This window comes from Aedes albopictus, chromosome 3, assembly GCF_035046485.1.
Source record: "Aedes albopictus strain Foshan chromosome 3, AalbF5, whole genome shotgun sequence".
NCBI lineage: Eukaryota > Metazoa > Arthropoda > Insecta > Diptera > Culicidae > Aedes > Aedes albopictus.
Genome location: NC_085138.1, coordinates 420,662,259 through 420,733,741, shown reverse-complemented (window position 1 = coordinate 420,733,741; position 71,483 = coordinate 420,662,259). Strand labels below are relative to the sequence as shown.

The 71,483-nt window shown below is 42.8% G+C and overlaps 4 protein-coding genes, 1 long non-coding RNA gene and 1 pseudogene across 7 annotated transcripts; 2 read left to right on the top strand and 4 right to left on the bottom strand.

The window, feature by feature from the left end:
• Positions 1-4,591: 4,591 nt before the first annotated feature.
• On the bottom strand, positions 4,592-8,608 carry LOC115267945 (uncharacterized). 2 transcript variants are annotated; one of them, XM_029875751.2, is made up of 5 exons: positions 7,243-8,608; positions 6,329-7,145; positions 5,198-6,234; positions 4,949-5,122; positions 4,592-4,884 (listed from the first exon to the last, which is right to left on the bottom strand). In XM_029875751.2, the coding sequence occupies exons 1-5, from the start codon at positions 8,426-8,428 to the stop codon at positions 4,724-4,726; spliced, it is 3,375 nt and encodes a 1,124-aa protein (XP_029731611.1). In that variant the 5' UTR covers positions 8,429-8,608; the 3' UTR covers positions 4,592-4,723. The 2 variants fall into 2 exon arrangements, with proteins under 2 accessions (XP_029731611.1, XP_029731610.1); XM_029875750.2 differs by having other exon boundaries at positions 4,949-5,125; positions 7,243-8,607.
• A 6,956-nt stretch (positions 8,609-15,564) lies between these two features.
• Positions 15,565-17,552, top strand: LOC109410619 (eukaryotic translation initiation factor 2D). The gene is made up of 2 exons (XM_019684141.3): positions 15,565-16,426; positions 16,490-17,552. Exons 1-2 carry the CDS (start codon positions 15,692-15,694, stop codon positions 17,486-17,488), a joined length of 1,734 nt encoding a protein of 577 aa, XP_019539686.2. The 5' UTR covers positions 15,565-15,691; the 3' UTR covers positions 17,489-17,552.
• Positions 17,553-27,474: 9,922 nt separating this feature from the next.
• LOC109410618 (probable transaldolase) lies at positions 27,475-31,885 on the bottom strand. The gene is made up of 3 exons (XM_019684140.3): positions 31,562-31,885; positions 28,454-28,577; positions 27,475-28,379 (listed from the first exon to the last, which is right to left on the bottom strand). The coding sequence occupies exons 1-3, from the start codon at positions 31,662-31,664 to the stop codon at positions 27,596-27,598; spliced, it is 1,011 nt and encodes a 336-aa protein (XP_019539685.2). The 5' UTR covers positions 31,665-31,885; the 3' UTR covers positions 27,475-27,595.
• A 132-nt stretch (positions 31,886-32,017) lies between these two features.
• On the top strand, positions 32,018-38,540 carry LOC115257541 (uncharacterized). Of its 2 annotated transcripts, XR_009998686.1 has the most exons (5): positions 33,491-35,159; positions 35,218-35,338; positions 35,402-36,762; positions 36,852-38,118; positions 38,177-38,540. It is a non-coding gene; the product is annotated as an uncharacterized LOC115257541 (long non-coding RNA). The 2 variants fall into 2 exon arrangements; XR_009998685.1 differs by having other exon boundaries at positions 32,018-35,159; positions 36,852-38,540.
• An 8,396-nt stretch (positions 38,541-46,936) lies between these two features.
• On the bottom strand, positions 46,937-53,146 carry LOC115260026 (ruvB-like helicase 2; annotated as a pseudogene).
• Positions 53,147-54,062: 916 nt separating this feature from the next.
• Positions 54,063-55,838, bottom strand: LOC134291045 (uncharacterized). The gene has a single exon (XM_062858306.1). The coding sequence runs from the start codon at positions 55,836-55,838 to the stop codon at positions 54,063-54,065; it is 1,776 nt and encodes a 591-aa protein (XP_062714290.1).
• Between the last annotated feature and the right edge of the window lie 15,645 nt (positions 55,839-71,483).

The window sequence follows — 71,483 nt, the reverse complement described above, 5'->3', positions numbered from 1 at the left end:
ACTCAGTTCTATATATTTACCTTAATCTCATACAGAGCGTTAATGATTTATCATAAATTTAATCATGATTAATGATTAATGATTAAGATTAATCAAAAATCATTAATCATAATCACTAAAAAATTTTATTTAATCATTAATCATTAATCTTAATCACACTGATTTCGCAATTTAATCATTAATCAGTAATCATAATCATAAGAAAAAAGAATTAATCAATCATTAATCATTCATTACCAAAAATGATTCACCATATAAAATATATGATCCAACTTAAATTGGTTCAAATGCTGTTCTAAGTGTGGTTCTTTTTTCAAAAATCTCCCAGACAAAGAAACTTTAACTTTTGAAACTTCAAAAATATTGTAAACAGCACAAAACCTTTTAATCATTTCCAGTTTTTATGATTGATTAATCATGATTAATCATGATTTTTAATCAATGAGCCGTTTTTAATCAATAATCATAATCAATAATCACAGATAAAACCAATTTTAATCATTAATCATAATCTTTAATCATCCTAAAAATCAAATTAATCATTAATCATAATCAATAATCACCGAAATTAGAATTTTAATCATCAATGATTAATCATGATTAAAAATTTTGTTAATCATGAACGCTCTGCTCATACTTCACTTTCAGACTTGTAGTAATGAGCTAATTTTTTGTATGGTGAGAAGGTTAATTTTCCGTTTCTGCAAGGAAATGGTACAAAAAAGCGTGGGTATTGTGATGATTTGTCTAATTTGATGCTGTTTGAGCAAAACTTTGGAAAACTGTGCTGTAAAAAAGACAAGAAATGGAAAAAACAGCAACACAGTTTTCCAATGTTTTGCTCAAACAGCTTCAAATTAGACAAGGAATCATAATACCTACGCTTTTTGCGCTTTTTTAATACCTCGCAAAAACGAAGAATTTACCTTCTCACCATACAAAAATTCAGCTCATTACTACAAATCTAGTACTTCACCAATCGTGTCCTATTGTACTATATTTCTGATAATTTTGGGAGATGCCTCCTGATTGAATTCCAAAATGTGTAGCAAATTCCATGAAATGGTCATTGTAATGCTTCGGAAAATTACAAGATGTGTGATAAATTATTTCTAGTTCCGGAATGCTGGCTTTCTCAGTCTTGGGTAAATCAAAACGGCAAGTTTTGCTTTTCCCGACGTTTCGGCTTTTTATTAAGCCTTTTTCAAGGGGTAACTACAAGGATAGGACACATTTAGAAAAGACTAATCACACTACATATAACAAATAATTTTCCTACACTGTCAACCGTTCCTCGTTACATAAAGTGTTGCCGGATTTTTAGGAGGGAGCTTCTCGTATACCTATCAATTACATTCATTTTAACATATAGAAATAGCTCTTATGGAATTGGACTTACAATTTTGTACATTAGTTCTACAATTTTGGGACACTGGGATACTACGGTAATTATCAACGACATGCACTACACTAGACGATAGACTGAGCAATGGTCAACGGTGAATTTGAAGATGGCGGGATGGATAGCTAAAAGCTTTACGACAATGTCGACTGGTCGATTTGGTCTAATCCTAAACTGTATGTGGTAGTGTTGTCATTATCGTTTCTTTGCTTCCTACGGGAATCGTTTGTTTTGATAGTATGGAGTATACCGGCATAGGTTGTGTTGAGCCCATCTACGTCTGTTCGGTAGTTGACTGTGTTAGGAGTGTTTTGGATGTGACACATCTCTAACATGGGAAGGGCAGTTGATCGTAAAGTGCGATCTATGATTTTAGTTCCATCTAGATTGAATGTGTGTTTTTCTGTGGTTATGTGTTGGGTTAGGGCTGTCTTTGCTTCTGTGGTGTCTGAGGGTTGATTGGCAAGTCTGTTTATATCGGATCTGTGACCACTTATTCGTTTTTTCAGATGATTCGTAGTCATTCCGATGTAAACATTGTTGCAATCGTTGCATGGAATGCTATAAATTACATTATTTTGATCGTGTGGGGGTATTGGGTCCTTAACGGGTTTGAGCAGCGGACCCAATACCCCCACACGATCAAAATAATGTAATTTATAGCATTCCATGCAACGATTGCAACAATGTTTACATCGGAATGACTACGAATCATCTCCCTTCACGTGTACATGAATTACTCCAGGATGAATTCCTGGAGTAATCTTTGAAAGAACCGCCTATGCTATTCCTGAAGGAACTGCTGGAACAACTTTTGAAAGAATCCATGGAACAACTTTTGAGGAAATTCCTGTCGAAATTTCTGTAGAGGATTTCTTGGGGAGAAATTTCTAAATGACATTCTAAAGTCCCTAGAAGATATTAAAAAAAAATTGACTGAATTTCTTTAAGAATTCCTGGAATATTTTTTCAGGAACTCGTGAACGATTTTTTAAATGAATCCTAGAATTGATTTCAGCAATGGCTCATGAAAGAACTATCGGAAAATCCATGGAAATTTTTCCAAAGTAATTCTTAGAGAAATTTGCCGAATTCATTACTAAAGCCAAAGGTTTTCTGAAAGAACCCTTCCAAAAATTTTGCCAAGAAACCTCCTTAGTAGCTTCTATAGAAATCCCTGCAGAAAATGCCCTAATGGATCTCGCATTTTGTTTAAAGAGTTCCTGGAGATTTTTTTTGAGAATTCACAGGAAGTTTTTCTGACAGAAATTTAGATTCAAAAAAATCTCTGGAGCAATTTCTAAAGCAAGCCCCGGAGAAAGTTTTGGAACAAATCCTTAGGGGATCATTTTAGAAAATGATTAAAGGAGTTTCGGAAGGATTTTTCGGAAAAAAAATCTAAAAAAGTCTCGAAAAAAAGCAAAATCTCTGAAGGATTTTCTGAGGAAATCTCTGGAGAAATTTCTACAAAAACTCATACACTAAGCTTCTGAAGCAATCCCTAGTGGAATTTTCGAAGGAATCTCTGAACGCATTTTTGTGCGAATCCCTAGAGGAATTTCTACTCAAATTCATGGATATTTTTTTGAAAAAAATGGAGGAATTTCAGAAATAAATGATGAACAATATTTTGAAAGAATTCTTTGGGGAATTTATAGAATAGAAGGAATTTCTAAACAAACCTCTGAAAACAATTTCCGAATGAATCCATGGAAGGTTTTTGTAAAAGAATCCGTGAAGGATTTTTTGGCCGAATCCTCGGACAAGTTTCCGCAAACAAAATAGAAAGAAGTTTTAAAAGAATTTCTGAAGAATTTTTTGGTAGATTTTCTGAAGAAATCTCCAAATGATTCTCCAAACGAATGGCTAGCAAAAATTTATGAATAAATTACTTGAGGAATTTCTGAAGTAATTCCTGGGCGAATTTCTCAAACAATCTCTGAAATGATCTGTGAAAAATCACGGAGGAATAAGTGAAGCAATTCTTGTCAAATTTTGTTAAATTATTCTTTGTGATTTTTCTGGAGGAACACATGGAAGATTTTCTGAAATATTCTGTAACATAATGATTTGATGTGGGAAGTTTTATTCGGACAACGTCGTTATAAAGTTGAAATTGTGCGTTTACCCAATTTTATTTACCACCTCAGAATTGCAACAAAAGGCGACAGAGCAGATAGCGGCACAAACCTACTACTTACAGAATCTACTACTTATACAGAAAGTTCGTTCGGCAAATACAGCACATCCAGTAACCACGCTCCATCAAGTGCTTGTCACGAGCCTCTCAATTTCCGAAGGAATCCCTTGAGGAATTTCAGATGGTATCCCTGGAGGAATTTATGAAGCAATTCGTAAAGAAATTCCAGGGTAAATAAATCTTCGGAGACATTGTCAAAGGAATCCCTGAATGAATTTCGGAACTTTTTATTTTTTTTGGGACATTTATGCAAATAACGTTAGTGTGTATGTCCATTGCTCAAAATATTGGCTTTTGAATCAACAATACATAGTTTTGGCGACAAATCATTTCGATTTTAACAAAATAGCGAGATAGTGGTTTATTCGTTATTTAGCGAGAATAACTCATATATGGCAAAAACTCCGAAACTTTTATCGAAAACTCAATTTCCATGCAGTTTTTATATGTTTTGGTACATTTTGGTATAAAATTCAAATAAAATAAAAAATTTTGCTTCGATTTTATGTAAAATTCGATTTTATAGACATTTCAAAAATTGAAATGTCCACTAAATCGAGGTATACCTGTATTGCAAACGTACCAGACGCCCCAGGAAGTATTCAACAATGAGTGCTGAGAGACTTTATAGGATATCATAGCACGAACGGTCATACTGCAGCATGAAACCCGGCATAACAAGCAGTAAAACACCCTGTTTTAAAGGACTTTCGATAAGGCTGATGTGATATAGCAATGAAACACTCATTACATATCGCCCCCTCAATACTAGAACTAGGTAACTCGTTTCGGGAATTACGGGTAAAAATGGCTGGTAAAACATATTCTGCTATAAAACAAACTCTTTGTTGGTCTTAAAAGAAGAATCATTATGTGTTTTTGTAGTTTCAATCGACAAACTTTTGTTTATTGTGGTGAACGTTCAGATGTAAACAAATTGCTCACGATTTCGCAAAACCAGTTACCTAGTTCTAGCATTAAGGGGACGATATGTTTTATAGATTGAAGATATGATCCTATTACGAAGAAAATAGAAGGTAGGTACTTACAAGTTACAATCCGTCACGGGTGAAGAACAAACACCAGCTAAAATTCAAGTTTCAAAGTAGGTATTTGCTGGATTAGTAAGTTGGCGGTTGCTGTGCACTACGGTGGATAGCGGAGATCTTCTTCATCTTGTCCAAATCGTTCAGCAGCATGTGGATCGTCTGCTTCGTCTTGGGATAATTTTTGGCCGTGGGCGACTCCAGCAGTTCCGATTTGTCGTCGTACGCTTCCAGGGCTAGAAGGGGACAGTAGTGGGTTAGAAGGACCAGGAGAATCGAGAGAGTTTGTATGTCGCGTACCTATGATCTGTGCCTCAATGGCCTGCAGTCGAGCCATCGCCGCATTCTGTTGCTTCTGGATGTGCTCCAATAGAATGGCTTGGCATTCGGCCGGATCAATGGGTGCTTCCGGGACGGGAATCTGTGGGATCGGAACTGGCTTCTGTTCGGTTTTGACTGCCGACTGGGGCGTACCTGCTGATGTAGGAGAATTGATGCCGTTTGGCATGACGGTTGTTTTTGTTGGACGTTATTTTCTGATACACTTACCATTCAGCGGAACTATTCCCGACAAATCTCCATTTCCGCCGCGAGGCGGACTGTTCTCCCATTTTTTCGACCACAGGTACATTTTCGGGTGATCCTTCTTCTCAGCGATGTTGATCTTCACCTTCAGACTGTGCATGAACCGTTTCAGCTCGAGCAAATTCCCACCCAAGGTATGACTTTGCTTCAGAATATCAAATCTAGTGGCATGTTTCGAGTTCTGGGCATGGTAGCTGGCCACCGGAAGTTTACCCTCGTACAGCCAGTCCTGATCGTGAATGTACTTGCGAGATTCTCGACCCCCTTGCGGATTCCGGCAGATGTAGCAAACGTACTTGTCCGGAACCTGATTATCCCGTTCGAATCCGTTGCAAATTCCGTGCTGCCAGCAGAGACACAGCTCGCACTGGACCATCAATCCATCCTCCTCACCGTAACCGCACATACAGTTGATGATCTCTTCCTTCTTCATCGAAACGATCTTGATGACTTCTCCGTTCTCGTTGATGAACCTCGGACTGTTGACGGCCGCATTGATGGAATCTTCTCCGAACTGTCCGCAAATGCTGGCATTTGTCATCTGGCTGTTGTCTAGATCCTTATCAAAGCTGTACCCATGCCGGAAGAAACTATCGTTGCCGGCCGTAGCGAACGAATGCCGCGTGTCGTCCGCTTCCATATAATCCATGGCGGCGGCCCTGGACACATTCAGCTTTCGCTTCTTTTTCTTCTTGGCAGCAGCCGATGCCGACTTAGTGACCGACCCACCGGCGGCTTTGGTCTTTTTGGTGTACTTCTTCTTCTTGCTGGAGAACATTTTGATCTTGGTGGAACCCTTGGTGGTCGTTGTTTTGGTCGTTGCTGTGGTGGCCAGCGACTCGATGGCTTCTTCCGCGTCAAATGATCCGGAGGGGGTGCCGTCCGCTGGGAGGGATACGTTGGCCATGTCCGGTTTGATGTCCGCCGGGGTCGAGAACTCTGCTGGTTTATCAATCGAATCGAGTTTTTCTTTTTTGAGAACGGTTTCAGAGGATTCCTCACTGTGAAAAAAAAGGGTGAAATAAATGGAATGTACAAGTGACATGGGAACATTTTCGTAAGTCTGGGAGAAATGTTCAGTGAAGTTCGACTCACCTATTTCCCTCAGCTTTCACAAAGTCCTCCAAGCCCGGTTCGCTTTTAATGACCAACTCGTCCCGTTGGAGTTCCTCCTTCAGCGAGGTCTTGGACGCCGACATGGAAATCGACTTGCGCCGGCTCATCTTCGGTGGAGTGTCGATAATTTCCACCGGAGTCCGTAGCGCGGCCAAATCCTGCATATTTGGGATCTCTCCCAGTCCCTTGGCCAGCTCTTTGTGGTAATGTTTTATGTGAATTTGCAGATGGTTCTCCTTCCGGAAGGTCTTCAGGCAGTCTACCTCCGGACACTGCAGCAGATTATCGATGATCTTGACCTTGACCGAGCCGATGTTGATTTCCGTGTTCAGAAGAACCGGTTCGGGTAACACCGGAGGAGGAAGCAGAGAGTCCTTGTACTCCTGAGTATAGTGGCAGAATCCCAGCTCCTTCGAGCGCTTCTTGTGCAGTCCAAAGTCAAACACGTTGGGATCGTATGTCTCACCTTTTGTGGCCAGGAAAGCTTTCAGCTCCTGTCGCGAACGGAAAATCTGCCCTTCCGCATTGACCAACAGCACGTCCATCTTCCCGAAGGTGGTGATCCTTTGATAGACATGTTTGACCCAGCCTTCCGGGAGCCGCCAATCGGCTACGATGACGCTGTGTACTTTGACTCCTCCCACTTCGACAACGGCCTCATCCCCGATGGGGAAATCGTTCATCCAGTGGCAGCACCATTCGCCGGACTTGGGAATCTCCGGATAGTCGCTGACCTTGGCCACCTGGGGGATGTGAAGCGCTGCCACTGGTGTTACCGGTGCTGGCAAGGGTTCCGCTGCGGATCATAAAAAGGAAAATTATCGAAACCTTGTTCTCGATCGTAGACAGTACATCAAAAAACTGATTTCTTATGAATAACCTAAGTAACTTACCATCCTCCTCCTGTTTGATGGGCGTACCCAAAGCGTCCTCCACCTCACCGGCCACCTCGTGCCTCTTCACCTTGCTGATGTGGTTTATTTTGCACACCTTCACGAATCCATCGTCGAACAGCACCTCGTACATGTCGTTTTCCAGCACGGCCTGAATGGTGGCCGGGAATTTACGCGAGTCACTCCAGCGGGCGAAACACTTCTCGCCGATGGAAAACTTGACCTTCCCGTTGCTGGGGGTTTTCGGCTGCTGGAGAGGTCTCAAGCGGACACTATCCATCGGAATCCATTCATCGTTCAGCTTCGAGTTGCTCTTTGCACCGTTCTTATCGAATTGGACCAGAACCTCGCGCTCTTCTGTGTCGACCTCCAGCAGCTTGGCTGGATGCCACTTTCCGGCAAAATCCTGCGCTTCGATTTTCGTCCCGGGAGCGAAATTGATCTGCGACTGACTGCTGCTCGCTGCGGCTGGCATCGACTTACGCGGTGAAGGAGGAGCCTTCTTTCCCTCCTTTGACGCTGGCGTGGGATCACTACGACGGGCTTTCTTTGCCGATGACGATCCCGTAGCCCTACTGGAAGATGCTCGCTTAGGCGTGGCCTTCTTCTTCGATGGGGCTTTCTTTTTTGCTGAAGCTGACAACGGCGATACCAGAGCATCCTCCTTCAGAACAACATCATCGTCCGCCACTTCGTGCTTGATCTCTACCTTTTGCTCCTCTTTTACTTCCTTCACGTCATCTTTCTGCTCTTCCGGTTCATTCTTGGCTTCCGGCGTTTCACACGGTTCTTCCTCTTTTGTCTCCGCCTCATCCTTTTGCGGTTCCTCCTTCACAGCCTCGTCGCTTTTCTCTTCCTTAACCTCGTCCTTCTTCTCCGGTACCTCCTCTTCTTTGACCTCCCGCTTCGGGGTGGAAACAATCGACCATGAAAATATCGTCGGAACTGCACCCAGCTTCAGCACATACTTCTTCCCCTTGAAATCCGAAAAATCTGCCTTCCGGAAGTGTCGGCTGCACACATTTGAACCTTTGTTGATTTTAAAATTCTCCGGCAACCGGCAAGCCTCTATCCACAACCCCTTGACATCCTCCTTGATCGGAATGCGATGAAATGTTACGCCGCGGTCCTCCTTCCGAGCCGAGCTCGAGGGGCACTCCTTGATGATGCACTTTCGGACCCCCATTGGGCTCAATCAGCGAAAACTCCACTGGCACCCGACGCGGAACGTTTGTGTTTCTACGGAAAATGATACGGCGACCCGAAAAACATGTAAATTCGCGTTAAATTTCACAATTTTCACAAACTTTTCACGGGAAAACGAATAATGCGCGTTGTTTTGTTTTCTTTGACAGAAAAGCTGATGCAAAACTACCAAGGGGTTCACCGATGATTGGGGTAGGTTATGTAACAATGCTGTCAGTAGGAACATAATTGATTGATGCACCAAACGGTAAGAAGAAGAGTTTTGACATCCAAGCGGTGTGCCGTTTACATCCATCGACCAATCAGCGACGAGGATCTAATCGACGGCACACCGCTTGGATGTCAGAACTTCTTCTTCTTTTCGCTTGGTGCATCAATCAATAGGCCATATGAATAAAATTGAGTAAATACTCTTTACTAAATCTACACTGCGAAACCAAACTACTCTTTAAAGGGTAGAAAAGTACTCTCTTTGAGAGTAACTAGGTGAACTCATAAAAAGAGTAAAAGGCCTGTACTCTTTAAAGAGTACACACTCAGAAATAAAAGTATACACGGAATTACTATTATTTATGCATTTTGTATCCGCATCTCTCTCACTCTCTTTTGTTTTTCATGCTATCTGCCGTTTAGCCTGGGTTGAAGAGAAGTGTTTCGTCAACCCAGGCGAAGCACCAGATAGCATGAAAACAGAAAGAGAATGAGAGAGATGCGGATACAAAATGCATAAATAATAGTAATTCCGTGTATACTTTTATTTCTGAGTGCAGGCCTCGTACGTCAAACCAACGGATAAATTTTACCCTTTTTTCCAAATCGAAACGCATATAGGAAAAAGGGTAAATTTCACTCTTTTTTCATTTTTATAGAAACTTCTCTTGAATTTAGGTTTTGAAGAATTAAAAAACAAGAAACAACGAGAACATACAATTATGTGAAACATAAAATTTTATTTATCAACATTAAAATCCTTTAGTGATTTTTCTGTAAAGTCCCGTCTGATGCCTTGCCGCTGCAACATAAGGTAATGAAATCCTTCGGGGTAGAATGTTGCAATGGTCGGAAGGAATACCTCTCGCCAACCTGGATCATAATTTGACGAGATGCTTCGCTCTGGAACATCCTGAAACAGGTGTCTGGAACTTTCCGGGATCCCTGCAAAAGGAGTATATAATTAATTAATAATAAATCCGTTAAAAAAGTTGGTAAAATAATATTTCAATGCAAACTTACATTTTAACTGTGTCCATCTTGCTATCTCCTGTTGCTGAGCGCGAGGAAAATATTAAAACAAGATTTTCACCCATTAATGGGAATGTGCTCGAAACATGCAAAAGAGCAAAAAATACCCTTTATTGAAAATTTTGAAGTACCCTCTTTTTTGACAGTTTCATATATTTGTCGAAAGAGGGTATTTTTTACTCCTTAAAGAGTAGAGCTGGGTTCGCAGTGTATGTGAAGCCGTGGAACAAATCTCTGTGAATCTTCACAGAGATCTGAGTAAAGAGTATTTACTCAGCTTTATTCATATGGCCTAATAACAGAGAAACAGACGTTACACTACCGACGAACCGACGTGACAGCAAGAACAAATACAGCGGCCGTTCGCTCGTTGCAAAATGTTTACTTTGCAACGAGCGAATGCCATTCGCTAATTGCAACGTCAATTTGACACTAAACTGCATCGAAATGCACTGCCAGCATGACTGACAGCAAAAATTTGACACTTGATTGCTTTTTAATTGCAAATACGTGTCAAATTTTGCAATTAGCGAACTTGCAACTAAAAAGCGTTGCAATGAGCGGGTTTGCAACGAGCGAACGGCCGCTGTAAATTAAAATTTGTTGTCCCCGACGCCATGATGAAAAATAGCCGAACACTACTGCCTCCTCTATAACGGTTCGCGTTGTTTTGATAGCTTGACTCCAAATCCCCGTGTATTCATATAGGAAAAGGTTCGCGCCTGTGCTGATTTGACAGAAGCGTTCACTCGCTTTGCTGGTCGACCGTTAAATTTAGGGGGGACACGGTTGATTCAAATATTCAGTAGTAAGTCGATTGACCACTCGCAGCGCTGGTATCGTTTTCGCTCCTGTTTGACGTTTGCTCACTACCGCTATCTAGTGGCGACCCGGCCAATGGACTACCCGCTTGGCGCACACCCACAGTTGATCAGCAGGATTAAATCCATTTTATTTTGTATGGTGAAAAGCATCTAAACTTAAGGACAAGGTATTTGGAGTACATTGCTCAAAATTTCAAGAGCACCGTTTTTTAGAACCGTTGAACGGATTTGGATTAAAATGCATCACGCTATTGACAACCACTGAACAATTAGCGTGATGCATTTTCATCCAAATCCGTTCAACGGTTCTAAAAAACGGTGCTCTAGAAATTTTAAGCAATGTACTCCAAATACCTTGTCCTTAAATGAATTAAATACATCGGCTGTTTTCCTACTCTCCGCATCGACCAATGTGGCGCTAGCTTCTATGCGCGAAAAATCGCTAAAAGTAAATCGAAAAAATATTGTATGGCGAATAGCATCTAAAGGCAAATTTATCGAAGTGGAATACATTATTCGAAAAAATATTTGGTAGTGGTTGTGCACATTGGTGACTACCATAAAGCCTACCAAATATTTTTTCAGTAAAAGCTTTCTATTTCAAGAAATTCAAGTTTAGATGCTTTTCACCATACAAAATAAAATGGATTTACTCCTGCTGATCAACTGTGGCTGCGCGCAAAGCGGGTACAGCGGCCGTTCGCTCGTTGCAAAATGTTTACTTTGCAACGAGCGAATGCCATTCGCTAATTGCAACGTCAATTTGACACTAAACTGCATCGAAATGCACTGCCAGCATGACTGACAGCAAAAATTTGACACTTGATTGCTTTTTAATTGCAAATACGTGTCAAATTTTGCAATTAGCGAACTTGCAACTAAAAAGCGTTGCAATGAGCGGGTTTGCAACGAGCGAACGGCCGCTGTAGTCCATTACTTGGGGTCTGTGTCAATTGGCGAATTAAAATTAATTTTTACTTAAATTTGACAGTTCAACACTTAAACTTGACAGTTTTCCTAAGGAAATAATTATCGAACTGTCAAGTTTAAGTGAAAATTAATTTTAATTCGCCAATGAATGGACTACCCGGTTTGCGCGCAGCCACAGTTGATCAGCAGGAGTAAACCAATTTAATTTTGTATGGCGAAATGCATCTAAACGCGAATTACTTGAAATAGAAAGCTTTTACTGAAAAAATATTTGGTAGGCTTAATAGTGGTCACCATTGTGCACAACCACTACCAAATATTTTTTCGAATAATGTATTCCTCTTCGATAAATTTGCCTTTAGATGCTATTCGCCATACAATATATTTGCGATTTACTTTTAGCGATTTTTCACGCATAGAAGCTAGCGCCACATTGGTCGATGCGGAGAGTAGGAAAACAGCCGGTGTAGTTAATTCATTGACGCAAATTTGGGTTAACTCAAGAAAACCCAAATTTGGCTTCTTCCACGGAAGAGCAGCGGATGCGTCGGTGCTTCTCTCTATTCTCTAAGTATTAACTACATCGGCTGTTTTCCTACTCTCCGCATCGACCAATGTGGCGCTAGCTTCTATGCGCGAAAAATCGCTAAAAGTAAATCGCAAATATATTGTATGGCGAATAGCATCTAAAGGCAAATTTATCAAAGTGGAATACATTATTCGAAAAAATATTTGGTAGTGGTTGTGCACAATGGTGACTACTATTAGGCCTACCAAATATTTTTTCAGTAAAAGCTTTCTATTTCAAGTAATTCAAGTTTAGATGCTTTTAACCATACAAAATAAAATTGATTTACTCCTGCTGATAAACTGTGGGTGTGCGACAAGCGGGTAGTCCATTGACACAGACCCTTGAAATAGAAAGCTTTAACTGAAAAAATATTTGGTAGGCTTTAGTCACCATTGTGCACAACCACTACCAAATATTTTTTCGAATAATGTAATCCACTTCGATAAATTTGCCTTTAGATGCTATTCGCCATACAATATTTTTGCGATTTACTTTTAGCGATTTTTCGCGCATAGAAGCTAGCGCCACTTTGGTCGATGCGGAGAGTAGGATAACAGCCGATGTAGTTAATACTTATGACACACATGTGATACAAGAATCACTGTACCATTGCGTTTGAAATGAGTGCCATATGTACTGCAAATTCTTTCAGTTCAAGTCAGTCTTGTTAGAATTTTCTTGGCACTGCGTACCGTTGTACAGGAATCACACTCGTATCACATGTCTGTCCGTGGTATAATTCATTACAGAGTACATTTAGCATTGGGCGATTACGTTTTCTTGACGATGTTTTTTAATGAAATTTTTTCCAAGTGTGACGTCTGTTTCTCTGTGATAATATTATTAGTAGCCTCTGCATGCTGTGAGATTTTGACATTCACTGCGAGCACTGTGTTCCAAATTCCTGTGAGAGTGAGCAGGACAGCACCAAAATAGTGCTCGCATTGGCGTAAATAGGGGGTGGCCAGGGGGGGCCTGGCCCCCTCCAGAATCACGAGATTCAGACGAAAAGTATCTTATGAGCAGTCCTGGAGTATAAAAATCTATATCGATATGGCCATGGCCCCCCCTAGACTTATGACCTAGTTACGCTTATGAGTGCTCGCAGTACAAGTCAAGGTACAAGCGCAGACAGACGTTCAAGTTTGACTCAGCAGCTTGTGTAAAAAACATGGCCGCCACAAATTGCCAAGTGGCAATCAGCGAACAGATGGCGTTAGCGACGTTCATATTCAATCGCTGCCTCACATGTGCGTTGCGACCAACAACTGTCACCAAGGTCGTCTTCCAGCCGGATGGCGGGAAAAGACCGCACGTGTTGCACGCTAATAATGGTTCCACATAATTTGTGTAGAGTAAATGACTTTTATTTAATGTCTAAAATCTTTTGCACAAACTAGCGCAGGACTCTTGTAAAATATTTTACACACTATTACTTTTATTTTACATAGATTTGCTTGAATAAAACTGCATTCGGATGAACTTCACTCGCATTGGGAAATCTTTGTGAATGTGGCGCAAATGTAGGAATGATTTTGACAGTGTTTGTCAGGGGGTGAGAAACTCGGCACAATGTGCCGGGCACACTTTCGGCACACTTGCTGGCACAAGCTGGCACTTTTCTAGATTGGCTGTCATAAAACTGGCATCACTTCTCCATGTTTTTCTTTTCAACCAAAACCAAAAAAAGCAACGACAAAACAACACTTTGATACACAAAATAAGACTGTGATGGAAGTTGCTCTTGAATTTTCATGTAATGTTTAACGGTTAAACTTAAACAAAGGGGTCTTCTAGGGCTTCCAGAGAGGTTTCGAACTTGGTTTAGATGCGCCCGGAAGATGCCATCGAATGTATTTTAATAATAAATGGCGGGATCGCAAGTCCTTTGAAGCATAATATTTCGGATGGCGGCGAGGATTAAAATCTGGGGCTCTAAAGGCAATAAAATGCTACTTTTCTAGGCTTCTGCACTTGAGATGACCATCCCAGATGGCGATCCCTGTGTCGATCAAATTTTCCAGTTTGTGGTGGAATATTTTGGCAAAAACAACCTCCTCAGCCACAAAATGGATAGAGGCAGCATTACGAACATCACACAATATTTGTTGGTTATGACTGAACACAAAACGAAAACCAAAACAAACGCGTAGTTGCCAGATACATAAAAAAGTCAGAAGTCAACTGACAGCATGACTGCCAGTATGGCGGCACACTTCGGCACATCGCCGGCACATTGGCACAAAATGAAGTGTGCCGAGTTTCTCACCCCCTGGTGTTTGTTTTGGTTTTATTTTTCGGTGGGTGGTGAATTGGGTGGTAAGTAAGCGACTGGAAGCACGTGGTTTCTCAAACTGTCAACTGCACGCGGCTGCACTGTGGCAATCGGTTGCCTAGGTGTCGCTAGTGAAAATTTACACAGAAAATTTGAATAAATTTGTTCGAGCTACAACAACGTCTGTCTGCGGTACAAGTCAAAGAACAAAAGAATTTTGCCAGCATACACAGGCTAATTACACGGAACTACAAATGAACCCAAATTTAAGTTGTTTTGACGCAATCCCGGTCTTCCGTGGAATTACTCAAATTTGCGTCAAACAGCGATAGGGGCGAGTGAGTAGTTCTCGTTTGAGAGCGGCAAAAAAATTAACCCAGTGGTAAGTTATTTTCACCCAACGGAGGCCTCAATGGACTACCCGCTTGACGCACACCCACAGTTGATCAGCAGGAGTAAATCCATTTTATTTTGTATGGTGAAAAGCATCTAAACTTGAATAACTTGAAATACAAAGCTTTTACTGAAAAAATATTTGGCAGGCTTAATAGTAGTCACCATTGTGCACAACCACCAAGGAGAATACATTTTACTAAGGTGGCGCAGATAAACATTGCAAACCACTGGTTGTCTCTTCCACTCTTCTGGTGTTCTTATGCAACTAAAATAGTGACGTCACTATTTCAGTTCCATAAGAACACCAGAAGAATGGAAGAGACAACCAGTGGTTTGCAATGTTTATCTGCGCCACCTTAGTAAAATGTATTCTCCTTGCACAACCACTACCAAATATTTTTTCGAATAATGTATTCCACTTCGATAAATTTGCCTTTAGATGCTATTCGCCATACAATATTTTTGCGATTTACTTTTAGCGATTTTTCGCGCATAGAAGCTAGCGCCACTTTGGACGATGCGGAGAGTAGGAAAACAGCCGATGTAGTTAATTCATTGACGCAAATTTGGGTTAACTCAAGAAAACCCAAATTTGGCTTCTTCCACGGAAGAGCAGCGGATGCGTCGGTGCTTCTCTCTTTGTTTTCGAAAACATTGCGGTGGGGCGAGGGAGAAAACAACCCAACTTTGAGTTAAAACTTTAAGCAGTTTAGTCAAATTTAAGTTTTTAAAACTTATTCTTTGGGTTATAATATTTTTCCGTGTAGGAGGCCAATCAACTGTGGAAATTTTCTTTGAAATCCTGCAAATTACAATCGAAGTGACAGTTTTTAGCTTCGATTGACCCCTTGACCGAACTGCACAAAGTTTGACAGTGCCCACATCAAAACAAAAGGTCTTTCCAAAAACTCACCCGTGTCATCGGCCACAGTCGCGTTGTTTTTAGCCAAATTTCCTTCATTTTCAGTACTTTTTAGTGATAATTTGTAATACTCCAGCTTAGAAATGTTCATCAAACCGTTCCGAGTGAAAAGCAACATCCTGGTAACGGGATCGGAACGGAAACGCCTGAAGCAGCGGGCCCAATCGCAGTTCGCTGCATCGGAATCATCCCCGCTGGCGGAACTGTTTGGCAACAAGTGCAAGGTCTGCGTCGTCAAAATCGTGACCCACGGTGAGTGCCAAGTCACGGTCTACACCAGCGACAAGCGGCCGATTTTCTTCGAGTTGGACAGCAAGCTGATTCCGACCGTTTATACGCTGTGGGCGTGTCCGGACATGGTGCCGGAGTTCACCACCCATCCGGCGGTGCTTCCGAAGCTGGCCAACGGGGCCGACCTGATGATCCCTGGAGTGGTCCGCCGGGGGAACGACATGAAGTCGTGGGGCAACTACAGGAAAGATGACATCGTGGCGGTGAATTTGACCTCGAACCGTGCGGCGGTGGGCGTTGGACTGCTGGCTCATTCCAGTGACGATCTGTACATGTGCGGTGGCCACGGGATTGCCGTTCGGATGATGCACGTCTTCGGCGATAAGCTGTGGGGAATGGAACCTTCGGTTTGCCAGCAGGTTCCTCTGATGGGAGCCATTCAAGCCGTTCCGAAGCTGGATGATGAATTCCCTCCGCTGGGGTCACCGGGTCCGGAGGTGGCGAAGGAACAGCAGCCGTCGGTGAAGGAGGTGACGGAAAAGTTGGCCGATGTGGACGTCAATGGGGAATTAGAGGCGGAGGTGGAGGTAAGTGACGCGTTGTAATGAGATTGAAAGCGGACCGATTAAGTTTGAATTTATTTTTTACAGGGAAATGATCCTGACGATGAATTCGAGGAGGAGTCTCAGCCTGATCCGGATAAGCTCATTAAAGGGGCTTTCCTCAATGCTATCAAGCTACAGGGAAAAAAGATGGCGCTTCCCATTCTGACGAGCACGTTCTATCCTCAGTATGTGCAACCGGAGCTGCCCGAAGGAATCGAAATGAAACGTAGCTCGTACAAGAAAGTTGGCACGTTCCTGAAGGAAATGGCCAAAGAAGGACTGATTCAAATCAAGGAGGAGAAGAAAGGCATCGAAAAGATTGTTTCGATAAATCTTGAACATCCGGATGTACTTTCCTTCTATCCGTATAAAATGAAGAAACCGGAAGACCCAGAAGCCGGCACAGCGGATCAGAGCGCTTCTACTCCTCTGCTTCTGACGAAAATGGTGGAAATGTATGCCGTGAACGAAGCGACTGAGAAACTATTCGGAAGTGTGGGAGTTGCAGTGGGGAAAGCACTGGACGAAACTCAAGTCCGGAACTACATCAAAGACTACGTAGGACGAAACAAATTGATAGATCCTCAAAGTAAAATGGTCACTCCGGACGATACGCTGCGGGCAATATGTGGCGGTTCGGAAACGACGCTCTACTCCGTACCGGAAGTGATAGAGCATGTCCTGCGCAATATGACCAGCACCTTCGAGATGCGCAGCCAAAAGGGTCCCGTCACCAAGGGAGGTAAGCGGTCAATAATTCATCTGACGACCGCAACCCGATCAGGCAACAAAAAGGTCACACTGATCAGCAATCTGGAAGACTACGGCGTAAATGTGGCAGAATTTGCCAAGGCCGTGAAGTTGGGTGCGGCTGCCAGTACCAGCATGGCGGAAGTGCCCGGCACCAAGGGCGAACAGCTGCTGGTGCAGGGAAATCACATCAAGTTTGTGTACGATCTGCTGACCGGAACCTACCAGATACCGAAGGCGTGCATCACGGGACTGGAGTTTGCCAAGGAGCAGAAAAAGAAGAAGAAAAAGTAAGGTAAGTGCGCGAGTTGCTGCTCACTTGGTGTTATCAAAAAAAAAAATATTTATTGTAAATGTGGCGAAAGGAGCGGATTTCTTCGGATGACATCATTAAGTCTAATCTAGGAAGATATCACCATACGGTATTCACCCGGTAAAGTGAACCTGCCAAACATTCATTTTCCAAAGCACTTCGACATCAGAAGACGCACTGATCTGCCGTGAGCAAATCATATGCATTTTCACTTCCTTTCCCTTCCTCACATTGACCTGCGATCGAACGTGAAAGGCAGGGATGGGAACACTCATGGAAAGCGCTCGACTTCACAAGCCTTGTACTTGTTAGCATCTTTCTACTCTTCATTTGTAGGATATAAAATCCTCCATACACTTTTTTCTGATAACAGGATTGTAAGTTGAGAAAGACTGACGATTGTTCAATAGAGCGAAAGTTACATGTGATTGGATTCAGTATGAACAAGCCCAGAACAGAATACAACAGAGAATTGAGGCTAGCCAAACGGAACGACTGGGGAGACGGGTATGTGAAGACATCACTAACGCTCCTACAGATGCAAGGCTTCATAAAGTCCTTTCGAAAACCATTCAAATGGTCTTGGAAGTCTTAAAAACGAAGATGGCAGTTTTACTGTTGACACTTCTGAAACATGGGAAGTTTTTGAGGTGAAAGGATACCTACGCAGATGATGTGGCTGTTTTGATACGAGGGAAACACGATGATACGATTTTAAATCGGCTTCAAAATACGTTGCATTTTACTCTCAAATGCTGTAGGAAAGAGGTATTGAGCGTGAACCCTTCTTAAACAGTTATAATTACCAGAAGGAACAAATTACATCTTACCCAGCCTTCTTTGAATGGAGTTTAAATTCAGTTCTCGGAAGAAGTTAAACATCTTGCTGTAACTTTGGACAAAAGGCTGGACTGGAATTCTCGATTCTATAACATTCCCCAGAAAACCATTCCCCAGAAAACCAATTCCCAGAATGCCATTCCCCAGAATGTACCATTCGCCAGAAATCCATTCTCCAGAATGTACCATTTCCCAGAATTCCATTCCCCAGAATGTACCATTCCCCAGAAAACTATTTCTTAAAACGCGTCATTCCCCAAAAAGAAAATAAAACTATTGTTTTGTTTCTGAATGGTTTATATTAATCGCTAAAAATCAAAAATTTATTCGTAAAAAATCACCGGAAGAAATATCCTGCCAAAAATTCTTACTAACTTTGGAAATAAGCATGGTTTGCCATTACAATTCAGGCTATTGGTATAATTATTGGCATCGCAACTGCTTACTTTTTCAACATACATTTTTACTTCTTTTCTGCATAGGCTGTTATTTCGAATTGCACTTTTCAGTAAATTAACGGCATTAAAACTTCTTACATTTTCTACGTAGTTTTTTCCTTCTTTCCTGCATAGGCTGTTCTTTCGAGTTACACTATTCAGGAAATTATCGGCACCACAAGCACAGGTGTTTAGAAATTTGAAAAAAATATTAAATAAATATTTTAGCAATTTTAACACCGGTGGAGGCTGTAATGCCCATAATTTTCCGGAAAGTGCAATTCGAAAGAACAGCCTATGCTTCACAACTGCTTACTTTTTCAACATAGATTTTCCCTTCTTTTCTACATAGGCTGTTCTTTCGAGTTACAATTTTTAGGTAATTATCGGGACCGCAAGCACACGTATTTAGAAATTTGAAAATATATATATATATATATAATAAATGTAACAGCAATTTAACACCGGTTGTTGTAATAATGCAAATAATGAAAAGTGCAATTCGAAAGAACAGCCTATGTAGAAAAGAAAGGAGAATCTATGTTGAAAATGTAAGCAGCTATAATTTCAAAAAATTTACTAATTGCCTTAATTATAAGAAAAATAATGTTGAAAAAGAAGGAACATTGTTGGGATTTTTAATGCCAAAAGGAAAACAATGATACTTTTTTTTCCTACTTCATTAAACATATTTAGAATTGTTGGCATTAAAACTGCAAAAAAGAAGGGAGAATCTATGTTATAAAAGTAAGCAGTTGCAATGCCGATAATTTCCTGAAAAGTGCAACTCGAAAGAACAGCCTATGCAAAAGAAGGGAAAATTGTTGATGAACATATAAGCAGTTGTAATGCCAACAATTCTTATAACGACTCAAACATTTGTTTTTAACGAAGAATGAAACCATGAAACCTAACACTCTGATAATTGCCATCGTACATCGATTTAACTTTTTATTTGAAAATTTGAGAGTTGACCAACTGCCAATCCGCGGCGCTCGCATCGTTTTTGTTCGAGTTTGACACTACTGCCACCTAGTTGATGGTTGGCCAAATTCAGTCACGTCTGTTTGTCTGTTGTGACATTGTTTTCCCTCTGCATTCAAAAACCCAACACTGATCCTTTTTTTAAACAAGCTTTTTAACAATACACAATTATTGAAATTATAACTGCTTTCATTTTCAACATAGAATTTTCCTTTGCTGCATAGGCTGTTGTTTCGAATCGCACTTTTCAGGAAATTATCGGCATCACAACTGCTTACTTTTTCAACATAGATTTTCCCTTCTTTTCTACATAGGCTGTTCTTTCGAGTTACAATTTTTAGGTAATTATCGGGACCGCAAGCACACGTATTTAGAAATTTGAAAATATATATATATATATATATATATATATATATATATATATATATATATATATATATATATATATATATATATATATATATATATATATATATATATATATATATATATATATATATATATATATATATATATATATATATATATATATATATATATATATATATATATATATAATAAATGTAACAGCAATTTAACACCGGTTGTTGTAATAATGCAAATAATGAAAAGTGCAATTCGAAAGAACAGCCTATGTAGAAAAGAAGGGAGAATCTATGTTGAAAATGTAAGCAGCTATAATTTCAAAAAATTTACTAATTGCCTTAATTCTAAGAAAAATATTGTTGAAAAAGAAGGAACATTGTTGGGTTTTTTAATGCCAAAAGGAAAACAATGATACTTTTTTTCCTACTTCATTAAACATATTTAGAATTGTTGGCATTAAAACTGCATATATGTTCACTTTTTCTATTTCATAGTATTGGAATAATGATAAAAGCCCTTCTCATACCGCATGAGCCTTTGAAGCGAATAATTAGGAACAGCCATTGGGATGGATCCCTCCAACCCACGGGGATGGCAACCTATTTTTTCACTATGGAGTTTGACAGGTTGGATTGTGCCTCCTTACGTGGAGCATAAATTTATGCTCCAGTCAAACTATTCACCAACACAGTCGTGAAATTTGAATGTTTACCTTTTTACGAGGGATATTGGTGCAAAACGCTTGTATCACATTAGATCTCATAAAAGTGTTGATCATGAAAAAGCGGCATATTTGATAGTTTTCAATTTGAGAGTGTCAATGTTTAGGTAAAGTTCCTACGGAGAGTGGGAATTGTTTGTGAAAAGACACACAACACCTCTTTTTGCAAACATTGTTCGCCAAAGTGCGTTTTTCCTTATTTTCTCCCGCTTCTGTATTGAGTGAATGTTGGTATTCGTGAGCTCTGGTTGCGCATTATAAGCGGCAACAAAATCAGATCTCCATAGCACCCCCGTGCTCCAACCATTTGCGTAGAAAAACGTGGTCAGTTGAGTCAGTTACTCACTCAATGTTTTCGACAGAAACATCTTTTTAATATAAACCGACCATAAACTGGTCCATTAGCATCTTGTACACTGAACAACATCAGAAGAAAATGCGTTTTCTCTGTAAATTTTGCACATCACTTTTAAAACGTTATTCATCGTGAAACAAGTGCTGCACAATTTTCACAAATTTGTCAAAAACAAAACATTTTATACGCCTCAACTGGAATGATGACAGTTTGAACTTTCAAGATAGGTTTAAAGATCAACATGCAACTGTGTACAATGGCAATTAAACGTTTGAACCATTGTAGAATATTTTTATGGATATGTATGTATGTATACAGTTTTTAGCTTAATTTGTTACATATACTGTATAAGAAATAGATTATTTGCGCGTAATAAACACTATAATGTTAAAATCCTTGCCTATAACATATCATTATGATCAACATTGTACTGTTTGTGTATCGAATTAAACTTTTGAGCAGAGTATATTAAGCTTTTCTGGGGAATGGTACATTCTGGGAAATGAATTTCTGGGGAATGGTGCATTCTGGGGAATGGATTTCTGGGGAACGGATTTCTGGGAAATGGTACATTCTGGGGAATGGTACATTCTGGGAAATGATTTTCTGGGGAATGGAATTCTGGGGATTGGTATTCTGGGGAATGGTTTTCTGGGGAATGTTATAGAATCGAATTCTCATCTAAACAAGGTAATAACTAAGGGTACAAATGCCCTTTGGGTCTACAATGAAGCCTTGGGGAAAACCTGGGGAAAGCGGCCAAACATGACAAACTGGATCTGCGCAGCAATACATAGTCCTGCCAAAAGTTACATCTGCTTCACTTGTATGGTGGTCTAAAACAATCGAGGTAACGCTCAAAAGAGGCTAGGCAAGCTTCAAAGACTTGCATGTTATACCATTTACTGGGCCAATGAAAAGCACACCGTCGATTGCATTAGATGCCTTTCTCAATATGTTCAATTTAAACTCAGATATTAAAACAGTAGAGTATTGTATAATTCGGCACCAACATTTCAAAAGGGCGTAACTGCTTTTGCGACCAATGCCTTCTCACAGAGCTGTGGGTCGTATTTCATTCATCTCACGCAATTTACATCCATTAATCGAAAGAGGAGGATTTTATCTTTCTATTTGTGCTAGTGGATTGCTCGAGAGGGATGGGATACGCTCCACAAAGCTGAAGAAGGCATTGGTTGTAAATGCAGCTACGCCCTTTTGAAATGTTGGTGCCGAATTATGAAGACCAACTATAGTCATATATGATGTTTCTTTCAATGTGGTTTAACCAAGCGGCTTTGTTTGGGATTCTGGTGGGCCAAGTTTACGTCCAGGCAGTGTTGGGAATACTCACCTGCAAGAGTGATACTCACTTGCAATAGTGATACTCACTTGCTTCTATCTCAGTCCAGAAGCATGCTATCAAAAATGATGTTTGAAATAAAATCTGTAAGTTTGCCGAATAAAGTAAAGATTGCAGACGCATACCAAAGTTGTGATAGAGCTGTGAGGACGAGGTGAGTAAAATTCGTGTAATTTACTCACCTTGTGCTCACAGCTCTCTTACGATTTTGGTATGCGTCTGCGACCTTTACTTTATTCGGCAAACTTTTAGATTAAACTACAATCTAAAAACCCTTCAAACATCATTTTTTGATAGCATGCTTCTAGACTGAGATAGAAACAAGTGAGTATCACTTGTGCTGCCTATGATAGCATATCAGTCCCATATTTGCTGAGTTTCCTATTCATATGGGACAGTTATGCGATCATGGGCAGTGTGAGTATCAACACTGCCGGGTTGATTGACTCCAAGCTTTCGTGCTTGGCTGTTTGCTTCGGATCAGTTTCTTCAAGGTGTTCGACAATATTATCTTGATCTTCTCCCTCTTGTTCGAATCCTGGGTCAATTGAAACTTCATCTGATTCTTCAGATTCGCAAATATTCGACATCCAGTTCGTAGAAGTCGCCCCGCAGTGAGCATACTCCGATTACTTCTCCATCCAGTTCCATCGTCGCAGATGATTTCCCAAACGTTACCTTATAAGGTTATCTTATAATGTCCGCGCTAGCTAACTTCTTGACCGAAATCAGATTTACTCGCAGATTAGGTACATATAAACCCTTTTTAGACACTACCACCGTGGGGTGCCCTAATGTCGCGCCGGTCCAAATTTCGCTTACTGCTAATGTTTACTGAACATAATCATAAAATTAATTGTGCAATTGTCCAAATTTCAATTTAGCTATAACATCTAAAGTGAGATTTGGAAAATTCAACAATTATTTCTATAATTATGATCTCTAAATATTATCAGTGAGCGAAATTTAGACCCGCACGAAATTAGGGTACCAGGGTTCGACAGATTCATTGTTTTTTGCAACATTCATGTTGATCGGTTGATTCAGCTTGACCAGCTTCTTGAAGCAATTCTCCTCATTGGTCATATGGTCACTAGCGCCGGAGTCGAGCTTGAAGACGTGCTTCTCCGAGGTTCTCCAGAAGTTTGCATCCTACCCGACATGAATGCTGCGGCCTTCCACTAGCTACGTTGGTTTCAGCTTGAATATTGACCCAACAATTCTTGGCCATGTGTCCCTTTTGATGACAACGGTTACATCTGAACTTCCGAATCTCCTGCTTGTCAAATGCCACAGGGTTCTCCTTAAAAGGGGGCTTCGAATCTTGTTGTGCACAGATGGAATGGTAGGTGCCTATCTGCAAAAGGCGCCTATTGTTCGACAGTCGGCTCATTTCTATCTGCCGATAGTATAATGATGCCGTTTTTGCACATTCATCTTTGCACCCCACCAGAGTCGTCGATCGAGACGACGACAGAACGCCATCAGCAGCAGCCGCCGCAAGATGCTGCTCTCGCGCGCCCATCGCTCGATTGAGCTTTTATTACGTTTGTTGTAAATAGTGTGATCGTCAATAAATGTATATTTTACTCGTGTTTATGTCCGCGTTTTGAGTAATTATTCGGCCACCAATCGCATAGCCCCCCCGGACGTAACAATTCTGCTTCCGAGAAACGCTGCAGGCTTCTCATTCCACGTGTCGATCATCCGGTCGCTTTTCTTCAATTCTTCGGTCAGAAGTCGTTTCCGAACTTCTTCTAAATTCTCCAAAGCGGTTAACAGGGAGTCGTACGTGTCAGGAAGGGTTACGAACAATTGAGAGACCACATTCTTCTAACTTTGCTCCCGCGGACTTCAGTTGACGGATTAGTTCATCAAAGGTCTTCGAATGTTCTTTGACGGATGTTCCTTCCGCCATCTTCAACTTCGCAAGTTGCGTTTCGAACCAGCGTTTGAGACGATACAGACTTCCTTGCATAAACATTTTCTAGGGTACTCCTCTTCTCCCGGATCAGGTCCAGCATATAATCGTGGATAAACGAAATGATGAGATCACTGCCTTGCAGTCCTGTTCGTTGAACTTCGTCAATTCGGCTTCTATTGCTGGGGCTTTCTTTTTGAGGACTTCCAACAAGCCAACGGACTTCAGGTACTTCTCAACCCGGAACTTCCAATTTTCATAGCCGGTGCCAGTGAATTGGGAAATCCCGTAGAATACTTCCTTTCGTGCGTGGTCCATAACCTCTTGAAACCTGATGAAAACTTCAGGGATTAACAAGCTAAATGTTTATTTGGACTTTCTTCTTGGTCGAGAGTAAAATGTTGAATGAGTATAAAGTGAGAAAATGTTAGAGATGTCAGAGTGTGGCTAACTTCCTACAATATAATGCCGGTTACTGTGATCTCCAACAAAATCAAATCGTCTGAGTATCGTTTTTGGCAAGATAAAAATGAAACCGCTGAACATTATTACTCTGCAGCTGTGTCCAATCAAAAGTTGTCAATATTTGGAAAAGGGTTCCAAAGGGTTCTTAGAGCCCTTGGAAGTTTGCTAATGTAGGGTGGGGTGGGGCAAGATGGGTCACCTAAGGATGGATCACCTTAACTTTGTAAATACAAATCGTATTGGTTTGTATTCGTCCGCTACTCTTTGATACACTAGTTAGCTATGCTAAAAGGCTAAAAGCCGATAAAAAGTTTATTAAATACAAAATAAGATGTTAAACAAGCAGTTTTAAAAAATGATCGATTTTACGCCGTGAAAAAATGGCAGGGCAAGATGGGTCACCTTTTAAGTAATTCACATTTTCTCAACGAAAAACGTCAAAATATAAGATTTTTTCCGCATTCATATATGCTCCATATCCATATTGAGTAAACAAGAGCTACTAGTAAACATTTTATAAATTTATTTGGAATATAAAAAACTTTACGATTTGAGTGGTCCTAAGGCGACTTGAAAATCGATGTTTTCACTAAAAAAATATCATAATTTTATGTTATAATTTTGAGCGTTCATTCCGCTTGATTGAAGTCATTTATGAGATAGTCTTGTAAAAAAAAATAAATAACTTTTGAATGCTCCAAAAATACGTTCAAAATTGAAGGTGACCCATCTTGCCTCGCGGCCGTTTATATGGAGATTATATGGAATGTATCGCATAAGAAAAAATGCTAAAAACCATTTTATTTTTCATTTTCAATGAGAGTGAATAATTTTTCAATCAATGCCCCAAACTTTAGTATATTCATGCTGGTCATCTAACAAAATTATTAACATTATCAAAACATGAGTAATGCGCCCGCAAATGGCACTGACCCATCTTGCCCCGCCCCACCCTAATCCTAGAAACAGGGTAGGTAATAAACTTTATAAAACGAGTTGTGTCTATTTGGGATCAAGTGCTTTATTAATCAATGTCCATCACAGCTCAATTGTGACAGGATCATCGATTAGCACTAGGGGAATTGTGGGTAAAATGAACAGGGGGGGGGGTAAAATGAACAGGGTGGTGTTTTACAGCATTTAGGGTATTTTTAACAATTGGGTTCTATTAAACAACATAAATCATTGTACTTCTGCTGATATTGGACTTAAAAATTAACTAAACCACTTTAAAATGACAAAAATATCGAAAATCATGCAAACAATATTGTCTGATGTAAAACTGAGCCAATCGCAATTAAGGTTAATTCGTCCATTTTTCGCAAATTTCTACAAGTGTGATACCATTTTCCAATAATTTACTCCTAAACAAAAATATTTAGTGGAGAAAAAAAATTGGTTTTGTTTTTAATAAAGTTTTAGAAGTAACTTTAAAACAAACAGAGCTTGGGGGTAAAATGAACAGTTGGTTCAAACTTTATATAATTTTTACATTATTTTGGTCAAACTCGGTATACTAAAATCTCTAACGCATATCGTTATATAACTAGAGTAAAAAGTTAAGAAAACATACTTTACTTTAACAAAATAAGATAGTTAATAGAAAATCTCCAAGTCTTAGTATTTTTTTTAATAATAGTCTCAGTACTTTGCAAACTTTATATAAGAAGTTTTAAAATCGTAGCACATACAATTTACACCAAATTTACTGACATGTAGTCGAATATATCGAAATTACACGTTTAAATCAACTTTTAAATATGTGTTCATTTTACCCCCATCGATTGTTCATTTTACCCTCATTGTTTTTTGATACTCGGTTTTCTTGCAGTTTTTGCAATCGAAAAAAAAATAAAGAAAACTGTAGTTTTGAATATATTTTTTTCTTCTAGAATGTTTAGAACATAATCCCATCTACGATATTACATGGTAAAAAAAAAAGATTTTAACATATTTTCTATTGAAAACGATGCCAAACGCTTAGGGTGTTCATTTTACCCTCATTTCCCCTACATTAAATATGGATCATACCACAATATTTCTAAATAATGGACGCAGTGGTTAAAAGGCTCTACAGATTCGTAAAGAATAAAAAAGCTGAGAAAAGATCAAGTGAGTGTAACTCCTTGCAAGTGAGTGTTCGCATCCCTGGTGACAGGCGCCATTCACACATAAAAATATATAGGATCACCAACACTTAAGATGCTAGTACGAAGGGTCAAATACATTTGATCACCGGTGCTCAAACATCTGGTTTGACTCGATCGAATTTGCATTAGCGCCAAACAGATGTTTACTCTTTAGTTCATTCCTTGTCAAATATTTGACCCCGTGTACCTGTGGCCTTATACATTGTCGATGCCTGTTAGTCCCTAGAAAGCCCCAAGCTGTTATCTCATATGTTCCTTGTGTAAATGTAGTTGATTGGGCCATATTGAAGTAGCAACTGCGGATGGTCGATCAAGCCCAAGCTTAAAAATATGTATATGATTAATTCGGACGAAACAACTAGGTCTTGTTTAAAAAAGAAGGTACATCAATTTTATTGAAAAAACAGGAATGGAATTTAAGTCTGCCAATGTTAGGAATTTTATAAATGCTCAATCAATCTTCTAGATAAAAACTCCACCTTGTCCTTAAGCAGCCTGTTGAACCAATCCACGAAGCATCGATTCCAGCTTGCGACCATCGGCTGCAAACTTTCGGATACCGTCCGACAGCTTGTCTGTGGACATTTGATCCTCATTGAGCATCCAACGGAACGTGGCCTCGTCCATTGTGATCTTCTCCAGGTCGCTACCCTTAGCCACCTCGGGGTCCAGATAGCGCTTAATAGGTTCCTCGCTCTTCTCCAGATCTCCGAGCAGTTTTGGACTGATGGTCAACAGATCACAACCAGCCAAAGCGCGAATCTCTCCGGTATTACGGAAGGACGCCCCCATAACTACGGTTTTGTATCCGAACTTTTTGTAATAGTTGTAGATCTTGGTAACCGAAACCACACCTGGGTCCTGTTCCGGTTCGAACGATTTCTTATCGGTGTTGGCCACGTACCAGTCCAGAATGCGCCCAACGAAGGGAGAGATGAGCGTCACTCCAGCTTCCGCACAGGCCACGGCCTGAGCAAACGAGAACAGCAGCGTGAGATTGCAGTGGATTCCGTGTTCCTGTTCCAGGACACGTGCCGCCTGGATACCCTCCCAGGTGGAGGCCAACTTGATGAGAACGCGATCCCGCTTGATGCCCTGTTCCTCGTACAGTTGAATCAGCTTCAGGGCCTTGGCCACCGAGGCTTCCTTGTTGAACGATATCCGGGCGTCCACTTCGGTCGACACACGTCCCGGCACCAGCTTCAGGATTTCGCACCCGAACAGCACGAACAGCATATCGGCCGCTTCCGAGACCTGTTCGTCTTCAGTGCTAGAAAGGAACAAAAATAGTATGTTATACTTCACCGTTGTTGAGACTAGTTGGCAAATCGCTATGTAACTTACGATCCATGCTTCAGGCCGTACTTGACGGCTTTGTCGATCAGATGCTGATATTGCTCCATACCGGCAGCGGACAGGATCAACGATGGATTCGTCGTGGCATCCGTGGGCTTGTAGACTTTCATTGCTAGAAATTAAAGAGAACATATTGTATTAAACTTATACAAAAAAGTAAAAAGTATATACAAGATGGTTTCTAAATAAACCACTAGAACATAAGATGCCTAGTTTATTTTATTACATTATCGATAGAAATGAAACATATTAATTTAGGGTTGGATCACCTTTGATCCATTGGAAAGACGGCTACACTCAAAGAAAATTCCTTATCCAATCCCCGAAGTTAAATACTTTGGACTGCAAGACGGTGAGTCGATAAGGAGAGCGTCCAAAATGCTACACCAGTACCATCAGAAGCTGAATGAGAGGATAGGAGAGACCAACTGATCTGGAGATGTCCATGAAGCAATGACAACAACAGCGCAAAAGGTGATAGGTACCCCTCAGCGAGCAACGTAATGGTTGGTTAGACGAGGAGTGTCAACGAATAACGAACGAAGAGAATGCCGCCAGAAGTCGAATGCTAGTGGCCGGTATCCGGCTCTACAGGGAGCGGTACAGGGTGGAAAAGGCAGCAGGGAAACGAATTCACCGCAGTAAAAAAAAACGGCAGCACGAGTGTGATTGCTGAAGCGCAGGAAAGTATGGACAGGAATGACATGCAAAGATTTATGCAACTGTCAATGGTGTGCAGCATAAGACTGCGCCAGTGCCCGCCATGTGCTATGACCGCGAAGGGAATTTGCTGACAGCCAAAACAATTATAGCAGCCAGGTGAAAGGAATACTTCAAAGATTAGTTGAATGGTAGCAGTGAAGAAGCATCCAAGAACAGGATTACCATAATGGATGACGGCCAATCAACCAATCCCACTTAAACTTCTTAAGCACGGAAGCGAGCAGCTACATCAATCCAACCACCAGATTATTGTAGAGATTTGGGAGGATGAAGAATTGCCTACCAGCTGGTTGGATGACTTGATATGTCCAATTCCAATCTACAAGAAAGGGCACAGCCTAGAGTGTGCCAATTACAGAGGGATTACTCTTTTAAATTCGGCATATAAGATACTGTCGCGTGTCCTGTTCAATAAACTGAGACGGCGAATACAAAACATGGTTTTCCGGCGAAACTAATTAGGCTGATACGCGCAACGCTGGATGGATCAAAATCAAGTATTCGGATCGCGGACGAAGTATCTACGTCGTTTGTGACCTTGGATGGATTGAAGCAGGGGGATGCTCTTTCAAATTTATTGTTCAACATTGCACTCGAAGGAGCGATTAGGAGGTCAAGCGTGCAGATGAATGGCTCTATCACACGGTCACGCATGCTCCTTGGCTTTGCGGACGATATTGATCTCATTGACATCGATCGTAGAGCAGCGGAGGAAGCTTCTGCTCCTTTGAAGAGAGAGACAGCGAGGATAGGCTTTGGCGATTAACTCTACCAAGACGAAGTACATGATAGCGGGTAGAGACAGAGACAGGCCTAGTGGTGTTAGTGCTAAGGTAGTGATGGATGGGGATGCGTTTAAAGTTGCTGAAGAATTTGTTTATCTTGGAACTCTTGTGACATGTGACAATGACGCAGCTGCAGATATAACCTTCTACGGATTGCGTAACCAGCTTCGAAGAAAAAATAGCAAAAACAATATTCAGCAGGGAATAAAGAGGAGGTCGGCGGCTTCAGGTATCATCGTTTGCAGACCCCTATCGATTGTCTACTAATCTAACTAATGCATCGGATACAACCAATAATCACGCATCAAATGATAACAAGCAAAGTCAAGTTTACGTGAGGTTCAGCCTCAGTCGTGGTCCTCCCATCGTTTTTGAATATGTACAGGGTGAGTCAGAAGAAGCATCAGCGGCGTCATTGCAATCACTTACTGTAAAATTCCATGCAATGCGCAGTGTACACTAAATATTAATAATGTGAAAAGATCTGTGACACTACTTTTGGTTCACCCTGTATATAAAGAAAATCAAAGCGTTCGATCTATCAACAGAACATTGAGCGCCGAAGCCTTTGACCCACTATAATCTCAAACGCATGTCACTGTTGCCCACGTACCTATGTGATTGGCGGAATATAGCGCCAAGTTGCGCTACATCTAGTTACCCATTATTTAAGACGAAGCACTGAGCTAGAGCAGGCTATACATTTTCAGGCTAGCTGTGATTCATGTTGCGCACTGATTTTAGGTCGATGCCTACTTCGCCTTTCCAAGTTTATAGTCGGTTCAAATCCCTTCACTTTTGTTCCGCTGTCAGCAGAACACGTGAATTGCGTTTCGTTTTATCGATACTGATCGATTAATGAAGCTTACTAGGCAAAATAGATTGAGATCATCTCAATGAGATGTAGGCGTGACCTTATACAAATCATGAAATGCGTTTTAGTCAATTCTACTGTTTTAGTTGGTTGGCTGTGACTAGTATGTAACGATAGTGTATATTGAAATATATAAAACTATTTCAACCCTGACTCAGAAAGTAGGTCAACTGGCATCAGGCGAGTTCACGTGCATAACGATTGATGCTGATGTTGCTCCAGCAAGCGTATTGATACCTTGAACTTGACATCGCCACCGTGAGGTGAAGTTATTGTGCTGGGTAGGTAGATAGCAGGGGAACTACAATCTCTGACTAGACCCTAAAGCCGCACAAACACTCCACTTTCTTTGCATCGAAGCCTCCTCGAGCGCGATGACAATTCAAAGTTAGCTGATTCACACGTTATCTGTATTAGTTTCCCTTCGGGGTGATGGGGAGCCTTTCTCATTCCAGGTTATTCGAAAGTTAACATTAACGCAGGAGGCCAGCGAAAAAAAGCGTTTGGAACAACCGACTGTGTACTACACCATTACTATAGCCTACTGTGCGGTGATGGGCGACCATATCAGGTCGGTCGGTCACCTTCACGAAATTGAAACAGCATCGCTTACTTTGACGTAATTCCATGACGGTATAATTGCGGCACTTTACCAGCAAATTCGGATATGATGGATGAGCACAGCGCACTAGTAAAAACAGTAACATTACATACCTTCGAAATCGCCCGTATCGGCCACGATGGTGGTCAATTGCTTCAGCTGTTCCAGACTCGAGACCATTTTGGATTTCTTGACCTGCGGTTCACTACTGCTCATGATCGAATGAGGAACTTGGCGCCTTCCGTAGGGGCTCTCGCGCGCGTTCAACTATAAAATCCGAGTAAATATACAGTGTACAGATAAGTACCTAACGAGACAAGGATATCTCGTTCGCGTTTTTTTTTTTCAAATCGCGCGAGGAAATGCAGTGAAGCGTGGATTTTTTGGCGACCGAACCGATTGCTGTGCAACGTCGTAGTGAGAGCGAGTTATACAAGTGGTGCTGCATTACAGGGAGCTATAACACTGAGGGGAATCGGCTTAATACGCGCCGTTGAGGCATAAGCTCTCGCCGATATCAATCACTAAAGCTTAAAGCTCTAGTCATGCCAAAAAATATTAAAATTAAAAAAAAATATCAATTTACATTGTACGAATGCGTAAATACTTTTTGGATATTCGAAGCTAAAAATGAAACAAACTTTTAGATCACTCGTAAAATGCATTGTTATACCTTCTTCATTTTAACAACTTTATTTGATTTACTGTTTTATCAATTAAAATAAAACATTGAACTTCGATTCGATGTGAACTACTAGAATTAAAGTTTTTATATGTTTCATGGCCAAAAACGTTAAAAGGCGCGTGTTACCCCGATCTCCCTTACGAATGAGGAGAAGGGAGGGTCGTTCGCGGGATGAGGACATATATATATTTGATCATCGCCGGTTCATGATTGTATGCGATTGTTGATACGCCATACACTATAAGGCTGACACAAATTTCGATTTTCTCTTATGTCACCGCCCCCTCGGAAAATTTTGGACGAAATTCAACATTTTGAGGGGGGACACCAATAAATTATTCAAGAAATTTTAAAATTTTAAGTTGAAATTAGAGTTGCACAGAAAATTTCTTAACAAATCCGATGAGTTTATAGATTTTGCCGAATTGTTTGGGTATTTCATCATCAAATACATTTATTATTTATTGTCCTCCCCCTTAGCGAGCCAACGAGTATTGTGACAAAAGAAGAAAATGGGATTTGTTCCGGCCTAACATCACCTCTGCATCGGCATTTGCCATCCAGCAAACAGTACAGCTCAAATATAGTATAATCCTAAACTTAGAAAAATAGTTAACTTTCGAACAGCTATTGTAAAAAAAAGCGTCTCATGGAAAATAAATCTTCAGAAGCCAGCTATACATTCCTACTACTATACTACTTTTTGTAGTAGAAACCTGTAAAAACAGTAGGTATTACTTATGAACTTGTGTTAGTTCATATAATGAATTTGTAACTGATAAGCGCAAAAAAACAAGGTACGTGAATATGTATAAGCGAACGCTCAACAAACACTTTGTACGCATGGATGCCGCACACGCAAACAACATTTGATGCGTATACATACGCTGATCGGTTGTTCGAATCGTTTTTAGCGTTGTGCGATGGTCGTGGGTGGGTGGTAAGTGGGGTGGTCTCTGATAGGAGGTGTGAAGAGACAGACGATGCTTCTGTTTTGAAATTGGAGTGCTCGAATTATGAAACAAACTTGTTTCGTAGCGCGCGTCGGCAGATGGCACAAAGCAATGCTGGTGCGTGTCTTGGATTAAAATTTCAGCGATTACTGTGACAGCTGGTGTCGGGTGTAGGCTTATTTTTTTCTAGGATAGGATGTGACACTTGCAACTTCTCTGTCTAATTTCACAGCTTGCTGTCTTGTTTTTCCGCGTTGCTAAGATTATTGGTCACCAAATTGGTCTCTTTTGGGCTGACTAGTTGTCGTATCCTATCCTAGATTTTTTTTTTACTTGACGGAAGCTAACGATCCCTCCGCATCTGGTGGCAGAAATGAGAACCCTACGAAAAACGTGACTCCGCCAAAATTTCCGCATCGTAGAGAAACAAACGAGCACTTTTTGGAAAGAAAATTTAATTCTCTTTCAGGTGCGCTAAGATCCAGTAGGTACTTACGAACAACTTATGTGATTAATTTGAGGAGCTGTTGCTATGCCTCCGGCGGGCAATCTTCCGGATTTTTTGTTAGCTGGCCAATCCGGTGTCTGTCGCCGTGGGCATCGAGATTAATGATACTAGAAGCCATTGCAAATGGAAAATAGCAACTTCTAGAGCAAAAAATGAGTAAAATTTGACGATAAAAATTCACTTTTTTATGTGTGGTGGGTGGCAACCATTCTTAGTGACAGATTTTTTCACTCTCACATCCGTCACTGCTCGGCCTACAGTCCTCTAATCTACCACATCTCCTTTTGTTGCAGGCTCTTTAATGTGACGGAGTAAGAGCAATCGTGATGGCATCATAGGCAACTCCAACGGAAGCTAACGATCCCTCCGCATCTGGTGGCAGGAATGAGAAACCTATGAAAAGAGGGGCTCCGCCAAAATTTGCCATTGCGCAGCATAGGCAAACTGCACTTTTTTCACTTTTTCATATCGAATTCCGCATCGTAGAGAAACAAACGAGCACTTTTTGGAAAGAAAATCTAATTCTCTTTCAGATGCGCTTAGATCCGGTAGGTACTTACGAACAACTTATGTGATTATTTTGAGTAGCTCTTGCTATGCCTCCGGCGGGCAATCTTCCGGATTTTTTGTTAGCTGGTCAATCCGGTGTCTGTCGCCGTGGGCATCGAGATTGATGATAATAGAAGTCATTACCAATGGAAAATAGCAACCACCAAGGCAAAATATGAGTTAATTTTGAAAACGAAAAATTGAATTTTTGATGTAAACAAACGATTTTCACCTTATCTCACTTAGCGCCTCTACAATTGGGGGTCATTCGAAGTCACCTATAGGTGTTAATAAATTTCTCTTCATACGTGGACCTCATTACGAACATAAATCGGATGCTTCTACATCTAGATTCGGCAGATTCTCATTTTTGTCTTACTATCACGCAAACGAATCATTCTCCAAAACTTGATGAGAGCATGCTTAGTTGAACAGACATCTACATCTAGACACAGAGAACAGACGTCTATCTTCGCTTTCTGCCTTGTGTAAAACTTTGTAACGGCCATCCCGCATAGAAAATAACATTTTGCCTTGAGGTCCAAACAGTAAATATCTTCTACCACATAGAGTCAGTTTACCACAAACAGTCCCCTTTACGTCCAACAGTATGGAACCTGAAGCGTTGGATTGTATAGCACGGTTTATATAACCCATATCAAAAAGTCACAATATGGTATGATGTCTGCTCATTGTTGAAAGATAATGTTGTAAGGAATAGTAGAAACATGAGTCCACATTCTGCCAAACAGTTGGTGCTTGAATTTCAACATCAAACTAACACATGCACACTTTACTATGTTTTACTCATAGGCAACAATATGGTAAACAGTTCCACACATTAGTTTGTGTGTGCGTCATTTATATTGAAAAAATGCGGCACGCTGTTTGTTTTGTTTTTCACAAAGTGAAAAAGAGGAGCAGGATTTGCTTTCAAAGATCCGCATTAATCGTGAAAATCGGTTGTTACATAGGATTCACCAGGAAATCCAGCTGCTCGAAAGGGTACTCCTCCTGTAAGTAATGGAAATTTTATGTTCATTTATTGATATAACCACTTCCAAACTCCTACAGAGGATCCGACAGCAGTCTGCAATCAGTCGATTTTCCATCCTATCTGGTCTGTATTCTTGCTGGGTGAAGTCTTCCGTGTTAGTTCTTCACCGGTATCGGAAATGCATTTTGCGAGGAATTGGTAAGTTTTTCCCCCGTAAACTAGACATTTTTCAAACATTTACAAATTTCCTTTCTGTTTTAGGACCTGTTTACAAGCCGGACGTGGGAGTCAATTCAAAGTTCCACAGCTACATTACCGTAGTATATGTCTTCCAGCAGCGAATTACCGTAAAAGCTGTCCTTCCCGTGCAGCTGCTCCTAATGGACTCGAGCATTACTGTTTCACACAGTGAAATCCGGATGCATAAGGACCTGATCCAGATCGACTCGACCCTGCCGGACGGGAAGCTCGAGAAGGAAACCCGCTTGAACAATTTCAATTTGTTCGTATCGATGTTTTACATATTTTGGCTGGCACCTACTTAGGGGTAAGATGAGTAAAATAATTTTGGGAATTCGATTTTATGGTGCTTGAATAAACACAATTCAATTATTTGAATATTGCGCTAGTTTTATTTTATATTTTAACTGCATCACAACTGTATATTATACTACCTTTGAACCATATTGCACAATAAAGCAACAGTTACATATACATTGCCAATTTTCATTTCGATTTTACAGTTTAACTGTTGTAGAACGGTTAGCTGAACAGTGAACTGGGCAAAAAATGGATAGTACATTGACCTTTTGACAAACTGTAAACGAAAAATTTTGTTCGAGAAAATTGGCGTTTTTTTATTGTAACATAACTTAACCGCCTATTCCCCATACTGTAATTTGCCCGAGAACCATCTGTCAAACTGTTGAATACATTCATGGTACTGTTGGTTTATTGTTGCTTTAGATGTTATACTATACTGTTGGGGTACTATGATATATGATTTCGAACAGTATGGCAAACAGTACTAGTATGGTTCATGGTTATGCGGGCACCGACGAAGATACAGACGGAGCAGTAATCGTTTTTTTCGGTACCACTTTCGTTTTCACCCTTTTGCAAGCCCCTCTTGTTTTCTGTAATATGCTTGCGTTGGTTAACCCCTTGAACGGGCGAAATGAGCGAACTGTCAAGCGACTTGTCAACAACATGTTTGTTTGTTTTGTTCGCTTGTCTTTTCGTTACCGCCCCAGCAGCAGCAACACCGATGGCCCCGAAGAGGATCAGTTTTTCCGCTATTCCATCAAAGATTTGGCTGCCGGCAGATCCAGAGACTAAAAGATTTAGTCGATAACCTTTCGAGAACCGACGACTGGTTCCGGAAACGCTGTGGCGTCAGTGAAACTTCGACCACAAAACGCTTCTCTCGCCGATGGATGGTTTTGTGTTGGCAAGGCCAGCGTGAAAACTGATTCTTCATGCCGGTGGATGTAACGGCCGATCAGGGCAAAAGTGTTTTTGAGCAACCGGAATCCGGTTGGACGCAAATTAAGAACTTCACGGTGCTGCTATCGCCGCGGACGGTTCAATATGGGAAAATTGTTGAGGAAACTTCCACCAAGGTAAGCCTTCGTAGCAGACAAGACCTTTGTTTCTTCCAAATGCAAACGAATTTCATATTTTTCCATAAAATTTATGTTTCCGCATCCAGGATTGGTCGACCAGGATCCAGAATGAAATCGTCCACGCGTTACGATTCTGGGTGGTCTGTAAATTTGCAGGCTGCCGTTCGACTAATGAAACATCCTCTGCAGCTAGTCAGCTATGAAACGATCGCTGGTCCATCAAAATGAATTCGCGGTTCCCGGTCCGGTGCAAGATTTTACTTACGATGAAACTATATGACTTCTTCAGCAATGTGTCGATCCACTAGCTGAACAACGGCGCCAAAGTGCTCGGAAGCAACTTGAAGCCTTTCGACGGAAACTAAAGCGGTTCTACATTTCACAAGGGTCGTGCAAATTGTGCAGACCGGTTCGAAGGGAGTCAAGGAGTAACGTGAAGCTGGATTTTGGGAAGGCTTTCGCTAGCCGGATGCTGTGGGCGTGGCACAAAACCAGCCAGATGTTCTAGTCGGCGCAGAGGTTCGAGGTGTCCGTAAACCGAAACTTGTCAGCCGGCAACATTTCGATGAATTTATTGAGAAATACGCCGATGAGAAGCGAGTGACGTGTAGTGGCGCTAGCTGTAAGGTAGTTTCGGATGCAAATTGTTGAATTTGATTTTTAGTATGTACCTATTATGATTGTGTTATTCGATTAGTGTTCTCGATAAAATTCAATGTTGACTTGAAATAAATGCTACTTGTGACGTGACGCAGCTCGAACAAGAGGTGAAAAATCTTCACGTTTATTCTGCGCGGCGTGTGACACGATACGACAATTCTCACCTCGTCGTCACACGACTCTTGTCACGCGATTCTGGTTGTCGTCTCGAGTGAGGTGAGAGCTTCATTTTTGATGTGAGAATAAGAATTAACCAAAACAAACCCGATGTTCATTCGCCGATCTGTCAACTTGGTAGAGTTTCACGATGGCACTCGGGTTAGGGCGTACTCAGTGAATATCAACAATAATATTTTCTATCAATCTCAAGTATTTCCATTTTTATTCTATGAAATACAAAATTACATATTAGAAAAATCAAAATAAAACTATTTCTAAATTTTAAACAAACATTTTATATAGTTTTGATCAGTTTACTTGATTATTTATACGCTACAATTTGTCTTCGTGGCTCGCCCTATTCGCAACAACGGTGGGTGTTTGTTTTGAGTTTTTTTTTTCAAGCGTAAACGGTGGTTGTGCGAGAAAGCTGATGCCTCGGAACGGACTTCAGGACACATTTTCCTCCAAGCGGATGGCCGGCCATATAGAACCGTTTCTCCAAATTGTTACCAAAAAAATAATGAATTCAAGGTAGGTCGACTTTGTGCAATTGCGGAACATTTTATTCATATGGAAACCAAAATTGCAGATCCAGAGAACGCATCGTTTGTTATATCCAGCCCCTGGGACGGCGAAATATTTGCTGTGAGTTTTTAGCCACTTCAAAACGGTAAAAGTGTTGGGTCAAATAGGAAGCATCCGTCGTTGTCACGGTGGACAATAGTGGATCCTGGTGAACAATATTCGGGAAGAATATGCCGGATGCAGCGGCCGCTCATGATGTGCCCAACGGTGTCGATTTGAGTGAGGCCAACATCCCATGAAACGAGCAGAACCTGAAGTTTGCGGTGATGGCGGAGGGCGTGCGGAAGTGATACGTGCCATTTCTGGTTCGTGGAATGACATGGAATACATACTCCTTAGCTCCGCTTTGAGGTGTGCGACGTTTTACACCTTACTGAAGAAAAACGTGCTTATGAAATTTTCTGTTCATGATCTTAATTGTAATTGTAATTTACTCAAAACGATAGTCATCTTGTTACAAAACTTTTGTTCAGGTGTGAGGTTTAATGCGAAATTGAAACTATATAAGAGAAACCGTTGTTGAAACGACTGTGTTGAAGATATCTCCACCTATTTACAAAGAATTCCAAATAAAGAAAATGAATTGAAAAAAGCCTCGCATTTTTGCTTTCAACTAAAGGTCACAATCACTAACTTAATCATTGAGATGATTCCAATAGTTCAATCTGGAATAATTCGAAATAGTTCCGCAGGAATATCTTCCAGGAAACCAGTAAATTCTACCAGATATTATCCAAAAGTAAATCTAGGAAAACCTTTTAAAAATTTAAACAAAAATGTTAAGGGATTCCCTTGATATTGCTTTAGGAATTTCTCCAGGGATTTCTTTAGGAACTGCTACAGGGATTCTTCAAGAAGTTCCTACTCGAGTTCGTTTTAGGATTCCTTCAGCATATGTCCAAGAATTACATTTGCGATTTCTTCAAGGATTCCTTCTTGGATTCCTCCAGAAACTCTTTCAGTAACTGCTTCAGGGATTCCTCCAGGAATTCTGCCAGGGTTTGCTCTGGAAATGTCTACTGGAATGTATCCAGGAACTCTTCAAGGCATTAGAAGCATCTTGAGATTCTTCTAGGAATTCGCCAAGGATTCTTCTTCAGATTCCTCCTGGGGTTTCTCTAGAGATTCCTCCAGGAATCCATAGGCATTCCTCTAGATTATCTTCCGGGGATTTCTCCAGGAATTCCTCCAGTAATTTCTCCATTCACTCGGGAAATCATTCCGCGATTCTTTCAGGAACAACTTCAGGAACTTTTTTAAAATTCCCCCAAAGATTCCACTAGGAACTCTTCTTAGAATTCCTTCAGGAATTCTTCCAGAAGTAATCTGAGGTTTTTTTCGGGAATTGCTTTGGGGATTTCTTCAGGAACTACTATAGGGATTCCTCAAGGAGTTCCTCCACGAACTCTTCCAAAGATTCCTTCAGGGTTTCTCCAAGAATTCTATCTTTGATTTCTTCAGGAATTATTTTTCCACGAATTCCTTAAGAAACTTACACAAATTTCTTCAGGAATTCCTCCCGGATGTTTTTCAGGAATTCCTTTGGGAATTGCTGCAGGGATTCCTCTAAAAATTCCTCCTGGAATTCATCTGGCGATTTCTCCAGAAATTCCGCTAAAAATTGCTCCAGGAATTTCACTAGAGATTTTTCCAGGAGTTCCTTGGAGATTGCCGCAGGAATTACTACAGGCATTCTTTCGATATATCCTCCAAGAATTCCTCCAGGGTTTCCTTCATGAATTACTTCAGCACTTCCTCCAGGTATTCCTCTAGGAATTCTTCCTGACATTCTTCCAGTAATTCCTCCTGGAATTGTTTTAGGGATTCCTCCAAGAATTCAACAAGGAATTCCCCTGGGTATTATTCCAGGCATTCCTTCTTGGTTTTTGTAGAGATTCTTCCAGGAGTTCTCCTTCAGGAATCCCTTCAGATATTTCCCAAGGAGTTCTTCCAGAAATCCAAGAATATCTCCAGGAAATTCGTCAGAGATTCCTTAAAAAAAATCTTCCAGGATTTTCTCTAGGAATACCTTCTGGAATTTTTCTAGGATCCCTCCAGGTGTTTCTTCATATTTTGCACCAGGAATTGCTGCAGAGATTTCTCCAGAAACTCCTTCAGAGATTCCTCCAGGGATTTCTTCACGAATTTCTCCAATAGTCCAAAGATTCTCCCAGGGAATCCTCCAGACAATATTTCGAGGATTTCTCCAGCAATTCCTCCAGGAATTGTTCCAAGAATTTTTCAAGGGATTTTTTTTTCTGAAATTTATCCAGGAATTTCTCCCAGGATTTCTCTAGAGATTCCTGCAGGAATTCCTTCAGGGATTCCTCTAGCAATTCCCACAGGAATACCTATAGGAACACCTCGAGGATTTTATCCAGGAATTTCTACAGGAATTACCGTAGGATTTTTTTTAGGAATACCTCCAGGACATCAGAAATTATGTCAGCAGTTCTTCCATTAATTTCTTCAGAAATTTTTCAACGATTTCTTCAGGCGAATTTCTACAGAAATTCCTCCAGGAATTACTTCAGGAATTCCTGCAGGGATTTCTCGAGAGATTCCTCCAGGATCCTTCGAAGATTCCTCCAAGGATTCTTCCAGGAAACGCACCTGAAATTTATCAAGGGATTTTTTTCCGAGTTTTTTTTTTAATTTTCCCAGAATTGTTGTGGAGATTTTTCTTTTTCTCTTTCAGGAATTGATCCAGGACATCCTTCAGAAATTATGTCAGCAATTCTTCTAGGAATTAATCCTCAAAATCCTCTACGAATTCCTTCAAAAATGCTTCCAGGAATTCCTGGATTACCTTCAGGAACTTTTCAGAGATTCCTTCAGGCATTCCTCCAGAATTACTTCAGGAATTCCTCTACGAGTTTCTCCAGCGATTTTCCCAGGGATTCCTCCAGTAAATCCTCCAAGGATTCTTCCAGGAAATCCACCTGGAATTAATCACTGGATTGTTCCAGGGTTTTCTCCAATAATTCATCCAAGAATTTGTTACGAATTCCTCCACGATTCTCTCTAGAGATTTTACCAGGAATTGCTTCAGGGATTTTTCTAAGAATTCCACCAGGGATCCCTTCAGAAATTTAGCTAGGATTTCCTCAAGAGTTTTCTTCAGAAATTTCTCTAGGGATTCATCCCAGAATTCATCCAGGAGTTCCTCCAGGTATACTTCCAGAAATTTATCCAGGGATTCTACAGAATTTCTTAGGATTCTTCCAGGGATTTTCATCCAGGAATTTCTTCAGGGATTTCTTCCACAGATAACTCCAAGGAATTCTTCCAACGTTTGCTCCAGGAATTCCTCAAGTGATTTCTTTAGAAATCCTTTCAGGTTCTCAACAAAATCTCATTCAGGAGTTCCTTCAGAAAATTCTGAAATCCTTCAATCATCTTTTCCAGGGATGTACCCAATAATTTCTCCAGGATTACCTGAAGATTCTTTTGAATCACTTCAAGAATTCCTAGAGAGATTTCTCCACCGAATTGTATTGGAAGATAATTTTAAAAGGATGCATACACGAACCAGAAAATTTTCCAGGAATTCATTGAGAAATCCCTCCAGTAGTTTCTTCAGAAGTTAACTCAGGGATTCCATCAACACGCATGTCCAAGCAACACGCATGTCACAAACGAATCACGGCAGCCCAGGTTTTGGTTGCGCAGAAGTCACAGTGACTTGTTTTAACCCTCATATGATGTTAAGCTAGGCGCACCACGATAGAGTTCCACGGGAATTCCTCCAGGAGTTCCTCGGGTATTCTTCCAGGAGTTCCTCGGGAATTCCTCCAGGAGTTCCTCGGGAATTCCTCCAGGAGTTCCTCGGGAATTCCTCCAGGAGTTCCTCGGGAATTGCTCCTGGAGTTCCTCGGGAATTCCTCCAGGAGTTCCTCGGGAATTCCTCCAGGAGTTCCTCGGGAATTCCTCCAGGAGTTCTTCGGGATTTCCTCCAGGAATTCCTCGGGAATTCCTCCAGGAGTTCCTCGGGAATTCCTCCAGAAGTTCCTCGGGAATTCCTCCAGGAGTTCCTTGGGAATTCCTCGAGGTAGAACTCCTGGAGGAACTCCGGAAAAACTCCTGGAGAAATTCCCGAGGAATTCCTGGAGAAATTCCCAAGGAACTCCAGCAGAAATATCCGGAGAAATCCTGGAGGAATTTCCAGGGAACTCCTGGATGAATTCCCGAGCAACTTCTGGAAAAAAATGCCGAGGAACTGTTGGAGAAATTCTCGATGAAGTCCTAGAGGAATGCCAAACGAACTCCCTAAAAAATGCCGATGAGCTACTGGAGAAATTCCCGACGAACTTCTGGAGAAATTCTCGAGTAACTTTTGCTGGAATTCCTGAGGAACTCCGGGAGGATCAACTGCCGGAAAAATTCCCGAGGAACTTCTGCAAGTTTTTCTGAGGAACTTTTGAAGAAATTAGTACGAGCCGCATTCCGTTCCCGTTCCGTTTCGGTCGGCATTGCGTTCGGGACTCAACAAATGTTTTCCAGAGGTGCCCCCTGCAGAAATTCCTTAAATTCTTTTTGCAGTACAGGTCGGACTCGATTATCCGGGTGACTCCGAAAAACAATCTCCCCGGATAATCGAATTTCCGGATAATCGAGCCAAACTTTTTATATTTTATTTTTAGGATTTATCAATCGAAAACTCCTTAAACTCAACGGCTGGCATGATTATAACCATATTTATTGAGAATGAAAATTTAGCCGAAAAATCTGCAAAATAAAAATAATTCTCAAATAGGCTGAATCTGATTTATGGGTGTTGTATTTGACATTTGCTACATCTTTTGACTTATTGCCATCTTAAATTGTGCAAACAAAACGAAAAATTATTCTGTCCCCGGATAATCGAGCCACTTTTTCCGGATAATCGAGCCCTGGATAATCGGGCCCCCGGTTAATTGAACCCCCGGATAATCGAGTCCGACCTGTAATTTTTGAAGATATGTTTAGAAAAATCGTTTAAAAAGTGCTTAAAAAAGAAAACGTTAAAAAATCCCAAAGAATGTGAAAAAATGCTTGAATTATTTCGAAAATTATTGAATAAACTTCTACAAAAGTTTCAGGAGTAGTTCTTTGTAGATTTCTGAACGAAATGCATTTAGAATTTCTGGAAAAACTCTGAGAATTCTAAAAAACATCAGACTCACCAAGCTTAACTGCTTGAGACTCTGAATAATTTTTTGGAAGATGTTTCCGAAAAATTCGTTTAGAATCTTTCAAGAAATTTTCAAAAACATTTCATAGAAATCTCTGGGAGAAAGTTCTTGGAAAAAAGCCTTGTGGAAGTGCTGTCAACCCCGTCTAGAATTTACGACGAATCCAAACTCCTAAAAGTATCATTAAAATAATTTCTGTAAAAATTCTTTAGAGTATTTCGGCATTGATGCCGCATATAAACTTCTTTTTGTGCATCGTTGACTTTTTTTTTATTTAGACGAAACTATAATGAACAATCCTAGAAGAAATACCTACTAAAAAAATCACAACCAGAAGAATATCTGGGAACATCCTTGAAAACATTTTAGCTTTCAATTTTTAGCTTGCAATTTCCAACATTTGTAACACAATTGCGTAATATTTAAAAAAAAAGTATCTAATACAGTAGACGTTCGCTCGGTGAGAACGCTTCAACGGCTTCAACCTGTTGTCGAAACTTTCGCTCCGGTTCCTGAATAAAACTGCTCGGCGTAGAATGGGCCTGCTCCTCTCGGTCACTTCCTGGTCGGCAGGAGGCAAACAATGGAAACCTGACGGTTGAAAGTGGCGCAGCAGAGATGACGATTGCTTCACAACCTAGGACGATTTCTGGGGCTTGATGTCGAATTTCTGCCGTAAGGTATTTGATTCTGAACGGATGATCAGAAGTTTCCGAAAAAAGTTTCCGTCGTGGTGTGGCAAGCAACTGGATTCGCTCGCCGGCAGTCGGTTGGTCGTTGTACCGTTCCATCTTGAAATTAGATAAAAGATACTTTATTATCAAAAAAATAACTAGATTCAGCCGAATTTACAACAACACTTACCGATTACGTCCATTATTTTTTGTTTAATTGACTTCGGTTGTGCTCTCGACACCTTCCGAGGTTACGACAAATCTCGCATTCAAACGTCACTTGAATGCGACACTTGTCGATCTGAAACGACTGTGGGAATGCGGTGAGAGTTCATCGGTGTTCACCCACACCGACTCTTGTCACCGCATCCGCCTACGGGAATCGGGTGACACATGCGACACGACTTTTGTCACGTCACACGCCGAGCAGAATAAGCACGCTTGACTCGAATGAAGTGAGTTTCTTGGCGAGTCACCTTATTCAAGTCGAGATTTGTTACCTCGATATCCGAGTCGAGCTGCGTCACGTCATTCCATTCGTACAAATCATACACAACTGTTCTCAATCTTTCTCAATGAATAAGTATGAACTTCTTAGGGGTCGTCCATACCACGTAGACTAAATTCAGTCTTTTGATTCCTTCCCTTACCAATTGAACAAGTGTGGACTTAAAACAAGACATGTTTAAGTTAAATAAACATCATCACCTGAGAAGATGACACCATCATTCTTGTATACGGGCGTATCCACTTTCGAACGTATTTGATTCGTTCGAATCTGTTGCCCATTTGATTTTGCTGGAGTAAACGGGAATGCGGACGATTTTCGTTCGAAAGTGGATTCGATCGAAAACAAGAATAAGGGTGGAATCACCCTTGACCTGTGTTCGCACGTCGTTGTAGCCTTTACCAACTTCGTCACAAGTTTGCGCCTCCAAGCACAGGGAGTGATTCTTTGTCACAAAAAGTGGAAGGGAAGCTTTTGTGTTCAGCGCGCATAGTTCCTTAGACTTTTGGAACAGTTCCAAACGTTTTTGGTTAACGACACCAGTTTTGAAGAATGAATTCTTGCATCACCATGCAATTTGGAAGAACATGGTGTACCTTACATATTAGAACACAAACCCTTAGGGGAAACTTGATCCCTGGGGAGCTTCTTGAAGTGAAGCATGTGTCTTGCATCACCATGCATTTTAGGACGCGGTGAACCAAATTAGAATAAATCCACTTCTAGTGAAGCGATGTCTTGCATCACCATGCATTTTAGGAGGACGTGGTAAACCAAATTAAAATAAAGCCTCTTCGAGTGAAGCATGATGTCTTGCATCACCATGCATTTTAGGAGGACGTGGTGAACCAAACTACACTGCAAAAACCGCAAATATTCATTTTATGTTTTGTACACATGTATTTTTGCAATTTGTCTAGACAAATGATGTTTATGTGTGACACACATACCGAATTATTTATTGGCATATATCGTTTTGATGTGCGACAACACATAAAAACAATACATAATGGCAAATAAAACCAATAGATGTGCTCAAATGGTTTTTATATGGGAAAATAAAAGTTTTACTGAATAAAGCATTCATAAAGCACTTAAAATTGTTGAAATGATTTTAAAACAGAGCCAATAGCTATTTAAGAAAGAGGCACTGAAAAGTTGGTCGATTGTTTATCACATGGTTTACCACCAGTGAGTGACCAATCGGTTAACTTTGCAGCTCCGAATGATCCAAATTGCGCTCTTCTTGACCTAAGTTTTCAAAGATTTTTCAATTTGAAGCGATTAACGATGTCTATTCCATGCTTCAGACGAATGTATCCGCGATGATTTTGGTAATATATCTCCCTCCACTGGGAGCTGCGAAACCTGCTGCACAATTTTTTGTAAACGCGTTTTAGTCGCCATTTTTCACTTTGCGTGACGCCGACGGCTGACACAGACACTAAGCATTGGTATTATGTGTGTACTCACATATTTTTTTTTGCTATGGGTGTTAACACATATCAAGTATTTGTGAAACTTATCTTAGGCATAAACAATAAATATCATGATTATAGTTTAGGTAATAAAAATAATGTGTGGAAAGGTCAATTGCATCGATGTGTATTTTCACATAAAATAACTATTTGCAGTTTTTGCAGTGTAGGATAAAGCTTTTAGTGAACTGCATGTCTTGCATCACCATGCATTTTAGGAGGACGTGGTGAACCAAACTAGAATAAAGCTTCTTTTAGTGAACTGCACGTCTTGCATTACCATGCATTTTAGGAGGACGTGGTGAACCAAACTAGAATAAAGCTTCTTTTAGTGAACTGCATGTCTTGCATCACCATGCATTTTAGGAGGACGTGGTGAACCAAACTAGAATGAAGCTTCTTTTAGTGAACTGCATGTCTTGCATCGCCGTGCATTTTAGAAGGACGTGGTGAGCCAAACTAGAATAAAGCTTCTTTTAGTGAACTGCACGTCTTGCATCACCATGCATTTTAGGAGGACGTGGTGAACCAAACTAGAATAAAGCTGCTTGGAGTGAAGGGTATTTTTTTTTGTATCACCATGCATGCATTTTCGGAAAACGTGAGCAATGCATTTAGATCAAATGGACGAATATCTTAAAAAGTACTGAAGTAACTCAATAAGTTCTGAGCGTATCGCGTCACTTCGCAACCTGGGAAGACATGATGAACCTTCTAAGCGAAAAATTCAGATCAAATAGAAGAGTATCTTTAGGACCATAGGAATAATTCCATAAGTTTCAGGCGATTTGCGTCACCTCGCAATCTGGGAGGACATGGTGAAATTCTGAACAACAAATTCAGACCACTATTGTAGATTTACTTAGATGTATTGGTTGTCTCGTTCAGAATCCTGGCGAATTTTCGGATGGATAATATAGAGACCACAGAAACACCCCACCCACCTCAGTATTTTTATTTATATGTATACAAATGGAAGTCATAAGCATTTGCTATTGCAAGGCGTTGACGTCACATCGGCAAGGATCCTCCAGATAGCGTTGTTGGCAAACCATGGTTGACGGGAGTACCTAAAAAGGGTTTAAAAAATAATTAACGAATACGCATGGTGGTTTCTATAAGTGAATTTCTGATACGATAAGTACCAAATTTCTAACTATTCTTAGGTGGAACATGATTAATAATTATAGCGATTTTTTTTTCTTTTTTGAATGTTTGACTTTTAATTGGTGCCAAATATTTGAAAAAAAAACAGGCAAATACAATACAAAATATATCAACTTAAGTAAATTAACACTTTTAAAATCGTTCCTCAAAATGTGCATGGAACTTACTCTGAGAGCCTACTTGTTCTGAGAGCCTATACCCAAGTAACCACACTGCTCAAGCCATAATGTATGCATAAATACGGTGTACATAGAGCAAGTATTACTGTGTATGTACAATTAAAGTTGAACTAAAGTGGGAAAGGGCCATAATAAAACCAAATTGCAGTTAGCTAAAATGCGACGGCCCTTCCCAACTTCAAACGAGCTTTGTAAATACGTAGTCATGCTTGCTTTATACAGGGGATAGACAAAATGATCAGGACAGGCAAATTTTTCACCTCTCAATTTTTTTTTCAAATAGCTGTAACTTTTTAAAAAGTGCATCAAATATTCTCAAATTTTCACTGTAAGGTGATCAACTAGTTGTGTATCAGTGGTCTAATTTTGCAAAAGATCGGGGAATCTGTACGGAAGTTATAAAGATTCTAGAAAAAGGTATAATTATCCGAAAGCCTTTGAGCTATTATATCTCCGGATTCAATGAACCGAATACAATGAAATGTTGACCAATTATGATTTATATAATGAGCTATGAAAAACCTTTGAATTAACATAGAATTCTCAACGTCAAAAAAATTATAACGATTTGATTATTTTCCTAATAAAACACCAAATTATCCAAAATTTAAACATCGTTTCAAAATTCAAGATACTATTTATAGTTCATTTAAATTCCCTCTAATTGAGTTGAATATAAATATATTTTGAAGGAAAGTATAAACATAGCCGTCAATAAATTAATATTTGATGAGAATATTTGATGCACTTTTCGAAAAGTGATAGTTATTTGCAAATTTTTTGAAAAGTGAAAATTTTGCCTGTCCCGATCACTGTCTATCCCCTGTAAGACAACAACAAAAAACTGAAATGGCATGCGTGCCAGCTGAAAGGAATTTTCGACGAATAAGCGATCATCAAAGAATGATAAAGGACAGTTAATCTCAACACATATGCTGTATTTGGTCAGTGTTGGCCTTTCAATAAATAAATTTACTTCGAAAATCTTAATTACAGATGTGAAATGAATTCAATTTGATTGTGTATGAGATCTTTTTTTAGACGGTGTACAGTCGGAATACGTACAATGTCGGACAAAACAAAAGGACCACCAGTCGTTTTCCATTCAAAATGGCTAGGATTAACGATATTCTACTTCTAAAAGCAAAACAACCATATTCCATAATAGAATGAATAGGTAGTTGTTTTATAAAGCGTTATTATATCAGTGAGATCAGCACCCCATCAGGTGCCAGTTATTACTCGAAGAAAATTAATTAATTAAATTTGACCATTTTTTTAATATATTGGATATGTTTATTCCACTTCTACTTCGAATCAAACCATATGCCAAGATATTTATATCCAAAAACTTGTTCAATCGGGTTATTATCCAAACACAAATCAATACCTACCGGAGTATGTTTACGAGAAAATATTATGAATTTGGTTTTCTGATCAAAAAAGATGAAACTATTGTTATACGCCCATGTATTTTTATTTATTTACTAACTATTAATTAACTTTTCATAGAGTGCATTAAAAATTCTCAAATTTTGAAAATTTTTCAACCTACTATATGTGCATCATTGGTACAAATTTGAGCTCGATTCTTTAATCTTTCGCAAAGTTCTCGTCAAACACTATTTTTAAGCCTTCCCATTTTTGAACTGTCATATATCGGAAGCCAGTGAACCGAATTGAATGATTTATTTTATAAAATCGTTAATGAAGGCTATCATGGCATATTCTCCTCAAATACCAGATGTTTATGACACGCTTTACGTTTTGCACGAACATCCAACTTTCGCTTCCAAAAATTGATATGTTGTTCAATACATGCTAACCAGTATATCAAACGATTAAATTTGAATAGAAGATTCGTTTTATTCTTTCTAATTGGGGCCTTTGTACTTTGAAAGAAATCGAGAAATGTAGCGTAACGGGACACCATCGTAAAAAATTACGAATTTTGACCGAACGCCAAGAAATTTGCTACTTTCTCAAAGCAATTTTCAAAGTTCCAAGTGCTATTAGAAGAATATAAGTAATTATCTTCATTTTGCTGCAAAAACAACCAAAATCGACAGCATGAGCCCAGTAATATCGTTCAATAAAGTTCAAAAATTGCGGTGTAGAAGTGCGTGGAATGTGTCTTATATGATCTAATGCTAATCTAATCTAATGATGAATGCTGCATAAAATGTCGAATAATTTCTTTATTTTTTCCGACTAATAGAGATAACATTATCATTGCCAAACGGAATAATGGAAATCATGTTCCTTGTATATTATGTATTCGGAAACTACTGAACCGATCGGTGTGAAATTTTGTATGTGGATATTTTTGGGGCCGGGGAAGGTTCTTAGTCTGGTGTGAGACCTCTCCTGTCTTGAACGAGAAGCTCCCATACATATGACTGCGAGGGACGTTCCTATGGAGCTGTATTTAAAAACAACACAAACACAGAAGACAGGCAGTACGACGTTTTCCGGGACAGCTAGTCAATTATACAAGAATGGACTTAAACAGGAACCCTGAGGTAGTCCAAAATAGCATTAATTTATAATTTTTGAAGATCCGTTATGGGAAAAGTGCGTAATTATAAAAGAAAATAAATTACACAAGAAGTTTGGAATAACAAACGGTATTTTACAATCATTTATTTTCTCATATTTATATACTTTTTTCATATATAAAAATGAAATTCTGTCTGTCCGTCTGTCTGTCTGACCCTTATGGATTCAGAAACTACTGAACCGATCTGCGTGAAACTTTGTATGTGAATATTTTTTGGAGCCGGAGAAGGTTCTTAGCTCGGTGTGAGAACCCTCCTCCTTCTGGAAAGAGGGGCTTCCGGGCTTCCATACACATGAATTTGCGGGAGACGTCCCTATGGAGCTGTGCGTGAAAAAACACAGTAGGCAGGCAGTACGACGTTTGCCGGGACAGCTAGTACCTAATAAATCTATCGAAACAGAATCATATGCACCAGAAACATCAATCAATGAAGCAATTTAGAAACAATATCTTGTTTCTTATTACTTAAATGATAATTCAATAAGTGCATTTAAAAGGGCATCACAATACCGAGCACCACGATCTTTTCTGAATACATATTAGGATGAAGCAAAAATGTTTGATTTTCAGCCATAGTTCAAAACGATCTAAAATCAATCTTACCATTAGATATCGAAGACATGATAAATAATAATATAATTCGTAGTTTATTAGCTTTGTACGACTATCAGCACGCATGAATGTATGCAAGCATCGTTATATTAATTAGAATGGAATCCATACATAAAACACATATCTTTTCGAATGGTTGCAAAGCTTATCTTACCTTATACAACGGTTGATTAGTCAGTAGGTCTCATACTTCCATTGTCTGTTGTTCCACCTGTAACAAGCTGTCGTCGTAGAATAGCACTCGTCCTGGTTCTTTTTCATGATCTTGCTGGAACGCTTTTCGTCCAGAAACAGGGAATACCTCTTCTGTGGCCGCCTTGCGCCTCTAGCTGACCAAGCCGATTGAATAGCGTAGCACAAACTGGTATGTAATCCTTCCAATAACCAACCATTTACTGCCCCTATTCGCATAACAGTCCCATCTTTGCTGGATTTCCTATCACATGGGACTGTTAAGCGAAAAGAGGCAGTTTAGAACTTTTTTGATTTCCTTCGCTGAGTAGGGAACCGTTCGAATGATGATCATTCGATCGAGCAGATCGATTAGGATTCCGGGCAGGCTGCGACAGTTGGTCCCACGGGTTTTGATAACGCCTCGATTGATGGCCATGATTACGACCGGGGCCATATCGCTTGCCAAGGCGCTGCTCAGGAAGGAAAAGCATTCGATATCCAACATATGGGCCTCGTCGATGAACAACACTCCGGGATAGGTTTCCGCTTTACCCTCTTTGCGCCATTCCATGATCTGATCGAGGACTTCCTGTTTGATCTCACCGGTGTAACCTGCAAACAGCGCCAGGAATCCGTGTGTCCTGCTATTGATTACATCGTTTTCGTGGAGCGTGGCCGTGTGAATCACTTCCTTGCGTTTCTGCAGCTGCTTCCGGGCACTGGACGAATCTCGTTTGAGCTCATGTGGCATCGTAATCCCTTGCCCGTCCCAGATTCCTGACTTTCCCGGAAGCCTTATCAATCGTAATGACATCCTCAGCTTGAATCTGCTCCTTCATAAAGTACTGTACTGGACGATCTTGTTTCCGAGATTATAGTTTGTCTCTATATACGTGATCTTAATTGCCAACCTTCTGCCCCGTGCCGGAAGCCGGACGATCGATCTGAATTTCCACAACTTTATCCTTGATGATTTCTGTCTCCTCCTCGATGGGAACTAACGTCGAAACCTTTGCGCAATGGATCTCCGAACCGGATATCCTCGTGAAGGGTGTTTCGTTGCCAAGCGCCTGTGCCATCCTCACAATAATGGCCGTTTTCCCGATTTAGGCTCTCCGGCCAACAGAATACACCGCCCGGCTATCTTTCCTTCATGCACAATCTGCACCACCAGGCCGGCAGCCCGCAGGGTGTCATTCTGGCCCACCATGCCCTGGGACGCGGCACGAGCTTCCAGCACTCGTCCGACCTGAGCCCACCTGTGGAATAAACAGGACGAAAAGGATAAAATAGGATTGTTCAACGATTGGATGAAATATGATTGCGCAGCCAGAACTGGTGTAATCTTTTCCATGAGCTATTTGCAGGCGGCAGCTCAACAACAAGAGTGGTTCTTTGCTTACCATTTCCAACGACGAATATCGGCTTTCGGTGAAGATATTTCCCAGTTTCCGCTGGGCACAAAAATTCCACTGAAGCCCAGGATGAGGAACTCCCTTCTACAGCAGCACGTAAATGCACATCGGAACCAAATAAATATATTAGACGACATTAAATGAAATTTTCTTCTTCTTCTTCTTCTTCGTTCTTTTTGCTCACTTGCTGGTGGGCACAATGAGCGGGGATGGATGGCACAGCAAAAAAAAGCTATATTGCCAGTTTGTTTTTGTTTATAGTCACGTCGACTTTTGTGACTTTTGACAGTGCATTCAGATACTCAGAACGTTAACCGTAAGATTGATGATTGTCAGATCTGTCAGATTTAGATTTGTTTGTTTATCTCTTTAAGGAAAGCTACTACATTACGGAGAAGTGCTCACTGAACGAAAATCCCCGCCAGAAATTGAATGAAAATTGCCTCATCCGAGCCCCATGCCTAAAATCAGATGATTTTTGGAAGTTTGTCATTCAAATGCTTATCTGACAGAATCAAAACACACGGTATAAAAATCCTTCAAAGTAACCATTATAATCATACAATTCAGAATCAAAACAAATCCAGGTGCGGATGATTATCATTCAAAACCCATACAGTCTACCGGTCGTTTTATGAATGAAATTGTTTGCAAAATCTGATGTTGCTCATATAGACGTTGTTGTATGTATTTCATTTTTTCTAATACTTTGCAAAACAGCTAATATTACAACCATCACAACTAGTTTGAACGAAACTGATTTCAATTGAAGTCAATTCCAAGCAAACTAGTATTGCGATTTTTTTTTCGACTTAGACTTTGATGCGATAAATTTCGTCGTACTCATATTTCGCTTTCGATTTCGCTGTCAATCTCAGTCGCAGGGTTTTTGCAACTCGCCCGATAATGTGACAGTTTTCGCCGGCCATCTCAATGTTTACCATTAAGGTCTTTTGTTCTCGGTCCACCAGCTGGTCATGTTTACACAACAAAACCAGCTGGTTCATCGATGTTTACGTCCATCCTCATTGTTCTCGGCTACCAGCTGTTTAGGTTTTCATAACAAAATCAGCCGGTTTCGCCTGAATCGGGAAAGAAGGCGAAAATGTGTCATAAATGTTAGGTTAGTACCAGATTAGGGCGAGTTCAATTTCGTCGCCAAAGTCTGATTATTCGTAAAAAATACAATAGAATGGTTGTAATATTAGATGTTTTGAAAAAAAAAGTATAACACATTTTCATTGCATGAATTAAACTTTATTTAGAATTTTCGTATACTGAAATCACATTTCACTTTAATCTTACATTCACTTTTTTCACACTTCACCGAAGTCAAACACTTTTACGCGACACCTTTCCTGCGGCACTTCAACTTTGGAATTTTGAACTGGCATGGCGCTCCAACAGCTAAATGAAAATCAAACTAAAACTAAATGATTTTCGGAACGCGGCTTTGATAAAGTATGTTCAGCTTGATTTAGCATAATGCTCATATGTTAATTCCATCTTTTCATATTTGACTGAAAGGCAGACAACATACAAAATAATAGAATATAAAGAGTAAATAAAAATCCGCCATTGTTGTTTAGAAAATTATTCGGTCGGGATTGTCATTCAGTTTTGGGAATAAGCGCTTGAGCATACGCTCGAATGAGGATTCATTCGTTGGGCGGTGGGGATTTTCGTTCAATGGTCGAATGATTTTCGGTATGGTCGTATGGAACACAGTGAAATATAGTTTCTGATGATTTGGTGATGATAATCATTCACAACAAACGTCAAGCGAAAAATCATTTATGTTTGCGTCTATTTTTGTTTTATAATAGGATGATTTTTATTCAGTAGAAGGCAGTAAAATCATTCTGCTGTGAAATCATTCGAAATTGAGATTCTGCGGATCTGTATCGCATTGAATGAAGAATCATTTTCCGTTCGGCGGGGGTTTTCGTTCAGTGTAGGTTGTTGTTTTCGGAGAAAACTTGGTAAATATTACCATAGTTACTCAGACCGTATTTGGCTCTAGACTGTGCGTATTTTGTGCAGGAGAAAATTATGTGCTCTGCATTCTCTACGACGCTGCAAGTTTCGCAAACGCCGTTTGATTGAAGTTTCATTTTAGCTAGCCAATAAGCAGAGTAATCGTGACCTGAGAGGAGGCGATTGAGCGTGCGAGTTTCCGAGTTCGTGAGCTGTTTCCCAGTGTACCAGGGTTTAGACGGTATCGTATTCTGGAGTTGGAAAAACTTGCGGCCTTTCCCATCTATTGCTGCATATTCGAGGTACCATTGCTGTGCGTCTTCCACTGCCACCCGACGAAAGTAATTCTCCACATCATGAACGAAAACCTTGTTGTCGCAGATATATTGTTGCTCCTGTACTTCCAAAGCTGCTTTCGCCAACTGGTCAGCTGCTTCGTTCCCGGCTGCGCCTATGTGACCCGGAACCCATTGCAGAGTCGTTTGGGTCTTCGACGCCATGGTCAGCAGCCTTTCTACTATTTCGTCTCTGTAGTGATCCTGAACGTTTGACTTGATAAACTCCAGGCCCGACTTCGAGTCAGACATGATAACGGCGTTGGTGATTCCATATTCACAAATATATTGGAGGGCCACCCAGATAGCCTCCAATTCAGCAGACATTATGCACACGTTACGCTCAAGTTTCAGACTGATTCGGAAATTCGTTGTCGAGTCATAAACGCCAATTCCACAGTAGTTCCAGTTTTTTGAGGCATCCGTATAGATGATACGCCGGCTGTTGTATTTACCATGAATCAGTGACAAGGTTAGTTGTTTCAATACCCGTTCGCTTGTAGTTTTCTTCCTCCATGGACCGTCTGGTAGCTCTGTCTCAATTGTTACATCTTCCCACTGATTCTTACAAACGAGCGAAGTGGATGTGGCTTGCAGTATCGTCGCATGATCCAGGGCAACCCGTTCAATAAAACTGCATCGGTCTTTCTCGCGATTCTGATCCTGCTCCATTGCCGAGTCAAGCTGTTGTTTCACGACTGAATTTCGGTGGTAATGTTTGGCTAATTGCTTTCCAACATTTAGCAAACGTCGGAACTCTAGCGGAAGCTGTCCTGCGATTGCATACAAAGTGTTGATCGGGGTTGTCTTTGTGCATCCGGTAACTTTTCGAAGACACTGGTTGTTCAGAACATCAATCTTTCCAAGATTTGATTTACAAGCCGAACCGTAGATAGTTGAAGCGTAGTCCATGCAACTTCTGAATAGTGCGTTGTATGCCATGCCCAGTGTTTGTGGGTGTGCTCCGTATTTAGTTCCGCTGATGACTCTAATCATGTTTTGCCGCTCTGCTAACCGTTGAACAAGATCCCTCAGATGAGCACCATACCCAAGTGACCTGTCGACGATCAATCCCAGGTACCTGTGAATCCGAACGTTTTCCAGTTTATTTCCATCGATACGAATCTCCAACTCTTTAGGGCTGTTTTTGAATAGCATCACCTTTGTTTTCTGCGGATTCATGGTAAGGTTCAGTTCTTCTGTTTTACGCTTGAACTCGTTTAGAAAAATCTGTCCTCTGGCTGCGACTTGCTCTCTGCTACCGCCTTCAATGATGATAGCGAAGTCGTCGGCGTACTGTACGAGTACCACACCTTCAACTTTGATGGTATGTAGTACCGTAGTGTATACATTGAACAACGTTGGCGAGCAAACATCCCCCTGTGGCAATCCTTGAGTGACGAAACGAGTCATTGTTTCACCTGCAACATGTAGCTCAATCTTTCGGTTTGTCAAGAACGACACAAACCAGCTAGTAATCTCTACAGGAATGTTGAGATCTAGCAGTGTTTTCTCTAGACAATCAACCTTGACACAGTTGAAAGCATTTGAAAGGTCCACGAAAACCACGGCTGCTATTCGGTTACTCCTTTTGATTTGGCAAATGCGGTTGGTGACGAACTCCAAACATGTGATAGTCGACATTCGTTTTCTGAAACCAAAGGATAAATCAGGAAGGATATTCCTTTCTTCCAGGACTGCTTCCAGTCTTTGCAAAACTGCTGAATTTAGAACCTTCAATCCACAGTTCACAAGCGAAATAGGGCGGGTGCCCTCTACCGTCTCAGGGTTTTTGCCGGCCTTAGGAATTGCAACCACCTTGATCGTTTTCAGATCGATAGGAATCCTGTTAGTTCGCCAAATCAGATTCAAGTCTCGTATTATGTTATCCCTGACCGCCGGTTGTAGCCTTTCGAGAATTTGATAAGAAACTCCATCAGGTCCTGGGGCTGACAAGCGTGTTTTCCCTCTAGTCTTCTTGGCGATGTGGCTCAGCCAAAAATCCACCGTCAAGATGTCGTAATTAGCAGGTCGTACATATGGGTCTTCCTGGTATGGTTCGATCGGAAAATGCTTATTCAAGAAATCGTTCGCTAAGTGTTTGTCTACATGAACAAGAACATTTTCTACCTTTCTCTTACCCCCTGTCAGCTTCCTCAGACTGTTCCATATAACTGTAGCAGGTGTCTGTGGATCGAAGCTAGAAACAAAATCCTGAAATTTCGCTCTAGATGATTCCTTCTTCTTCCTAAGAAAAGTAGCCTCTTTCTTCTTAAAATCCAAAAGCTCCCTAATGCCTCCGGTTCTATTGTACAAGGATCTAGCCGCTCGTTTTTCTTCCCATGCCTGCTCAACTTCCTCAGACCACCAGAACTTGGGCGAGTGTTTGTTCTTCTGCTTTGACTGTTTTAAGATGTTTCTGGTTTCCCTTTGTAGCTGCGCCATCGTGATGACATCTTCTTCATGGATGTTTTGGACTCGCTCAAAGACTTTTTTCTTGTTGATGAAAAATTTCGATTTCTGTGAACAGGCAACTTGTATTACCGTTTCCAGCGCCAGATGATGACTTCCAATTCCGTAGTCGAGGATGTTTGTCGTCGAGTCCAAAAGAATCGAGCTTGACACGATCACCAGGTCTATGGCTGAGGGATTCTTACTCACGTCTACCGGAATGTAGGTCGGTTGTCCATTGTTCATAATCACGAGATTCGCGTCGTTCACCAGGTCATACAGAATAGCGCCTTTCCCATCCGAGTGTCGTGGATCCCAAGAATAATGGTGCGCATTAAAGTCGCCTCCAATGATCACCTTCCGGAACCCAGTTGCTATGCGAAAAATTTCTTCCAATTCGTTTTCAAATTCTGAAACAGATATACTCGGCGACACGTACAGCGATATGACCAAAATGTCTTCGGCCACAATATGGCGGCCAACCGCCTGGATTTTAGGAAAATCCGGCAGCTGAACTTCTCTAGACTTAATCTTCTTATTTATGATTATTCCCGAACCTCCATATCCGTCATGTCTCGAATTTAGGAAAGTAAAAAACCCTGGTATTTTGTATTTCTTTTGCTCATGCTCAATTTTGCTCCAACATTCGGAAATGAGGGCTATGTCATAGCCCTCTTTCACTAACACTCTCGTAAGCTCTTCCTTATGTTTTTCTAAACTTTGTATATTTAGCTGTAAAAATCTGACTACATTTTCTGACATCTACTTACGGTTTACCTGATTCGTTCTGTTCATCCCTGTGCTTGCTCCTGCTGCGCGTTCTTCCGTTCTTCGTTTCGGTGTTGCTGTACCGTGGCACGGCGCCCAGGCTCCTGGACGCGCTCTCCGTTCCGCTGGTGCTCGCACGTTCGTCTGTTGCCAACTCTTGGTTGATTTCCTGCGATCGCTGTTCTGCCATTCGCTGTGCCCACCTTTCGTAGTCTGTAACTCGGAACTTGTTGAAAAGCGCAACTCCGTTACGCTCTCCCTCTCCGGATGCCTTCTTCTTCTTGTCCACAAAAACTTCGACCTGATCCGCGATGACTACATCTTCAATCGGGCGCTTGGTTCGTGGGGCCTTGGGTTTGAAAGCTGGTTTGACTGTGTATTCTCCTGCTGCCATGTCCGAGTACGTATTCGGCAAAGCTGGAAATTCTTCGTTGTCTGTCAGCATGTCGTAGCGGTTTTGTGTCAGGACAGGATTCTGCTCTTTGGCCTCCATGTAGGTGAGGGTGGTGCGTGCCATGATTGTTTTTATGTTTCGCTGACGGGTTCTCTCCGGACAATCCTCGTCCGATGTGCGGTGTTCCGATTTACAGTAGAAGCATTTCCTCGGGTTCTGACATTCACCTGTCTCCATGCCCTCGTGCATTGCCGCACAGTTTGGGCATCGCTTCCTCGATTTGCAGTTCTCAGTTTTGTGATTGTATCTCAAGCAGTTGAGACACAATACCGGTCGGTTGATGAACGGTCGGACGGTGTTGATGCAGCAGAACATTCGTACCTCTCTCGGCAGCTGGCTCGCACGGAAGATGATTCCAATACGCGATGTTGGGATTTTTCTCGCTCCTTCGTATCGATGTAGTCGATTGATGCTCAGGATGGGGCACGTGCTGGTGATACTTTCTCGTATTTCATCCATCTCCATGTCGACCGGGACACCGGCAACCACACCGGAAACGGACACGAAGCTTCGTGGGACGTATGCTCTGTAGTTGCGCTCCTTCAAAGATGGGTCTCTCTGCAGCTGGTTTGCCGCCTGGGGGGTTTTCATGAAAACGATCAACTTGAACCTTCCTAACGCCCGGATGTTCGTGACGTTTTGACGATACAGATCCGACTTCGTCATCAGTTGGCCAAAAGATAGTTTGTTGATTCGGATGGAGCCATCTTTGTCATCCAGCAGTTGGACTATGACACGGTAGGGGGCTGAGTCCGACTTTTCATACTCGTACACTTGGTACGTCTTTCCGCCGTCCGGCGGCTTCCCCATTTTGCCGACTTCTTCCACGTGCAGAATAAAACGGTAGTTTTTCGACGATCGAGCAGAAGAAAAAACTTTTTAACTACTTAATCGAAAAAACACTTCACTATTTAAAGTTTTTATCGAGATGAAACTATTTTTCGACAGTTAGTTCACCACAAAAAAGTAGAATTTTCACACTCTCCCAAAATTTAATATGGCGTCACACTTGAAGGTTTCACCGGAAGTGAAATGAAATTTTTAGACCGTGCACCATGTTTTCAAATCATAAACAATGTAAACAAAACATTGCTAGGCGAGCGAGGCGAAAGCAGGCGAAAAGGGGTAGAAACTGTCAAAACTTGACGAGGAGGGGTAAGCCAATGCATAAAAATAAGGCCAAAACGGTAATCACAAGTCCCCTCGGAAAACTCATGCCCAAAGAAAAAGAAGAAAACATGGTACCGAAATTTTTTTAGTGGTTTGTACCGCACTCTTACGTCTGTATAAATTCGTCTGTGGTATAACTGTTTATTCTGAGCATAACAGTATTTTTTACGGCAGTGAAAACTAATTCGAAGAACGATATTTCTGGGTCTGAAAATCGTGCAGGCGAAGTGGATAGCAAATCTAACCTAGAATATCCTACAATTCTAACCTCAATTCCTCACTTGCACGAGCCGGATCTCATTTTTCACGGAAATGGTGGAATAAAATGCAAAACTAATGTACGTGCGACCGAGGGAATTGAAAGTTCTACCATTCCCACTTAAAAAAATTGACGGATGTTGGTTGTAAGTAGGAAAAATAAAATAATTCCCCCAACAGATTATGTTGATAGGTATGTTAAAAAAGGAATGTAGGAATAAGATTGGCTTCGACAGACTATACATTACCGGGGACTACAATATCAACGTAGCCGCTACTCAAATGTCTAGTATTGTCGGGCCGCCACCAAACCGGACTTCGCACAATGAAGTCGCGACGCGACCCAACTCGCGACGTTTTTTAATCATGTTAAAAGTAGTGCGCATCCTTCCCGTTGTTTTTAGCAACACATCGCACTAGATGCGAAACAGTTGCGACACTTGTAGACAAAGAAAATGGCAATTTTTGATTGAATATCGGTCTTGATTCCAACCGGATAGACAATAATCTCGCAGCGCTAACACGTATCCACAATTTTTTCAACCTCTCCATTCTGCCTACCGCGCCGACACGGATCGCCGAACGAAGCGCTACAACGATCGATCTGCTTATCACCGATGCACCACATTCTGTTCTCGTGGCAAGGACATGTCCGAACAGTGTGTCGGATCACGAGGTTATCTATCTGATTTCCCAAGTGCAGGTACATCGTGCACCTCCACAGCGAATTGCTGTAAGGAAATTCAAAAATGTGGACCAGCTTCGATTACAAGCAGACTTTGTGGCTCTCGACTTACAACACATCTACGAGAACAACGACATTAACGAGAAGGCAGAGCAAATTACAAACGCGATACATGATCTGATGGACCTCCACGCTCCAGAAGAGACAATCACCGTACAAGATAAATCGACACCCTGGATTACTCGAGAGATTGAAGCGGCGATCCAAGTTCGTGACCTTGCACATGCGTTGTTTTTGCGTAATCCCAACAGAAGGAGAGGCAACAATGAATGGATTGATTACACCGCTAAACGCAATCGAGTTTCATCGCTAATTTCGACGGCCAAGCGGAAGTATGCGGAAAGACATTTTAGTTGTGATTTACCTCCAAAAAAGCTGTGGAACAATCTTCGCCGCGAAGGTATCCACAACAACGCAAAGAAGGCTATGGAACTCGAGCAAGCAGATCCAGAACAACTCAACCGATTTTTCGTGGAAGGGCACAATCTACTTCGTCCTGTCCCCGACACCCCAAATCAACCCATTATTGTGACCAACGAACCTGTACATCGCGCATCGGTTGATCAACAATTGCGGTTTCGACACACCACCGTAGCGGAAGTAGCGAGGAAAATGGCCGAAATCCACACCAACGCCACAGGTTCAGATCATATTCCTATCTCATTTGTGAAAATGCTCGGACCGCACATCCTTCCTGTTCTAGCTCATCTCTTCAACTCCATCATAGACGCTAGAGTCTATCCCTCGATATGGAAAAAAGCACTTGTTACTCCGATCCCTAAAACAACAGACCCGAGCCAACCGAAAGATTTCAGGCCGATAAGCGTCCTCCCTGCCTTGTCGAAGATTCTGGAAAAAATCTTACTCGACCAAATCTCGGAGCACCTAGACAACCCTAACAGGCCACTGCTGGCCAAGCATCAGTCGGGGTATAGGAAGGGATTTAGTACCACAACGGTGACGAGCGGACAGAGTCTACCACACAGCGGAATACAGCGTCAAGGAATTCGGCACAGAAAGAATTTGCACACGCGAGAATACTTTTACAACGAAATAACTTTATTTAAAGAAATTGGGAATTTTACACGAACGAACTTGTTCCGTTGAACTTTCGGTTTGGAATGATTTCCTTCTCTCGTCTCGCTCTCTGCGAGGGGCGAAATGTCAGGCACGACAACACCGCGGGCGAACCAAGGTGTCTGTAGTGGGGCAGCAGGGACGGATGTCCTGGGGCCTGACGCACCCCCCCGCTTGCGAGTCAGCCGCGTAGTTGCCGGCTAAGAATAGGACTACTAACCCCAATTCAAGGTGTCAGGCGACCCGTGCCGAGGAATGAGTGATCGAGGGGGTGAAAAAGATGCTCGATCTTTAACGGAGCCTGTGGGGTACCTGGGCACCCCCCACAGTATGCTGTCCCTTACCGCGTTAATGCAGAGCTCTGGCGTGGTGGACATTATTTCTCGTGCAACTCGTGGGAACAATGAGCAAGAATCAAAAATCAAATATCTTAGGTGGAAGTAGTGGTGCGATCAACCCCTTCGCAAGAAGTGGGTTGATGAGGTCTCCGACAAGGAGAAGCGAGGAGTCAGGTGCTGGTAGCTTACGTAGCTCAAGCGTGGGAGCTCCTGTCCACTCCACGGCAAGCCAGCCGGTGGAGGTCATGGACGGAGCGTGGCTGCTGAGGGCCATAAGCCAAGAAGTTGGTAAAGGACGGCCCGCATTAGAGGTTGCTGAGCACCAGCTTGGCAAAATCATCGACTTTGCGACAACTAAGTCGAATATAAGCAAGGACCTGAAAACGGCCTTGCTTAGACTTAGAGTGTCTGTCGATGAGGCCAAGCAGGAGCACGCGGTGGCGTTGCTGGCTGCTACAGCTGCGGAACCAGCAAAGGAGAATGTGTCGAAGTTTACACAAACAGAGGCCTTCTCCTTCGCAGGTAGTCCGAGGAGTGTGGAAGCGAATGCTCGTGACAAACGTGACAAGCATTCGCAGAAGCGGGCGAGGCAGCCGTCAGGTGAGGAGCTGTCTGGCGGCGCCCGCAAGGCCAGGCGTATAATAACCCCGAAAGCCGGTGGTAACGCTGGAAAGTCGGACCCCAGCCAGGGTTCCCGGAAAGCTGGGAAGGGTGGGCCTGAAAAGGCTGGCCCGTCCCGGAATGAAGGGAATAAGGGGTTGCGACCAATGGTGGGCCCTCAGCAGCCACAGAGCAGGGCGGTCCAAGGAGAAGACCCTCCTTGGACAAAGGTAGAGCGGAAGAAGAAGAAGAAGGTGATTCCGCAGGTAGAAGCGCAGGTCGCCAAGCCAAGGCGTAGGAAGGCAGGTGCCAGGCGCGAAAAAGGTGACGCTATCGTCATCAAGACCGAACAGTCGAAATACTCGGACGTCTTGAAGGCGATGAGGTGCGACGCCAAGCTCGAGGGTCTTGGAGCCGATGTACGCAGTATCAGACGTACTCGTACGGGCGAAATGATCCTGGAGCTTAAGCGCCAGAAGGATCACAAGGGCGCCGCCTACAAGAGGCTGGCAGAAGAGGTCCTTGGTGATGGAGTGGAGGTGAGGGCTCTTACGCATGAGGCGACTCTGAAGGTCAAAGACCTAGACGAGATCACCGAAGCGGAAGAGCTCGTCACGGCACTGCGGCAACAGTGCGATGTTCAGGTGGCCGCCACAGCCGTCAGGCTGCGGAAGGGGCCAGCAGGGACACAGATAGCTCTGGTTCAGCTACCTGTGGCGGATGTTAAAAAATCCGTTAAAGTAGGGAGTATTAAGGTGGGCTGGTGTGTTTGTCACCTGACATTCCACGAGCCACCTGAGGTTTGCTTCAGGTGTCTGGAACCAGGACACAAGTCGTGGGACTGCAAAGGCCCCGACAGGCGCAAACTGTGTAGGCGATGCGGCGCTGAAGGTCATAAGGCCCAAAGCTGCACGAGTCCGCCCATCTGCATGATCTGTACCGGGAAAACCTCGAAAAACAGACATGCGATGGGTGGTCCAGGGTGCCCGGCCTTTAAGAAAGCCGCAGTGAGCAACAAATCACAGTGCAGGTAACGCAGCTGAACCTGAACCACTGTGATGCGGCTCAGCAACTGCTTTGTCAGGCGGTTTCTGAGTGGGAGACGGATATCGCCATCATTTCGGATCCATACCGAGTACCCGCCGGCAACGGCAACTGGGCCTCGGATGGGACCAGGAAAATGGCGGCGATATGGACGACGGGTAAATACCCCGTGCAGGAGTTGGTGTCTACTACCTATGAGGGCTTCGTGGTCGCCAAAGTAAACGGGGTCTTCTTCTGTAGCTGTTATGCGCCTCCGCGGTGGCCGATCGAGCGGTTCACGCAAATGCTGGACCGCTTAACGACCGTGCTAACAGGGCGAAGGCCGGTGGTAATAGCGGGTGACTTTAATGCCTGGGCTGTGGAATGGGGAAGCCGTTTCACGAACCAGCGGGGTCAGATCCTGCTAGAAACACTGGCCATCTTAGATGTCGACTTGGCTAACGTCGGTACCAAGAGTACCTATAGTCGAAACGGAGCGGAGTCAATTATTGACGTGACCTTTTGTAGTCCTGGCCTAACAAGTAGTTCGAACTGGAGAGTAGATGATGGCTACACTCACAGCGACCACCTGGCGGTTCGCTACAGTATCGACTACAACAACAGCAGACAGCGGATAGAAGAAGAGGCGGCTAGGCCAAGGCCAAGCCCTCGTAGGTGGAAGACATCATACTTCGACGAAGAGGTATTTAGGGAAGCGCTCCGCCGTGAGCGAAACTTACTCGGTTTAGACGGCGACGAGCTGGTAGCGGTGCTCTCACGTGCGTGTGATGCGACCATGCCTAGGAGAGTCCACCCTAGAAATGGGAGGCCACCGGCTTACTGGTGGACCGACGCGATTGCGGACCTGCGCCGCGCCTGCCTACGGGCTAGGCGGCGGATGCAGCGAGCACGATCAGAGGAAGAGCGAAACGAACGGCGGGTGGTGTTCGCCGCTGCAAAAGCCGCGCTCAAGACCGAGATAAGAGCAAGCAAGAAGGCCTGCTTTGAGGGTCTCTGTCAGAGCGCCAATACGACCCCGTGGGGTGATGCCTACAGGATCGTTATGGCCAAGACGAGAGGTGTGATGGCTCCTACAGAGCAATCTCCAGAGATGTTGGAGGGGATCATTGGAGGACTTTTTCCGCGTCATGATCCTAGTCCTTGGCCTCCTTTCGTAGGACAGCCGGGGACTGGGGCTGGCGATGAGGAAAGGGTCACCGATGTGGAACTTGCGGGGATAGCTAAGTCCCTTAGCGTAGGTAAGGCCCCAGGTCCGGACGGAGTTCCGAACCTGGCCTTAAAAGTAGCTATTGCAGAAGCTCCCGAGATGTTCAGGTCTGCTATGCAGAAATGCCTGGACGAGGGAGTTTTCCCAGAAGCTTGGAAGAGGCAGAGCCTGGTACTATTGCCAAAGGCGGGGAAACCACCCGGAGACCCGTCGGCATATAGACCAATATGCTTGATTGACACGGCGGGGAAGGTGCTCGAAAAGATCATCCTCAATAGAATGTTGAAGTTCACTGAGGGCGTAAATGGTCTCTCGAGCAACCAGTATGGCTTCCGGAAGGGGAGGTCCACCGTAGACGCTATCTTGTCGGTTACAAAAACCGCCGAGAAAGCACTCGAGCCTAAGAGGAGGGGAATTCGCTTTTGCGGGGTAGTGACTCTGGATGTAAGGAATGCATTTAATAGCGCCAGTTGGGCTGCTATTGCTGATGCGCTCTTGCGTCTGGGGATACCGGAGTACTTGTACAAGATTCTCGGAAGCTACTTCCAGAATCGCGTACTAGTATACGACACGGAGGTGGGTCGGAAGTGCTTTCACATAACCTCAGGAGTCCCGCAAGGTTCCATCCTGGGTCCGGTGTTATGGAATGTCATGTACGACGAGGTGTTGAGGTTAGAGTACCCAGTGGGAGTGGTGATTGTCGGATTTGCCGACGATATTACGCTCGAAGTCTACGGTGAAACGATCGAGGAGGTGAAGTTGACTACCGACCACTCGATCAAGGTTGTGGAGGCGTGGATGCGGTCCAGAAAACTGGAGCTGGCTCACCACAAGACAGAGGTGACGGTCGTGAACAACATGCAGTCGGCGCAGCAGACGGAGATCAGTGTAGGAGAGTGCACTATCCTGTCGAAGCGCTCTGTCAAGCACTTGGGCGTGATGATCGACGATAAGCTTACCTTCGGTAGCCACGTCGATTATGCCTGTAAAAGAGCCTCCACAGCTATTGCGGCACTGTCCCGGATGATGTCCAATAGCTCAGCGGTGTACGCCAGTAAGCGCAAGCTTCTGGCTAGTGTTGCTACGTCCATACTTAGGTATGGCGGCCCGGCGTGGGGTACCGCGCTAAGTACTGAATGCTACCGACGGAAGCTGGAAAGTACTTACAGGCTTATGTGTCTGAGGGTTGCAAGCGCGTACCGTACCGTGTCACACGACGCTCTCTGTGTCATTACTGGTATGGTGCCCATCAGCATTCTTATCAGTGAGGATATGGAGTGCTTCGAAATGCGCGGCACAAGAGGCATACGCAAGACTGTCAGGATGGCCTCTATGGTCAAATGGCAGCGCGCGTGGGACAGTTCCACCAAAGGAAGGTGGACCCATAGGTTGATACCGAGGGTAGATAGTTGGATTAATAGGCGCCATGGGGAAGTTTCATTCCACCTGACACAGGTCCTTACAGGCCATGGTTGCTTCCGACAGTATCTACACCGTTTCGGGCATGCGGATTCTCCCGAATGCCCAGTGTGCAATGGTTTAGAGGAAACGGCGGAACACGTTTTGTTCGTGTGCCCGCGTTTTCGCACAATGCGTGACCGCATGCTTGCCACATGCGGGGAGGACACAACTCCGGACAACTTGGTCCAGAGAATGTGTAGGGATGAGATTAGCTGGAATGCCGTTTCAACGGCTATCACCCATATCGTCTGGGAGCTACAAAGGAGGTGGCGCGTGGACTCGGAGAATGGCTAGTCCAGATGCAGTACAAGAGGTGGTCCAGGGGTTCGAAGTCGGCTTCGTAGGTCATACCGGTGCCCTGCGGTCGAGATCGACCCTTACAGCGATTAAGTGGCCGCGGAGAGGAAGTCCCGGTAGCGGTGCTGTCGTGGCGTCGGTCTACTGGGTTGGATCTGAGCCCGCGGTTGGAAAGGGGTCCCCGGCAAGGGTCGGGGTAGGTGAGACCCTGCTGTCTGCAACCTACGGATGCAGCTGATAAGGCCTGAAGGGTAGTGATACCCTTGCCTTCAGCAGGTCAGATCGGGTTGCATGTGGGCATCAGTTCTTGATGTCCGCTCAGCAGTAGGGCGCGGGCGGGGTTGACCCTGCCCGCCTTCCGTGGACAAAGGGAGTGGCGAGGACCACTCGGGAAACTGGCTAAGCGCCAGCATGCTATCGTGATGGACTCTCCAGTGCGAGTCATCGATGTTCGTTGCTGCTAGGCTACGGCAGCTAACCTTGAGGGTGCGATATGCACTAGCCCCTCTCTGAAGCAATACCTTCTTGGTGGTTCCGGAGAGACGTAGGGTTTGGCGACCATAGGAATGTGTTTTAGTGGGTCGAGGAGAGAGTAGTCCTGGCTTCTACCGGCATTGTAGAAGACGGCCTCATCCCCACACTACCCTAACCTTCCTGTTAGGGTGTCTGATGAGCAGATTTATCCCCCTATGGTTTAGAAGGAAAAAAAAAAAAAAGGTGTCTGTAGTGAAGAGGTGCGCCATTGTACTCCGACACTCCTCCTCAATGAGCAACCTTTTCACGTCTCCTTCTGGAACCCGAGCATGTTACAGAACTTCTGGTGCTTGAGGGGTCCCAGGGGCTTCGTTAGAAGATCCGCAAGCATTTCGTCCGTAGGGCAGTACTCCAAGATGACCTCCTTTTTCTCACAGAGCTCCTGGATGAACCGCTCCTTGGTGTCTATGTGTTTTGAACGACGGCTTGATCTCTCCGACTTGACAAACGCCAAACAGCTTTGGTTGTCCTCCCTTAAAACTGTCGGCGCAACTTGGGCTTCATCGAAGTCACAGAGCAGCTTCCTCATCCACAGCGTCTCCAAGCAAGTCTCGCTCAGAGCCACATACTCAGCTTCCATACTTGATAATGTAACTCCAGTTTGTCGGCGGCTTGCCCACGAAATTGTTCCTCCGCCGAACGAGAGCACGAATCCAGTCGTCGAACGTCTGCTTTCTATGTCGCCGGCCCAGTCGGCATCCGAATACCCTGCCAATGGTTGGTTCAAGTCTCCACCCAGTCGCAGCTTGTAGTTCTTCGTCCCTTTGAGGTATCGTAAGACCCTCTTTGCAGCAGACCAATCCGACTCACATGGCGCACTCACTTTCCGTCCCAAGATGGCAGTACAAGCAGCAATGTCAGGCCGTGCGATCACAGCCAGGTATAACAACCCTCCAACTACACTGCGGTACTTAGTTGCATCTTCGAACGATCTGTCTTCCTCTTTCTGCTTCGGGTAACCAATATCCATCGGTGATTTGGCCGTCTTTGCGTCTCGCATTCCGTGCTTCTCGATGAGGTTGTCGATGTAGTTTGAAAGGCTGATCTGGTAAACACCGTCCTCTTGCTGAACTTCCATGCCCAGAAAATGACGAACTTTTCCGAGACACGTAATCTCGAACTCTTCATTCAGGCTTTCGCAAATCCGTCGAACCTCCTCCTCACTCGACGATCCAACCAGGAAATCGTCAACGTAGACTAGCAGGTACGTCTTGACTCCGTTGTTGTCTCGTACGTATAAACACGGATCCGCTTTCGACTGCACAAATCCTCGCTTCAGTAACGCTTCATTCAATCTCCGATTCCAGCATCTGGCTGACTGGCGTAGTCCATATATGCTGCGTTTGAGCCGGCAGACCAGCTCCTCCTGACCGGCCGCTCCGTGGCCCGGCGGCTGCCGCATAAACACTTCCTCTTCCAATGATCCGTAAAGGTACGCCGTTTTGACGTCTAGATGGCGCACAACTAGCTTCTGTTTAGCGGCCACTACCAGGAAGGTTCGCAACGTTGCATGGCTCACAACGGGCGCGAACACTTGGTCGAAATCTTCGCCGAACGATTGGGTGTAGCCCTGCGCCACCACCCTGGCCTTGTGTTTCACAATCTTGTTGTTCTCGTCGCGCTTGATCTTAAAGACCCACCTCGAGCCGATTACCTTCTTGTTTGGTGGCAATGGTACGAGATCCCAGGTCCCGTTCTTGGCGTGGGATGCCAACTCGTCCTTCATGGCATTCCGCCACTCAACTGTCTTCATCGCTTCACGGTAATCCGTTGGTTCCTCCATCGCGCAGGCCGCAATGCCGGCAGCAAGATCCACCACGAAATCCTTGTAATGCTTGGGCATGACTCCTCTGGTCGACCGAACCGCCCGGCGCGGGCCGGATGATTCCCCTTCTTCCGCATCCTCAAACTCTTCAGCGCTGCTCAAGGGATCTTCTTCTTTCTTCTCCACTAACGGCAGCAGCTGGATTTCTTCTTCTTCACGTTGGTCGTCTCGATTCTTGTCGGCGGGTTTCTCCTTTTCAGCTCGACGTGGCACCGTCATCGGCACCTCCACCGACGAACTCCCGTTGTTCAATTCGATGAACCTTGCATCACGACTGATGGTGATTTGATCTGTTTCGCGGTCCAGGAACCTGTATCCTTTGTGCTCCATTGAGTAGCCAACAAAGGTTAGCTTCCTCGCCTTGCTGTCCATCTTTGTCCTCTTCACAGATGGCACATGAACGTAAGCCTCGCTACCGAACACGCGCAAATGTCCCAGGTCTGGTTTACGTCCCCACCATAATTCGTACGGTGTCTGCTTCACTGACCTAGATGGCAACCTGTTTTGTAGGTACGTGGCAGTACGTATCGCCTCCCCCCAGAAGCGTTTCTCCAATCCCGCATCGAGCAGCAGACAGGTCGCCATTTCGGAGAGGCTCCTATTCTTCCGCTCAGCGACTCCATTCTGCTGGGGAGAATATGGTGTGCTGAACTGTGGCTGTATCCCTTCCGATTGGTAGAACTTGCGCAAATCCTTGTTGTTGAACTCGCCACCGCCATCTGAGCGAATGACGCGTGGCTTCCTCCCAAAATGGTTCTCTACCCATCGCACGTATGTCTTAATAGACTCCGTCGCCTCCCACTTATTTTTCAGCAGGTAGGTAACGGTAAATCTACTGAAATCATCAACTAGGTTCAAAACATACCTGTTTCCGCTTGGCGTAACATTTGACATCGGTCCACAGAGATCCGTGTGGACGATATCGAGCACTTGAGTTGACTTCCGCTCAATCACTTTGGGGAAAGGGAATCGGGACGATTTTCCCTCCAGACAACACTCGCATACAACCTTCAAGCCACAATCAGTCACACTCATACCTGTTGCTAGTTGTTCCTTGTTGATTCTCTCGATGGCCGCCCAATCACGGTGGCCGAGCCGCCGGTGCCATTGGTGCTGGCAGTCCTCCCGGTGGCATCCAGCTGACGCAATCATCGAGCGCTCCGCCAGACGCAGATTGTACAAACCTCCGCTACGGTTTCCCGTTGCCACTACCGATCCAGCCGAATTCACAACCTGGCAACCGTCCTCATCGAACTGCACTTTCAGTTTCTTCTCGACCAGTTTCCCGACCGAAATCAAACTAGTCGACAGTCCGGGCACAAATTTCACGCAACCGAAGTCAATTTGTTTCACTTTTCCTTGTCCGTCGATACCGAACAGTACACCAGTGCCTTCACCGCGAATGGCTGTCTTCTTCCCGTCAGCCAACGTTATCAGTCCGCCGTCGAACTCGCGCAACGATTTGAAGAAGGATCTATCGTTTGTCATGTGGGCGCTGGCTCCACTGTCAATCACCCACGCACGTGAACTTTCACTACTGGCACTGAAAGCGACACTGCTACCTTCACTTTGCACCGCTTTCGCTTTTGGCCCATCACTTCTTCCCGCCCCCGGTGGGGCATTTTCGTTGTTCTTACGCGACGACAAGAATTTTCTGCAATTTCGTTTAATATGTCCCGGTTTATTGCAGAAATGACACACGCGCACATCACTTCTCTGCGAGTTACCGACCGATTTCATCGCCTTTTCCACCTTCGATGTAGAAGCATCCCGTTCCAGACGCCGGTGATATTCGTCCGCTAATTTTGATTTCACCACGTCAATCGATATGTCGTCATCCGACCGACTGTCTAATGCCGTCACTAACCCGTCGAACGAAGGAGGCAAACTACGAAGGAGCAGACAAATTTGAGTGTCTTTGTCGAGCTCCGTTCCCGCGGCACTTAAACGATCGAACAAGTCATCAATTTCCAGAAGGTGCTTTTCAAGGTCACCTTGCTCCGAAAGATTGGTAGAGCACAATTTCTTCAGGAGGGACACTCTCACAGATCGCGACGTTTTCTGGTGGTAGGCCTTCAGAGCGTTAAACGCGTCTCGAGCGTGAACACAATTTTTCACTAGAGGTAGCTGGCTATCCTCCAGCAACAGCACTATGGTTGCTCTCGCTTTTCGGTCAGCACTTTTCCATGCAGCATCACGATCTTCTTCTCCCGGAATCTCATCGGCAATCACTTCCCACAAATCTTCACGTGCAAGCAAACTTTCCAGGCGGATCTTCCACGTCTGCCAATTCGTTCCACTCAGTTTCGGAACGCCGAACTTTTGATCACCCATTGTTCACGTGACAGGTCCACACTTTCGACGAATGATTCCAAACGTTTTTCCACTACCCGCGAGCCACGAGTCTTTCGCATGCACACAAACAGCGACGCGCACGAGCTGTTTCGGATTAATGTTCACCACTACTTTTTCTGCGCCGTTCCAGCTGGGGCCATTACCTGACGAGCGGACAGAGTCTACCACACAGCGGAATACAGCGTCAAGGAATTCGGCACAGAAAGAATTTGCACACGCGAGAATACTTTTACAACGAAATAACTTTATTTAAAGAAATTGGGAATTTTACACGAACGAACTTGTTCCGTTGAACTTTCGGTTTGGAATGATTTCCTTCTCTCGTCTCGCTCTCTGCGAGGGGCGAAATGTCAGGCACGACAACACCGCGGGCGAACCAAGGTGTCTGTAGTGAAGAGGTGCGCCATTGTACTCCGACAAACGGCACTCGTCAAAATAACGCACGACATCTACACAAATCTCGATCAGAATCGT

What these genes read in the sequence shown, in the direction of transcription:
- LOC134291045 (XM_062858306.1), bottom strand. Translation starts at nt 55,838, where the DNA reads ATGACTCGTTTCGTCACTCAAGGATTGCCACAGGGGGATGTTTGCTCG.
- LOC115267945 (XM_029875750.2), bottom strand. Translation starts at nt 8,428, where the DNA reads ATGGGGGTCCGAAAGTGCATCATCAAGGAGTGCCCCTCGAGCTCGGCT. An exon ending in GTGAAAGCTGAGGGAAATAG is followed by an intron (nt 6,235 to 6,328) that starts GTGAGTCGAACT and finishes TTTTTTTCACAG; the next exon opens with TGAGGAATCCTCTGAAACCG. An exon ending in GGGAATAGTTCCGCTGAATG is followed by an intron (nt 5,126 to 5,197) that starts GTAAGTGTATCA and finishes CTCCTACATCAG; the next exon opens with CAGGTACGCCCCAGTCGGCA.
- LOC109410618 (XM_019684140.3), bottom strand. Translation starts at nt 31,664, where the DNA reads ATGAGCAGTAGTGAACCGCAGGTCAAGAAATCCAAAATGGTCTCGAGT. An exon ending in CGATACGGGCGATTTCGAAG is followed by an intron (nt 28,578 to 31,561) that starts GTATGTAATGTT and finishes TTTAATTTCTAG; the next exon opens with CAATGAAAGTCTACAAGCCC. An exon ending in TACGGCCTGAAGCATGGATC is followed by an intron (nt 28,380 to 28,453) that starts GTAAGTTACATA and finishes GTTCCTTTCTAG; the next exon opens with CACTGAAGACGAACAGGTCT.
- LOC109410619 (XM_019684141.3), top strand. Translation starts at nt 15,692, where the DNA reads ATGTTCATCAAACCGTTCCGAGTGAAAAGCAACATCCTGGTAACGGGA. An exon ending in AATTAGAGGCGGAGGTGGAG is followed by an intron (nt 16,427 to 16,489) that starts GTAAGTGACGCG and finishes TATTTTTTACAG; the next exon opens with GGAAATGATCCTGACGATGA.